This window comes from Anopheles ziemanni, chromosome X (genome assembly GCF_943734765.1).
Source record: "Anopheles ziemanni chromosome X, idAnoZiCoDA_A2_x.2, whole genome shotgun sequence".
NCBI lineage: Eukaryota > Metazoa > Arthropoda > Insecta > Diptera > Culicidae > Anopheles > Anopheles ziemanni.
The window spans coordinates 1,405,340-1,474,739 of record NC_080707.1 but is presented as its reverse complement, the minus strand read 5'-3'; the positions used below and the strand labels follow the sequence as shown (position 1 = coordinate 1,474,739).

Here is a 69,400-nt window from a genome sequence, read left to right as displayed (position 1 = left end):
GATGTGCGGCGAGTGTTTGCGCGGGAAGCTGGGCTTCGGAAGGCCCACGGTAATTTGATTGTGCGCTGTGTGGTTGATTGGAACGAGCGAGAAGAGTTTGATTGATTGCTGGTGTGCCTGGAAATATCAAACGTATGAGATATGCGGTAAAACTTGTCAGATGCTGCTAAATCAGAGGAGTCAGAATAAGGTATGTTAGTGCTAGAGTACGCTAGTACTCCATGAGGCTTCAGAGAGACCGTCGCTACCGTAAGAGCTTTCTGCCAGAACAGGCGTCCGCCTTAGTACCGATTTATTAGCAGAGTGTAGTATACTTTTAGGCGCAAAGACCACTATCACTATTCGAGTCGATATAGTAGGCCTTGAATGTTTCTTCCACTAGATCCTAACTTATTTGTTTCCCATAAATTTCTTCCTTACTATAACCTATTCTGGAAAGATTTTTATCAACCAAATCATTTCATTCAAGCGAATTTTGTATATTGCAGCTTATTGTGTAAACCTTCATGTAGACTCCTGCTCGCAGAGTTGTCCAACGGAAGGGGAACATGCTTTTACATACATTCCATCACCCGTTCGGACCTAAGTCTCACCCATCCCAGGCTTCGCAACTAGGTCGAGAGCAAAACAAAAACGGTCGGTTTCAATTTAACAAATCCTGCCGAGCATGCGAGCAATATGACTTCGTTCGTCGCGGTGTCCACTCGCCCGCACATATGCATACTTATGCATATGGGCTTAATTACGCTGCCCAAGAGCTATGTGAAAAACTCTGGACCTTTCACACCTCATCGCTGCAGAGCACGGGAAGCGACGGGACAGGGATGCATGCGCACATATATGCACTTTCGGATGCTGCTGTAAGATAAGCATACATCATTGGATAGTCAGCGCTCCGGGAAACCACAAAGCCCTAGGTATATATATGTGGATATCGTCTAGAACTCGACGTGCTACCGAATGATTACATATCTGCCATACAAAGGACCGGCAGGACAACGTTCTGTTTGTTTGTTTCGCAAGCTGAGCCAGAGATTTAGGTGACAAAACTGCGTCCCGCGTGTGTGTTGGCGGGTAAAGTCCGCTGAGCGCTGGGCTTATGTGCAAGTTCCCGTTGCGAGTGCAACATCCACATCCCAACAGTGGCATGGATTGAAATTCGGTTGACGCGCGCCCGGTTCCAGAGTCAAACGCTATATACCGATGCGAAGCGGGGACGTTTAATTCCCATCTACCATGTACGTCACGCTGCATATATGTATCTGGTCGGCGCAAAAGATCCTCAACGGATGATAAATACTGTCCGATCCAATCCGGAACAGCCGGACTCTGGCGGACGGTCCAGAATTTGCCCATTCCGCACGAAACATGTACCGGTGTACTTTTGCAAATAATATAAGTGAACATGGAACGTACTTCTGCAGCGCGAAACTATGATCTATGGCAGATGCAACGCACCCTACGGCAGGTTCATGGCAGTCGGGCACCACATCGTTCTGCGTTAAAAATAAACAAGGGCATGTAGTAGGTGCATCATACCGATACGTACTAGCCAAGTCATTTACAAGAACACGTCGGGTAGCAGCGTACATAATTAGTTTCACTGGTTGTAAAATATGTATGGAGAGAATGAATTGAGTAAACCCATTATTACATAAGCATGTATTTACGTGGGAGAATGCAGACTGTCCATCCAGTGTTGCGGATCAAAAAATACGACCGAATTATACATGCCGTAAGCTGGCGGGTTTTTATGTGCGCCTAAATGTATATAACCGTGCTGTGTGAACCCTGCTCGGGCTAAGTAGCTATGTACTAAGGTGGCCTCCTATGTGCCCACGTTGCCGGTCGAAAACAAGGTGACAATTTTGGCAAATCGAAAGCAAATATATACCGTCCCGATCAAATACCACTTTGGTCGTCCTATCCTATGAAGCGAAACAACTAGATGCGACCATCGTTGGAATCGACCAACGGCAGCAAGCTACATAAGGGAAACTTGCCTGTAGATACTAAGGCGCACATTATACATAAGCGCAGGTGAGCGGTACATAGATGTAGTTGATGCATTTTACATGCGAATCGCTGCACAAGGATGTTGCAACGGCGTTCCATACTCTATTTACGGCACGGACAAGGTCCTGCGGCCCTCGGGACTGATGACTTCAGGTACTACATCATTGGGTGGCGATGGTCACTCGTTCCAATCTATCTTCCGGGTATAACATCATTTTCATCTCCGGTATTAATATTATTACACCGGATGCGGGCAGCGATGGGGTGTGGGGGAGGAGGGCAATAGCATATTTAAAGCAAATCCGGAAGTCTGGCCTTCCAAGTCCACGCGGACCATGGTGCACCGCTCTTCGGTGACCGAAGAGTGCAAGCAAGGCCCGGCTGCGGGATTACATTACAGCACATCCCGGAAGGACCGGGCACGCGAGCACGTCCAACTTGGCGTCGGTCCTCCGCTCGGTCGGGAAGAAATGCAGCAATTTCGGCGTACGAACGGCGCCCGGCGATTTATCATCATTTCATGCCCCATCGGAGACACCGGGGTGAGAAAAAAGAAACGAGAGCATGCTGGAGAATAGCAATGCCAAAAGGGAAGAAATTAACTTCGTACCACGGCGAAGTACTCGCCTGCTGGAGTCGCCAAGTCGTGAGTCGCCGGGAATCACAAAAATCCATCGCGAGTGCCCCGGCACTGTATATACAATTCTGGCAAGTCCTTGCGCCGGATGTTACGATGGAGAGAGAGGGAGAGAGTGAACAAGTGCGAAAGAGTAGTAACGATAATGAGAGATGTGCCCTGGGTGTGTTTGGCAGCGTGTGGCGGTTACTTACATTGGCGGTGTTGGTAGCCGTATTGCCACAGCATCAACACCCGACGGCTACCGAGCGCTCCGGAGCGTTCGCTGGTAGTTGTAAACCAACAGTGTGTGGAGCCAAAACAACAAAACAAAACAAAAAATAACGCACACAGTAGGGAAAAGAAATCAGTACGCTTGCACACTCGTACGGTTACAAGGCTTGCACTTGCGAATCAACAGCGGAACAACTGTGAGGGGGACTCACCGTTGGAGCACGCTCGACAGAATGTCCTCGAGTGGATATAAAGGGGAAATATTGCATCCAACACTCCGGCATCCAGACGCTCTCTTGAGTATTGTCGTGGTCACCACCACCACCACCATCACCACTCCACACTCACCGCTCGAGGCCACCCTCCTGCCGACGATGTAGACGCCGCACGTCCTGTCCAGCCGGATATGCCTTCCCGTAGGCATTCCCACTTTTGAAATGTCAACTCTGGCCGGCAACTCTGGGTGGGGGAGGGGGATGTAAAAACCACACGTCGGGCCAGGATATGGTTCCACCAGCCTACCCACCCAACCCAACCCCACCACCAAGCGGGGGGGGGGGGGGGGGGGGGGGGGCCTGGTAGCAACGGAAGCGTTCGCATGCATGCTTTCCTTAATGCTTTAAAAATAGCTAGGCGCACGGTTCGCCGCCTCGACCCAATGAAGCGTGCAGCCCATTCTGTTCGGTCCAATAAGGCAAATGGAGCACTGGCACACATATCGGTACTGTGTGTATTGCCCTCCTCCTCCTCCTCATCCTTCTTCCCCCAACCCCGCTGCTGGGTGCTCCAATCCCCATCGATCTCTAGCGAATATGCAGGCGACAGCCTATATCACCATCTTGCCAAGACGCACCTAAATATAGCGTAACTTAAAACCTTCCCGACTAAATGAACCAACCACTCACACATACATAAAGTGATAATGTAAAGTAATCGGAGCAGCAACAGCAATGGCATCAAGAACCGAAAAATGAGGAAAAACTGCACAGCAACCAACCGTCGTTGGCGATGGCGGCGACGACGACGACGACGACGACGACGACGACAACGTCGACGATGGTGACGGCGACGGGGCCACCAAGTCGATGCACGTGCAAGCGCACGGCTCTTACTAACCTCTGGCGTGTTTCTTTTTCGTGCTCGAATTTCGACAGCCGCCTCGGCGTATGTACTGGATGATGGTGATGTCCTTGGTCCTGTTCCCTCTCGAACTGGTATGTGAACTGCTGGCGATGCTGGCGTATCACGATATACTTATATATCTATATAGTTATATTCACTACGCAACTTGTTTACTGTCGTGCTTCGGCCTGGTTTGTTTTGCACCTACTCGAACTGATATCTTTATCGCCGAACCGATCGTCTCCACATGTCGGTTGCCAAACTCTGTCGATGCTGTCGACACGGAACGAGCATTCGTCGGAACTGTCCGTTGTTGCGCGGGGGGAAGCTGTTTATCACCGCAATCGTTTGTTTGGATTTAAATTTTATCAGTTTGTTTTGCAATGTCTATGCGTTTGCAAATGTTTTTACTGTTTGTTGTTTTATGGGTATTACTGTTTTAAGGTTTTGTTTTTCATTTAATCAGCAACTGTTACATATTACCGAGGGGATGTTTTGTTTTTTTCTCTTCTTCTTTTTGCTATTGATTTCCACTGCTTGCACCACTGGAGAAAAAGGATTGTTTTTGCCGTTTTCGTTTGTCGCCAGGCTTAAAACCACTCCACTTTGCTGTAGTTCCTCCTTGGGATGTGTTTTTTTCCCTTTCCGGACACTGTTTTTACTTCATTTACAAATTCGATTCACTTTTGGCCACGGGACGGTGACGGGCAAAGACGGAAGTGTGGGGGAAGGGAATGGTGGGAGGTCGGGAGCGTAGGGTAAAGGAGCTGAAGGACGGGTAGAACGTTGGACCAGTTCCGGTTTTCCGTTCCGCGCCGCCTGCTTAGCAGCAACTTGCCGGAGCCGTTAGCACTGTTTGCGTTTTGGGTTTTTGTTTGTTTGTTTGTTTGCTTCTTTTATGTTTTTCTTCTAATATTTTTGTTTTCGATGCACTATTACAATAGTGTGTCCGTTTAATTGTTTGTTTAACTACTGCTCAGACGGGTTTTTTCTTTTAAATTATTGTTGTTGACGGGCTGCGTTTTGCTATTACCGTTGCTTGCTGAACGGAATGGAATTGTGGCGATGATGGGGTGATTATAATAAAACGGTTAGTAAAATTATGTAACGGATCGGGAGTTCGGATCGAAAGTAGGCACCGCACGCCGGCCAGCCAGGAGCAGGATACGCTCGTCCACTGTAGCTGCCAGTGCGCTCCTGCTGCCATGCGAGTCCGCTTGCCAGGCACCCGACCGAGACCGTTTCTATTCTTCCTTATTGTCTCCCTTTCTCTCCCTCTCTCTCTCTCTCTCTCTCTCTGGGTGTAGGTTTTTTTTGTTTTTAGTGTGTTTGTACTTCCACCACAACCGACCGACTGACTCGCAGGATAGGACTGGCTGGACTGAAACTCTGTCTGGCCAATAATGTGGTGTCAGTGCGGCTGCTACTACTGCTGCTGCTGCTGCTGCTGCTGTTGCTGCTGCCACTGCACTCGCCACAGACAGACGGAAGCGACCCGACGGTCGCCATGGGCTTGGGCCTTCGTAAGTGTTCCTGCACGCCACACTGTACGCGTCGTACGCCACAAACTGCACTTGCACCAGGAGAGAGCACGAACCGAGCACGAATGCCGGCGGGCCAGCCTGGTGCAGCCAGGCCGGAGATGCATTTTTGTTTACATCGTCCTACTAATGCGTCACTCACATGCGGTCCGAGTGCTCTCGGGTGTCCGTGTGTGTGTGTGTGTGTGTATGTGTGTACATGTGTTAGAGTGTGGATGTCCTTCCTAGCATGCTGGTAGCTCACCGAAAAGCTCGTCCCTGTGGCCTCGCCACAAATTCCATCTTCCAACAGAACATCTCATCCCTCCAGAAAAAGGGCGCTCTCTCATCCGTCCGGGCACCCTTTGTGCTTATTTATCTGGCTCCCCACTCACATACGCAACATTACATTGTCTGTGCGCATACAACGCTAGCAAACACTCACACATACACACGCACACACCGAAAATCGGTCATTTATCGCCCGAATAAAGGCTGATACATAGCGTCGGAGCCTCTGGTCGCTGGCGCACATACCAGCCAGAACGATGCTGCTAGGTGAAGTAACCGTGGAAAACGATGCACAATTCAGCGACTTCCATGTACACAGGCGCACACACACACACACACAGGCACACATGCACACGCAATTACATGGACATTCTTGCTCGCTAAGGGAAGTACACAAACGGGCCCGATTTCGGTTCACCGCTAGTTCCGCAAGCTCAACTTCGTGCGACTAGAGTTTCAACCTGCAGACTTGTAGGCACAAGATACCAGACAGACAGACAGACAGACAAACAATACCAAAAAGGAGCGTGCTGGGGGGTGGCTTAGGACTTGTTTGGGTATTGGTCGGAAATTCAGTTTTCTGTCCTATACGGGTGATGTAGTCTCCGGAGGTGTTTCTTGGGTATCGCTTCACTCAGTAGACCTAGGCCTAACATGATCGCGGAGAGCAAGAAGAACCTTTCAATGGAGCAACTGTACCTCACATAGTAGCTGAGGATCATGGAGTGGCTGAACTGTTTGTTGCGAGGATCTCTTTAGTTATGTTTGGAATCACGTGAAAGATTCCAGAACTTCGCGGACTAGATTGTCTATTAGGCTCTTGACAGCATTCTGGCACATCCTTACATCGTTACACTGGGTTAGCTTGATCTGAACTAGTAGTAGCGGTAGCAACAGCAGCAGCAGTAGTGGTAGCATACCCAATTGAAGATGCGAGCAAGCTTCACTGATCACTGATAGGATTAAGTAGAGCTGAAGGCGAACTATAGGACTGGTTGAGGGCGATCCCTGGCACGGAACTGGTAGGAGCACTGCACAAACTATGGAAACACTTGGGGAGTTGAGGAGTTGGGGCGGGCGGTGATTTCACCTGGCTCGAGGATAGAAGCTCGGTAGGTCGGTAGGTAGGCAGGTAGAGCGAAGCAGCTCCACGGGGGCACTGTGACAGAGGGTGGCAACAACAACCGTTGGTAACACAGATTTGCGACTTTACAGCTTGGGATCTCGCGATGTACTAAATAATGATGAATACGCAACATTACTTTAAATATACCGGAGCAGCACCGACAGGCTGTACACACACCGTTTACGACGGGTGCGGTTTCTGCGTTGGCGAGAGTACCTTCGCTTGCTTTGCCCTGTGCTTCCACGGCTTGCTGGTCGACAACTGCCTCGGCTGATGGCTGGCTTGTTACGACTCTGCCTGCGATGAACCTGCCAGCAGTCGCCTGGTATCCCGACGGCCATGCCCCTCGTCCCCGTGCGCCCGATAGGGACCCAAATCCCGGCCCCGGGATTGTCCTCGACAGTTAGTTATCCCTGCTCGCTACACACTGCGCTTTGCACGCCGCCTTCTCCGCTCGTGGACCGACCACCACGGGAGCCTCCCGGTCCTCCCTCCCTCCCGGTCCGGGATCGCTCTCTCTCTCGTCGGTTTGGCCGGTGCATTGCCCATACGCCTGCTATAGCCAGTATATCCTGGCCCCGTTGTGTACATTGTTGGCCTTGTGTGCAACCGCGCGGCTATGTGCTATTGCTCTCCGCTCCGCTCCGACGACTTCCTTCAGCACCTCGAACCCCATCCCTTTCGCCATCTCGCACGCCTCCCCCCCCCACACTCGGTCCTGCTATCGGCAGGTACCAGGACTACGTGGGCCATCCAATCACCGTTCCAGCCAACCAACGCTCGCAGCAAATCGGTGTTGCAGCCAACCAGTGAACCCACCAAGCCAACCAACGAGACCGACCATTTAACCAGCCAGCCAACCAACAACCAACCAGCAACCAATCAACCAGCCATAAGGCCACCTACTGCCTGCCTACCACCCACGGCTCTGCCTAACAGTCCCAGCTCCAGCAAAACCATGTAGCCGCGACCATCCGACGAACTCCCTTGCGCCGGCTGGAAAGTACCACCCCCCCGCGGAAGAGACCCCACGGCGGGTACCAAGTACATACCCGATGTTGGTAGTACAGGGTTTACTACGGCACGAGCTCGAGCGTCGTGGGAGGGTTTGCAAGGAAGACACACGACGAAGAGTCCCGCGCAAAGCCTGAGACTCTCCATGTACAGTACGCGATTTCTTATAGGGACGGCAACGGCTGGTAGGCAGGGGACGCATTTCCGTGTCGACATAAACGGCTGGCGGCCGCTCTGGTGCACTCAGGCGTTCTCTCACACCGACACAGCCATACGCAGCGCGATGCCCGACCGAAACGGAAGACCTTTCGACGTTCGCAACGCCGAAGCGACGAGCTCCAGCAGCTCGCCCGAACCAAAGGTGCAGCCATATAACGATGGTGCAGCGCGCAGTGCATTACATACGCTGAGTGACAAGTCGGCGTTCGGCTGCGCTGGCTGGCTGGCTGGCTCTCTTTCTGGCCCTGGTATACCGGTACACAGAGGCTCGGCCTCGCTATATAGCCCTTACCCAGTGCCTTGTCCTTGCCGGTGCCGGTTGCGGATGCGTTCCTGTACCTCGGCGGAGACTGCGGCGGAGGTCGACGAGAGTTACGCTGCAATGTACTTGCAGGTCTGTCGGTCGCTCGGTCGGACTGCAACACCAAAACAAAACCTACCGAACCGAATGGGCCTACTCCAGCGTACAGGACCTCACCACTCGTTGAGCGCCTGCCGTCCTTCGATTGCACGAGAATATGCATCGGACACACCGCCTGTCGCTTCCCCGCCGTTAGTAGCCCCCCGTATAGACATTCCCATCACATCCAGCTATCCTGTTTTTTCCTCAGCCTGAGGTTGTCGGCTGAGTTCACAGTAAGGCACAGGAGAGGCGAAGAAATATGGGCGATTCCACACCGCATTCCACGCTCCCCCCCGCTCCCGCCCTGGGTCTTCCTACGTCCTTCGGTTCGCGCAAGTTTTACAAGTATTTCAACAGCCTGACGCACACACGCCTGAAAACCCGTTTCCATCGTTCGTCCTTGCCGACTCGCGTCGATATTGCCCGTCTCGCTTGGCTCGCTGTGTGTTGCCAGAACCCCTTTTTCGCCCCCAGCAAGGTATGAGGTAACTCATCCAACCCACACACACACACACACACACACCAAAACCGATTGCGATGCATTTTCCCACGTCTGCACAATAATTTTCCGCTTCTTGCCCTCTCCATCCTTGTGTGTTTCCAGCCCATCGCTTCCTTCCGTTTCACTGGTGTGCGGGGGGGAAACTTATAAGTTGGGCACCCGACATGTGCTCCACACCAATACACGCGCACGAGCGCACGAACAGGGCACGAACGAGCGGCGCCTTTCCATTTCGGTCGTGCGGAACAAGCGGAAAAACAGTGACAAACACAAGCGCACACACACACACACAGAGCGGCCGAGTTCGCGCGCCGTTCGTACATCCGTGCATTCCGCTATTATGCATTTTCGTTTCTCTAACCCCCACCACCTACTTTTTCCTCGATCTTTCCCCTACAAGAAGCAAGCAACTCCTCGCGGGAGAATGAAGGAAAAAAAAAACGCACACACAAATCAGGCACACATACACCAAATGGAGGATGCACGGATCCGTGACCTCGCTTCCCGTGTCCTGTCCGATGGCCCCGAGGGGGGCGGGGTGTCCGTGTGTCTTGGTCTTCGCAAAAAGCAAAAAGGCAAAACCGTATGTGTTACTGGTGTCAGCTTATTTAACAGTGCCAAATGCAACGAAACAATGGGGGAAACCCCCATTTCAAAGCCCACCACAAAGCCCCAAATGGACGGGCAAACAAACAAACAAACAAACAAACAAACAAACAAACAAACAAACAAACCTACCGGATAACAACCAAACGGACGTGCGAGTAGAGATCAATCAGTTGGTCAGTTAAGTTTTCCGGCTAGCAAATTACAACTGCACACCAAAGATGATGCTTCGAGGGGGTGTGGGGGGGGGGGGGGGGGGGGGGGGATAAACTTTCTCGGAGTGGTTTTGCTAACCGTCGAACGTTTTCAAACAGCAACGGATGCGATAACTTTCGGTGCGGTGTTTGCAAAAGTCCCGTGTGTCACCCTGTATCGCAGCCGGAGTGCGCCTGCAGGTATGCAATGGTAATGGCACAGAGCGATAGGATATTGGACCTGCCGCCTGATCGCAGTGGGGTGGGGTATAGCTTTAGGCGGCGACACAATACGATTGCGGAATTTGCGGAAATGCAATCATCGGTCGCTTTCCAGCTGTAGGTGATTTTTAATTCACCTGTTCGTGCGTACCATCTCTCCAGTTAACTTGTGGAGAGAGGAAAAAAAACTGATCGCCCCCCCCCCCCCTCCCCTACCTCCCTTTCTGCACCTCTCCAAGCAATCCCCACATGGAGTACGGCTTGGCAAATTGCATAACATTATGTGTTAATACAACCACGAGAGCCCCGACTGAGGAGACTTAATTATCCCATACGTTCTGCTCGATTGAATAATGTCTACCCCGGAGCGGGTTTATGCCCACCGATTAGGACCGGGACTCCCAAACCTCCCAACTATTACTCACCCCCCCCCCCCCCCCCCCTCCTCTCGTGTCCAGAGAAAGCCAGTAATTGCAAACCAGACACGTGCGAAATGCCAGTGCTTCAAGTGCGAAACACGAGTGGCTTCAGTGAGAGCTCTCCTCCAAAGCAGCGTTCGGGGTGCTGCTACCTATTTATGCTACTAAGCGTCACTTCTTTTTGTTTTTAAATGCAACGTTAGCTGCCTTAGCCCACCGAGTGTGTGTCCTTTTTGGCGCGGTGCATATTCTAACTGCCTGTATCGGGACATTTCCATTTCAGGCTTGTTTTTTTTTTTATTATTGTCGTCTCCTCCATTAACTTTCCTCTCGATGGTTTCTCGTTTATATTCCGCTCTTCCTGTCTCTCACTATTTATCGCTCCTTCTTTCTCTTTCTCTATCATTTCCACATTTTCTCTCCCCCTCTCCCTCATGCTGTCACTCGTTTAAAAGTTTCTTTTTCAGTATAATCTTCCACCTTGTCTGGCTTCTCACTCTTCTTGGCACATGTCACCAAACTTCCTGCTCTACCATTTTCCTACCACCATGGAAGGGCAGATTGCAGGTGAGGAAGAGGAAAGGCGTTCTCTATGCAATCTTCCATTGCACTGGCATGTCCTTGCTTGTATTACCCCCGTTCCCCCCCCCCCCCCCCCCGTCCCAGTTCCATTTACTTGCGGCCGAAGGTAGAGCATTTCTTCGTAATTATCATCTCTCATTATTGCTCCCTTCCTGTTGGGAAGAAACACTGTGGACGGGACTGTGGGGGGGGGGGGGGGGGGGGGGGGAATAATGTCGTCGAGGTGCAGATTCAAATCCCATCAAACACACACGCACAAAAACACATAAGTCTACACTGGCACGAAACGGTTCATACAAATCACTGTATGCGTTACTGAATGCGCTCGAGAACGGATAAATAATTTTTGCGATAACCTTTCGAGCCCGGCGCTATATAGCACTGGCACCTACAGCTAGCGGATAGCACACTGTACATCTAGTTGTTTATTTATTTATTTGTTCGTTTATTTATTTATTTATTTATCTATTTAGCTCAACCAGACGCTATTGCATCAGACGGGTATGCACATTACGTCGCTGCTCGTACATTGATGCTGATGCTGCTGGTAGGAAATAGAGAGGTCACGCTTTACACACAGCCATGTACATGCACATGCGCCCATGTATATGCACTGAATTCCGGCACTGGCAAGCCGAGTGAGCTTGGAATTAATTTCGGAAAGCTTATTTCGTCTATTTAATAATTCGCTTCATCCTTCATGCCACGGGGTTGAAGGTTCCGCAACGTAGCCACGTTCTATGTATGGGGAACGTATTTAAGGGCTCCCTTTTCCGTGCACATAGCCGGGGTATGTATGTGCGCACACGCTGGCCAGCACACGAGCACGCCGAACGCCGTATACTCGTGCAGAACATAGAACACGGAACCTGCCAGCGTTACGCGTGACGCGCTGTCATGTACGGACGCATCTCGCATATAGCTTTTTCGGTGCAGCTCTGGTGCACGACGACGACCTAACCTTGCCAACATCCAGATCCAATGGAAGTATCTACATCGCCACAACCCGTTACATAAAGGACATCAGCACGAAAGCTTCGGTCTTTTTTAAAATGTTCCATAGTGTCCTTTCGTTTTTTTTAAATTGTCCTAACGTACTGCTGGCTTGGCTCAAGCGGAAGCTGAGATTTTACATCCCCACCACTGGAGCCACTTGCTCTCTTACAACCCCCTCCCCTCTCCCATTCCTCCCACACTCTCCTTGGCGTCTTGGCATCGGCCGATGTCAAGGGGTTTTTTTTTTTTTTGTAGGAAGCAGAAGCGGCCAAGACCCTCTTTCTCCTCAGAGCGATGCAACATCCATCCGTCCCCCATCCCCCTCCCTCCCACCCCCCCTATCGAAGTCCTTTTTGGCGGATTGCCTTCTCGGGCGGGTTAAATAACTGTCCGGAATGGTCCCCCCTCCCCCCACCACGGAAACGCGACGTTGGAAAAGGGTTTTACGCAATCGACATCCTTTTTCCGGACACTCTGCCCTCCTTGCCCTCCCCACGTGTGTGTGTGTGTGCATGGTTGGTTCAGTTTATTATTTTTAGTTTATTATTATATTTTATTGTTCCTGTTACACCCCCCCCCCCCCCCCCCCCCCCTCCGCCCCAGCTTTCCTACCCCTTTTCCTAACCACAACCTAACCACCGTGCCTCCGTCGTGTCACCGTGACACCGACTTCTTTCTACTTACCCGCTCGGTTTAGTGGCGTACTAAATCGCATGCTTCGTGACATGGATGTCCGGCGTCGGCATGGGTTTGTGCGAACGTCCCTCGGTGCTCCGCTCGCCGCACCATGATCCGGTGTCCCGGCAGGATTTCCTCCCCTTCCCTCGCTCTCTGTTTCGCCGTGTCGCAACTTTCGCACTTTATTAAACGCTCACGCACGCTCCGAAACCCCCGCGCCTGCTTGCCCCGGCTGGCTGTTTGTGGAGGAGGCGGTTTGTTGGATGAATTTTACAGCGAACGTGACGAACCGCTCGCCGCTCGAGCACTGCAGCCAGCGTTGCGGACGAGTGCCAGCAGCCGTCGGTGCGGCGAGCACATCGTCCTCGACGCCCGACGTCGTCGTCGTCGGCGTCGTCGGGACAGGCGCAGGCCGTTTCGCCTACCGTTGCATGGTCGTGCTCGTCGTCGTCGTCGTCGTCGTGGTCGTGGTCGTGCGGGGTTTTGCCTGCACGAGGCCGCCTATGCGTGTGCACATCGCTGTTGCTAGGAAGTAAAACCGTCTGACCCTGAAAATGCATTCCCCGCACGCTGCAAGCGCATCTCTCTCGCTCTCTCGCTCTCTCACTCTCTCTCTCTCTCTGTCATCCCCTACCGAACCACCACGTTCCGTGGAAACTCGTGGAAACTCCCCAATATAGGGGGTGTGTGATAGTGTATGTGGACGCCGTTTTCGCACCCCTTTTTCCACCCCGGGGTGGCACTTTCCTTTTGCTTACCAACCCCCCCCATCCCAAGGACTACCAAGCCAAAGGTAGGCCTCCCATCGCACAGTGAGCACATCATGTTAATTCTAATATTTTGAAGTTAAATGCGATTACTCTTTGACATATTCTGCGCTTTGTGGAAAAACGAACACCACAAATTCCTCCAGATCATTGGTTCTGATTTCGATCCACCCGGTATAAAGATCCACCGTCTGAAAGTATGCAACGAGCATGAAATTCGAGCTGTGAGAATTCGGTAAGCACGCTGTATAAAGCTAGTCAAGTGGCACACAAATTCGTGTACTAGGAAACCTCATGCAAGCTCGAAAAACCCCACGTTCAAGCCACACCGCGTGTTGAATAGTTTTAGGCACAAGCCGCTTTCAAACAGGGTGACCCCAAAAACCCGAAGAAATAGCTTAAAACAAACAAATAATCTGTAGCATAGCCTGTTGCATAATTTTAGGCGAAAAAACCAAAACTGTCGGTAGTAAAACGGAATGTGAGAAGCACCAATTCCCACTGTGCATTGCATCCAAGCGAGAACTGGGCTTCCAGGACACTCGGTGGACTCGCCGTGCATCACCACCATCATCGTCATCATCATCTCGTGCAGGCAGTGCACTTGAGCACGATGCAGTGCAGTGCAGCACCACTACTAGGGACCAACTGCTGGCTACTGGCATGCTTTTTACTGTATGTCACCTCCACACACCGCTCCACACACACACACACACACTCACCGACGCCAGCGGACAAAAACTGCAACTGCATCGGCTGAATTGGAGGGGGTAGGAGGGGGGAGAAGTGGGATGGGGGTGTCCCGACGATGCCTACCACGCCGGTGTAACGCGCGGTAGCTCAAGCGGATCCCGCCGGCCGACAGAGATAAGGCCGGAAGAGAGAAAGGGACGGCATATAAGAGACCCGACCAGACCCGCCATCCGGCTCGGGCTCGTGTCTGTATCGGTGGGGGAGGGATGGAGGTGGGTGGAAGGTTTACATCGGCCTTCCGAGCCGACGCTTCAAAAGGGTGAGTTACATGGTTTTACATAATCGGCACACACGGAGGGACATTCCACGCTCTAGCCGGAAATCGGCTTTTCCTCCCTCGAGGGTTGGGGAGATGGGGAGAAAGTAAGCGTGGTAGGCATATATCCGCGCGTCGAGACACACGCACACACACACACACACACTGCGGAGCGGTGGAAGCAAACTGCACACGACAGAATAGCAGGATGTCTGCCGTTTACAAGGACACACCGATGTAACCGATGCGTGCGCGTTGGTGGAAGGGCGGGGAAGGGAAGGCAAGGAAGAAGCAGGAAGCCATGTCCTGTCCCGAACAGTGTACAGTGGCCACCCACCTAACCCCACTCTGCCCACCCTCGCATTACAGTCACATCCTGTCGCTGGAGATTGGATGTTCCTTCCTCATAGTCGAAAGGAAGGGCGAAGCAAAAGTGTGGGGGTGTCTGCACTTCACCATGTCCTGGTCCATCGATACACACACGCACACATATATACACATATATATATATGTATTGCATAGGTCCTGCTCCGACGCCAGATTGACAGAGTACAGCAAAATCTAGTCTGCCCTAACCTAGAATAACAAAAAAGGAAGCGCCAGCCGTAACGACGACTGCACGCTGTCGCATCGACTCCAAACGGGTTGGGGGAGGGAGGGGAGGGGGGGGTTTCGAAACGCAATCCCCGCAACAGACTCCGGGACGCTCGCGGGTTGATGGAGATCGCCTGTCAAGTATCTCTACCGTTCTGGGAACGTAGGAAGGGAGGGGGGAAAGAACAGGTAGGGGGGGGGGGGGATGGCTATCAGTTTTCTTTTTCGGTCGATTACACTCGATCTGGAGCAGGCAGCCAGACGACGCCGCCATCACAGCCACCCACGAAAAAGCATCTCTCCCTTCCATGACCACCAACCCCGTCCCCCGTCCCCTGTCCCCCGGCCCTTCCGAAAACCTGGAGTAACTTGTTGTTGTACACGTCACGTCGGGACGTTGTTTTTTTTTTTCTTTTACTTTTTGCTGGCCAGGATTGCGGGGATTTATGCTTTGCTTTGCTTTCTACGACTTCCAACCTTCTTTTTGTTACAAGCGCGAGCGTCGAAGCTCTCACCCGATTCTATTACAGCACATCCTCCCTCCACTTACACACGCGCACACACACACACAACACCCACCATCCCGCTGAGTGTTTTCCGCTGCCAGATGTTTTTTTTTTCTTGTATGCATCCTGCATCCCCGAGTGCCCGAGTACTCTGTTTTCTACACGTCTTTCGTCTACACTGGGGCTTGTTTGTTTGCTTCCTCTCACACATACACAGTTAAGGGGAACAGTTAACTCAAGGCAGGAAAGGACGTTTCTGCACACACTTCCAGTGGACATGCACACACTTACTTGCGCTAGTGTTTTTTGGGGAAGGGAGGTTATCTCCTGTGTTTTTTGTTTTGTTTTAGCCTTGTTTCCCCCCCCGTTTGCCTGTTTCCTTCTTGTTCGAAAACTGTTGGCGTCAAAAAGGAACCTTCGTTGTGTGGTGCGGTGATCCGTTTCGTTTTTTTCTTTTTCTTTTTCCTTCCTTGCTTTTGTTTCGATGCTTTTCTAACCAAGGGTCGCTTTTGTTTTTACCTTTTTCCCCCCGCTAAAGAAGAAGTTTTGTATAGTTTTTTTTTCCCTGTATTGGTTGCCGTTTTTGCTTATTTGTTTCGCTTTTCAGTTGCCAGTGTCACGCCAGTCACTCACTGGCGCGTCCTCGCACGTCCGAGGATTGATTTGGGTGGGCTTTCCGAGGGGGGGGGGGGGGGGGGGAAAGGTTGGGAAGAGGGAGGTTTGTTTTGATTCCCTGCGTTCGCTCACGGGTTGGAACACGACACGAACTGCACGTTCGGGATATACATATATCCAACGGTGGATGATCGGCCCTCGAGCCCGCCGCCGTCGCTCATCATGCAGCACACACACACACACACACACACACGTACGCCACATGCACAGGCGGAAGCCGATGTCCGAGCCACCGACCTGTGGCTTCGTGGGGCCACACACTCGCGCGGGGTTAAATCCTGGCAAAATGGGTGGGTTGGGCACTCACCGGTGGGTGGGTTGGTGGGGGGGGGGATTTGCGCTACCACTGAATGCGAGCTCTCCAGCTGACAGACAGGTGGGCACAAGTGGACAGGATGTGAATTAAGAGGCCCTTCTGCTGGCGCAATGGGGCTACACACTCTCTAGGTGATACCGACACTCGAAAGTATCCCGTGACAGCACTTTCTCAATAGTTTTCCCGATCCCCACCCCCCCCCCCCCCCCCCCAGGGGGTGAGACATGCCACTCTGGATGGATGGATGGATGGGACAGGCTTTAAGTTTTGACCTGCACGTTCGAAAGGAAGTTCAGCAGCTTTTGAGAAGCCATGACAGATGATGATAAAAAACAAGTGTGGGAACGTACCCTAACGTCTAACGTCATCAAAGTCAGGACATCGGTCGGCTCAAGTTTCCGATAAACTCCATCGGGGCGATTTTTCAATAGCAAAACTTTTCGAAACCGCTTGTTTTAAATGATTTAATTGCATTGTGTTTGTGCCATTTTTACTAGTTTGTTAGATTAAAAAACTGGTTTTAAAAACCCACATAAACTATGGATTTAATTCGTAATACACTTTTGACCTAAACTAAAGCACTTTTGGCCTGAGACAAACGGCGTGGACTTAAACTTGGTTTATGGACTTTTGTTTAACACAGTCATGATTATCATTCTTTCGCATGATTGTCGTTCTAATCAGTTTTCAATCTTCAGCACCCACTTTAGCACATTCTTCATTTACATAATACTTAAGATGCATTCTCTTCATGATGTTTTTGGTCACTTCATGAGTTCACTTGCAGTCACCAAGTTATCAACTTTAATCGAGTATTCTCACTTGCAGTACTTCTACTTCCATGTGAATATTCGCCTAAACATATTGTAACTTTTGTTATTATTACTATGAAGCGATAGTTTCACTGTTATGATGACTTTTCTCCTCATTCTCTATTCCAATTCGAGATCGTTTTTCAATACATTTTGTAGCAACTTGCATTTCTTTAAAAGTGATAACCTACTCAAAAACGAGCTGTAAGTTTAACATTCATGGTTGAGTAACGTACAACAGTTCATACCAGGACATAAACTGATTTCTTCGTATACTGTTTCTATCCTCTTCGCTCGTTCTTGTTCTCAACACATCTTTATAAATTTTACGGACTGCATATACATTTATCTGCATTGAATAGTTTAACTCATGAATATAATAGACATGATAGACGTGAAAAAAATCTCGATCTAATCACTCAAAGTGATTTTTTAATGCTCAAATGTCGGTAACTGGAACAGATGTGTTTTTTTTTCTATTCTATGTTTATGATATAAAACATAGGACTGTTGTGGAACTAGAACGCAAGACTACGATAAACTTTTAATACGTTCAACTATATATGTATGTCCATTCAATATCGGCGTAAAAAAGTAGAGACGTTAGCGGGTTTCTTTTTTGGACAATCAATATTGGAGACCGATCAGCAGCAATGTTTAAATGTCCTCTCATAAAACCATGTTATGAGTTGGTTTTCTACACTTTTAAAACAGGCTTCTTAATCAAATAGAATTGTTGAGAAGGTTATGTGACGTAAAAGGAAATTAGATAAATCTTTAAAGAATCAAAGACATTAAACTCCTGTATGTTAGTTATACTTTGGGGAAGTAAACTTTTCGATATGAAGCTTTATCAGTCATTCTTCAGCTGATAAAAGTCCCGAATAAGCTAATATTAATGTTGAACGGGATGTGTGAGTTAATATAGCTCAAGAAAGAACTAGAACATCGCTAAAATTCGATATTTTGTGCCACAAATGGAGGCGCCTGGTGTTGATGGAGACGCCTGGTGGTGGTGATGGAGGCGCCTGGTGGTTGTGGAGGCGGCTAGTCTTGAGGAAACACCAGGTTTTCGAGGCCAGCCCGATCGTTTGGTGCACAACCCAACCGATCTTTGATGGTGTGTTTAACAAAGGGGAAAACGGCTGCATAAAACATTTTGGATAAAATAAAAAGCAGTTGAACGAAATAAAAACAAACAACAACTTCGACCGTGGTGGAACTTTCTCCAAAAAAAAACAACACATTTTCAAACATTGCACAAGTCGGTGGGAAGCTTTCCGAGTGGATTAGGAGAAAAATAATTCATCCCGGTGAGACGCACATGCATCGAAATACTGCTTCCGGAAGGGGGCATACAAAGAGGGATTTTCCGGGGTGGGGGAGGGGGGAATGCAGCGCTATCTACCCCTCCCTTTGGAAAACCAAACCCGGGGTTGCAACATAATCAAAAGTCAAACTATTTGCGGGCGGTTTTCGGTGTGTGATTTCGGTGCTTCCGGAATCGGTGATTGATCTTACAGCTCTTCGGACTTCGAGCGTGCGGGGAAGCAGGAAGCGAGAAGGCAGGCGGGACAGAAGGAATGCTGCCATCATCGGTCGCAGGAAGTGGACCACTTGTGTGCAGCTCGCCCGATGCTATGTGCCAGAGCCCGACACCCATATAAGACCTGCCTCCTTTACCTTATGTACGCCTCGTGCGAACATAAGCGAACGTGCACTCGAGCGAAGAGGCGCAGATGTAAGCTTGTACATAGCTCGAAACCTGGGCGGACCGGACGTATTTTCCACCGGTATCGCTATGTATAATGCACATAAGGTGAAATCAGGGAGGGAGCTGGTGGAGCTGGAAAACTGTACGTGTAAATAATGCAAATGTCAATAACGCCAATGGACGAGCGCTGGTTGACGAACCTGCCTGGCTACCCCTCCCCCCACGCGGGTTGCAAAGAGTGCAGAAGGCAGCCAAAGTTTCCTTGCCCCTCGCAACGCTCAAGTCCCTCGGCCCGACTGTTGGGAGGAAGGACACCCCCCTTTTCGGTGCATTTCGGTGGAACATAGCTTTTTAAACATGCAACACCAAAGCTATGTAAGGGCACATAGGCACCCGCAATGGAAAGCGGTGTTTTATATAGCAAAAACACACGCTACATGTATGTACCCAGTACCAGCCGGTTTTGGCGAAGCGGTTGGCTGGTAAAAGTCACCGCACTTTGCCCAAAACCCCCGAAAACTGGTCGAAAAGTGAACGAAAAGTCCTACACCGCCACGAAATTGGTCGCTGCACCTCGCACTCTCTCTCCCTCTCGCTATCTTTTCTCTCGCAAATGCACCGATTATCTTTAAAAGGACGATGAGATTTGGGCGCTGATGAGATGTGGAGTGAAAATGCGAAAACCAACCGCCCAAAGCTGAAACGAACCCCGAGAGGGGGGAGGGGGAGGTATGGCAATCCTTCGAAAAGCAGGCCACAACACGAAGAAGCTGCTTAAACTCGCCTTTCACAGCAAGCATAAAGAAAACCCCCCCGATTGTGACGCAGTGTGCTCGAAAAAACAAAACAACAAACCTGCAACAACCGAAGCGAAAACACACACAAAGTTTGAAACCCATCCCGGAAGGCATTTACTTTACCGTCGTACAACAAACGACGCATCGGCTATGTGGGTTGCAATTTATTTACCGAAAAATGCGATAAAAATCGGGATGCTGGCATGTAAACCAATCCGTGCCATCCGTGTGTTTTGGGACGATGGGGGTGTGCGGAAGGGCAGTGGTGAGGCGATGCGGTCGAGGCCCACTCAGTAAACCCCTTTTTTTTAACCCGCAACCCACCCATTCCCATCCGGGAAATATAGTATTTTCCCCGAATGTAAGAATATAAATACATCATTTCCGAGCAGGCGGTTTGGTGCTGTTCCCACTCCCCTCTTCCTTCTTTTCCGAGATCACCCCACCGGGGGAGGGCGGCTTCGTGAGGTTAGTTGAAATAAATTAGAGCCGAAGCAGATCGTCGCGCAGGAAACAAAAATGGAAAAAGAAAAGTCCGTTTTAAAATTTACCTCACGTTCTCACGATTTCGAAAAAAATAAAATAGTATTTCTGTAATTCGACGCTCGGGGATGGAAGTGTCGCGTACTGCTCAAATCTCGCAGCAGAATGAACAGCATATGAAGGTATGAAGCAGATCTACATGTATGAATGTGAAAACATAGCATGCTCCCTTCGACAGACAGATCACCGAACGAACGTAAACAATGTAGGACAATAAGTGACAGTGGAATGCCAAATGTCACGAACTTGAGTACTCATTTTCATTTTGTAGTAGGTTTCACAAACATTTAGGAGAATACAATTGGAGGAGGGTACATACGTTCTTGGAGAATAAATACTTCAACAAATCAACCACGTTCTGTCAGTACGATTAGTTTATAAGTCAACTCCATTCTTGTTATCTCTTGTCATTTAGGATTGTTTACATCAAACTTTTTTCCAGACCATCTGGAGTTGGGTATTTGGAGTTGAAGTATTTAGAACCAGAATACCATCGCAATGCATATAAGAATTGTGGAGTGGTTTGTTAGTTCTTCGTTGCTGGATGTAGTCATGCTGCTCCTTTCTCTGGTATCTAATTTGTTTGTTATCCAAAGCAACTATGAATCGATCCCGAAACCAATCCGTTGCCGTTGGTCACATCAGCTCTTTGAAGTTTGTGGTACGTGCGGGTATGGGATGCCTCTGTCATCTAGGTCGCCTATCGAAGCACACATCCTAGTTTCGGCATAACAAATCGATTTGGTTGGGGAAACAAAGCCGCTGGGCACTGCAAGACCATCCGCGTGACAGGTGACGGGAAGCGGGTGGAACCGAGCGCTGGAATCCAACCACCAACGCTGGAATAAAAGACAAACCCGCTCAGGACAGATCAGCTCGACGGTCGGGTGACAGTAGCCGTTCTGCTGCTGATGTCCAAACGAACACACACACACGCGCATACAGAGTTCCAATTGGAGCTACGTGGGCGACATCGGGTCAACCATGCGGTTATGACGCGCCTGGCAGCACGACGGATTCCGCTGGCAAACTCCTGGTCGAAGACATATGCCCAGCAGGTTCTTCCAGCTGGATTAGCAGACAAAGCGGTTGGTGGGGGGGGGCGAGTATAGTGATCGCTCGCCGGCTGCAGTCCCCCAGGGCCTGGCCAGGAAGTTCAAAGCGTTCGCCCGGCGTTCGACGCCTGACGGTGACAGGTCAATAATTAAATTACCATATGATGCAGCCTACTTGGCTGCGGGCGGCTGTAGAAGTCGCCGGCTCCCACACAGTTACACCACAGCAACCGGCCCGAGTCCCGCGGCGTCCCGGACTCCAGATGTCAAAGGGCTCGCTGTCCTGCCGAACCGTGGAAAGTACCCTTGGTAAAAAAGAAAAGATCTGGTGCATCGGGTGATGTCTGCCAAACGTGCGAGAAGTTTCAATTCCACTCCATAATCCTTCACCCTCGTTGTGCTAGCTAATGGAACCGGAGATGGCCTCCAACTTCTTCTTTCTTTTTCTTGGTCGGAGGGAGGCAACTCTCCAGTCGCTAATCGTAAAATCTCCGAAAGGTGATCTAAATTCGATTCGGTTTCGATTCGTCCCTTCCAGCAGCCTGGGAAATGGGGAAAAACGTATTATCGCGTGTTGGTTTTGCCGGGATGCAGGGAAACTTTAAATTGCTATTTGAATTTTATTTTCCTTATCCACCTCTCCGTGTCGGGGGGCACGGGCCAACTGGGAATTTACGGGGAGGGAAGGGGGAAAAACAACCGGGCCACAACCAGAAACGCCAGGTAGGCGATAGATAATTTTTTAACTAGATGATGGGGTGCATGGGGCGTTCGTTCTTTTTGCCAATTCCATTATACGGCAGGAAAGATGCGATTAACATAATTTATTACCATATTTTCCTCAGCTCGCTCGTTGTAGAGCTAATTTTTATTTTCCCACTTCCGCCTTAATTAGTGTCGAAGATCGAGAAGGTTCATTAAGTCCCATTTATATGAATGGTGTCATGCTTGAATGAATCTCTCGATGTTTCAATGTATATTCATCATATTCTATGGTTTTCTTTTTCAAAACATAGATTTTCTACTTGTTTTAGTTTTGTAAAGATTATCGATTATGTTTTTCTAGGTTCCGTTTACCGTGCGGATGAATTGTATTTGTACACTATTTTCTTAGTTCTTGTTTGTCCAAAGCTTTCTTTTACTCTCGGTTGCAAATGTGTACTTTTTTGTAACGTTCTCTTTTTTTTAATTCGTACTTAAAATGTTTTCCTAATGAGTGAGCTATTTATAGTAGCTACATTTCCCTATGTATTGAAATTAAATATTTTCTAAATCATACACCATACCATTAACGAAAGGCGTGAAATCTGAAACACCATTGAAATGATGTATGGTTCCAATTTTAATTTGATGCAACTATTTCCATCACCCAATCCCCCCCCCCCCCCCCCTCCTCCCCATATTCCGAGTGTTGCAAAAAAGTGCAGTTAAAATACATTGATCAACAAGAGCCGGGTACCCAAGCCCAACGCCACGCAAACGCCAAGCGCAACGGAGCCTTCAACGCCAACGCAGCAGTTGGCGAGCACGCACGCACCAAGGTTTAAAAGGATATCCTGTCGCTGGCCATGCAAAAGGAACGGGGGTGGGGGGGCCGACGGTGGGAAAATTGCTACCAATCAGTAGGGTGATCAATTTATCATTCGATCGATCGGGGCTTCGGATGGGTTTCGCTAGCCGAGCAGCCCCGGGTTTCGGGGGTTTTTGCAATCCGCCGGAATTAAGCACGAACATGCATTACAAACATTGATTGATTGATGGAGACGAAAACGGGACTGGTAGGAAAAGTAGCATAAACATAAACGGTAATGCACACAAACACGCATGCAGATAGATGGAAACCTGACGAAACGAAGGTACGGAAAACTAGAAACACGCTGTGAGGGAGAGAGTCGAACCTGTCCGGGAGGCAGGTGGTAATGTTAAAATAAATCGTGACGTTTGACGAATAGTTTTTCCGAGCCCGAACGAATACACCAGACGCATCCCCCCCTGGGGGGGAGAATACCGGTATTTGGAAATTATGATATGATAGAAGTGGTAGCTGTTTTTAATTTCAATTTAATTTATTTACATCCACGCGCCGGACGCAAGCTCGGCACTCCTAAAAGCACTCAAGCACCGGCCCGTTTTTAACTGTCAACTTTTTTCCGGAGAACCAACCACAGACTTATTCTTGGAAAAAAAGAATGTACGCTTATAACACGCTATCAGAAAATTAACAAAGCGGTGTAGGAGAGAAAATTTTAGGAAAAAATTCACCAGAATTTCGCAGATTTGGAAGGACACTCCAAGCTTGATGTCCTACGGTGTGGGTGGAGGTATAAAAGTTTCCGATAAAGAAGGCCCAAACCGGGACCAGCATTGGGGATGAGCGGGAAGAGACAGAGCGTCACAAGATGTGTCGTTTTGGGGGGCATGGGATTCGGCCCCACACACATCTCCGCGCGGGCTGAGCGCCACCTAAGCAAAAGGGCAAGCAGCAATAGGCAAAGGGCGGGCGGTAAATAATAGAAACATTGTAAATTATCATTCAATAAGAAGCGCCCCGGTGCCTGGGTGGGAACAAAGGATTTCAACGACGGCGTCGACGACAACGGTTGCGTCCGCCTATGGTACGAGAACTCCAGAGAGATCCTTTCTTTGCGTACATGTACATGCCGCTATATACTGCGGAAGGCGAGTGCGTGTCTGTGTTTTTTGGCGAAAGGATCGCTTTCGTGGTGTATATATATGTATATATAGGGAGTTAAAAACTAAATGCCAGTCACGTAAATGTAAGGTTCACAGCGATCCTTGTGGCACTCATGTATGCGAGAAGGTTTACATGTAACTAAGGGTTTCGCTATATGCCTCCGACTATTTACATGGTCATGGCGGCTATGTGGACCAACGCGTACCAACCGTCCTGGCACACACGAACGAACCGTATGTATGGACCGGCGACTCGTTTATTATTTAGATTAAATCATCTACTCGACGGTGCACCAACGCCTTAGTTGCATCAGGCCATCAGGGAAGTATTTACAGCGGTAGGTACATGTGCCCGGAGCTGAACGGCATTATCCAGCGGGAAGCTCGTTCATACATAGTATTATATCTCGCTTCCACTATGTATCCATTCGCCACTGGTCCTGAAGAGGGTATCTCCAGCGTAGTGGCATGTAATACCGGGAGATGGCGCCACCGTTGGCCGGAACTACTTCATGTACTGGCGCGTTCGTTAGCTATGTAACGACGTGCCTTCCTGCTTGTGTATACAGCCAGGAAGGTTGCCTCTTCGTGCGTAACGGAATGTCGTTCGGGTTTTGTGCTACATGGTTCTTACCTGCTAATGCTGTCAACTCCACCAGACAACCATTTCCCGAACCGGGGAGTTGCTCGATGGGAGTTACTCACCTGGACTCGCGGTCTTTTTCGCTCGCACACTGTTTGTCTTTATACTTGCGAATTCCATCCGCTTTGGCTATGTGGCACATAAGGTGTGTGTATAGCGCTGCCCGAGGTGACGGTAACTTGACACGCCAACTACCAGGAGTTGGCGTTCTGTCTCAGGCCGGACCATCTCCCAGGAAGATCTCCCAGGCACAGAGCAGTAAATAAAGAAGTACCGTACATGTACCTGCTGTTACATAGGATAAACCGAAGGCCATACCGTTGGTTGGATATGGAAGGATCAACAACGCTCTGCCAGAGCGCTACGTCCGAGAGAGCCCTATGTCCCGGCGCTATGTGCTGCAAGGGTTTAGGACGTTCGCAGTGTGTTCGCCACTCGGCGTGAGATCCATGTGCCATACAGACGTCGCTGCAGGCACATTATTTCCGAACCGTGTTTCGTGTGACGGCGCGCACACCGCCGAGCCGAGAGCTTTCACAGTACCTTCGCCGTTGGAGCGCTGTGCCAAGTTGTGTCCTTCGCGAAACAGCGAAAGCTCTTGCTTTGAACACTACCACCATTCGCTGAGTGGATGGACTTGGTGGTGGTTGAACGCAAAAGGACGAAGTCAGGCCACTCGCCCAATACATGGACGCGGTGTCGGTTCGTGTTCGGGCCTGGCTGGTTCGTGTTCGGTTTCGCGCTCACACATCCATAGGCGGGGAGCTTATAGGCGACATGCACACATACCAGCTGCCGACCGACTGACCGACCGACCGATGGAGCCCGGAGCTGGAGCAGGACCAACGCCTGGCGTCGCGCTTGTACACACTGTTGATGCATTGCGTCACTGCACCAGTCTCTGTGAGCGACCGAGTGCACGCTGGCTCGTGCTCGTGCTCGTCCTTTCCGTCGGGACGGCTGGCATTCCCACGGTGCTTAGCGCCCACCCACACAGACAGAGTGCGCCGCAGAAGCGGACGCGGTGCTCGGCGGGCCGACGACGCTGACGTGGGCGGATGGCACATGCCGAGGCGGCGTTGCTCTATTCGACAACTAGGTCAGACATGACCTTGACAATGGGTTTTGGCGTGTGGTTCGCTCCGGTTCGGTTCGGCTTGGCGTGTGCTGCATCTGTATGCTCCGTCGTCCGCCGATGTGCCGATATGCCGTCGAACGTGCCGTGGTGTGAGTCGCGCGCATTCCTCCCCTCCCCTTCCCTTTTCCCCCACCACCACCACACAGAGGCTACCGACACACGCACCGGAAACTGCCGCGTTGCCATTTTCGGGCGCATCGCCACGCTAGCGCTCATTGTTTTTCCCCGATCCGGGTGGGGTGATGGGGGGGGAATTGGAGGGGTGCCATCTAAAAACCTAAAGCTAAGCCGTGCACAGCATCGCGCCACGTGTCCGACAGCAGGGTGGTTTATCTACTGCACGCCCCAAACACTGGCGCACTTTATTACATGGTCGTGCGATGCTATTACTTCGCGCGCCGGGAGCGCCCTCTGTCCGCAAAAGGGACGCCAAATATCGCGCCGCTGCCAAATGGGCATAATTTATGGCTTTATTTATTCATACGTATTTGCTCAATCGTTTGTTTATTGCTGGAGCAACAAAAAAAAAGGCGATTTCGTTCGCAAACCGATACCAACGGAACGTGATTGCTCGGTTTGCGAATCAAAACAATGAAATACGCACGTGCAAATAACTAAAATGCTAAACTAACAACCATATTGTAGAACTACCCAAAAACCCCACACACAAGTATTTAACATATCCTAACAGTAGAATACAATAACTTAGAAAACCTGTTTGAGACAACCTTTAGCGTCATCTTGTTCTTTTACTATTGATTTTGAACATGGTAGCCAATTTTATGCGCCTTTATTTACTCTGCTACGATAGATAAGCATTTTTATATGATCTATGATCACGTTCATTTACATCTCCCAGAGTCTAATGTTTCGCTTCGTCAGAAATCATGCAAGAAGTCGCTTTCAAATGCAAGCGTAAGATGTAGATCAAAAGGAAAACCATCTGAAACAATTCTATATTCATTCTTCTTGAACTTCTGAAACATTTTTCCGTTTCATTTTGTCCTCTGCTGGTCTCCGCGATCCAAACACTTTAAATTGGAGCGTACCGCAGGGAAAGATCCTTGCAAACATCAATATGATATCAATCTGTCAATCGACAGCACGAAGTGTCAAACAAACCAACGAAATAAAACCAACAATGCCCTTCCGCTTCCGCTACTCCGAGGGTTTGTCACGGGCGGGAAAATCGCAAACCGTCGGGGGGAGGGTTCGTAAAAGTTTGTTTCCGCTATCGCGCTCTCTGCGTGCAAACAAACAAACAACCCATCAGCTTGGACATTTCGCTAACCAAACTTTACTTGTGTACCGAGCGAGTAGAACGTTTGATCTTATTACGCGGAAAACGTATTTTTCTTGCGAAACAGTTTTCCGTTTGGTGGATTTCCTTTAACTAAAGCTAAAATGGTTGTAACATCTACAAACAGAGACTCGAATTGAATATCTGGAAAAGAGTCGGTTGAAAGATAGAGAAAGTAAAGAAGAAGATTGACACGTTTATAATTGGATCGGGTGCGATTGCAATGCAATTAACAACATAAGCTTTGAAAAGCAAGCTCATTGTTTTTGTTTTTAAATCATCGTTAATTTAGTCTTAAGCTCACACTATTTTGCAAGATTTTCCATACATTTTGCAAGCTTCCAGATACGATCCAATCGGTGAATCGGCTCTGATCAATGTCTAATTATAAACTTCCGATGATCCGATCGACCAAAGTTCATACCTAAAAAGTTCTAGGCTAGAGCGGAGCAAATCTAATGATCATATAGAAGTTTTTTATGCATATGCTTTAAAAAAACATTGTGGCAAGAGTTGCAATGCAATCATTCTATACAATAATTTTCCTATGAATTGGTATTCAAGTTTCTTAGGTTAACGGTCAACGATTTTCGGTTAGAGAAACAGGTTTTGCGCTTATACTTGTATAGGATTATTTTGATCAAAGAACGCCTTCAAAGATACACCAATCACCTACATGTGGACCCAACTTTACTGAATGTGACTAATAAAACCAACACGAGGAGCTTGGCAAACGTGAAATCAATTTAAATCATTCACTTTTTTCATACATAAGTATTTTCATATTGCTTTTTACATCCACTTTGGGATAGGAAATTTAGAATATAACGTAGAGTCATCTAAAAGTGTTTCTACAGTTTTCAAAATAAGCTATCAACGAACATCAATCGTTTAGGAAGTATTCCGTAGTTGTACATGTGGTGGAGTTTTTGGGATTTATTTATTTCAAGTTTGGTTTTAGCTCTTCTGTTGTTGTTGTTGTTTTTGCGTTATACAAACACCTATCAGAAATCAAAAACCATAAACCAAACAAACACACTCATAAGTGAGAAACATATGTTCTTAAAATGTTAGAGACTTTTTTACTTTTACTTTTACTTTACTTTACTTTTACTTTTACAAAACAAGGATGGGTGGTCAAAGGGTTTCGAAAGATAAATGAGGTCAACGATTTATCTTCTCAAAGCTAACTAAAGCCAAATTACAAATGAGTTCAAATTAGACTTCAGTTTATATATATAGGACTGAATAATACTAAAACTAGACGGTCTGTTCATACTGTTGTAAACAAGTCCTATAAATAGGGGTAATATTTAAGGTAGAAAGAGGATTAATTAGCCTGCTTTCATGCACGAACATTGCTTTGATTAACGTCCAAAGAAGTCCCATTGTCCAAAGAAGTATGTCAATCATCAGCATCTGGTGATAGAGCATTTTTTTCATCCAACGAATGACAATTTAATCTCTTCATCAACTCGATCGGTTAGATAACCATCGCTACAGCAGCTCAGCTTTGGCCTTATAACATTCAGCGAGGCAAACCATTCCGGCGTATTTTGTAACGTAACTTTGTAAGGTTTGTTTGTTCAGGTGCACCTTCGCCAAACCTTCCGACCTTCGGCTTCAACTTACGTTTACTTAGGTGGGCTAGACTCTTGTAGTTTTTTAGGTCATTACCGCGTGCACAGAGAACTTTTCCAAATCCACTGCAAAACGCGTTCGCCCAAATCGCGATGCGGGGTGGTGGGAATTCTTTGTGGACTGGATTCCAATTAATTTCCAGGATACAGCCGGGTATCAACAGTCCCGGAGCGTCAGTGCTCATGCAATGGCGAGCGGGCAGGAAAGGCGGGCGCGGGCAAAAGGCTAGCGAACCAAATTGCGTACGACATTGTTCGAGACGAGCGTAATCTAGTTTGCTATTTTATAATTAAGCATATGTCGTGAGAGGTCGATGCCAGTGCCTCGTTGCCGTAATCGACGGCCATGGGCGCGTGATGATGTTGTGCAAACGGGTCACAGGACGTGTGTGTTCTGTACATGAGCGTATAGTATCTGGCCTGCGAGATAAGCTAGAAGAAAGCCTTATCTATACGCATCGCTGTACCATGGGTACAGCAAGAACTGGTTCCGGTGGTGCCAAGCGGGATCTACTCGAACATGGTTTTGTATTTCCATACATCTAAGGTTCATACCTGGATGGTTCAGTTGACCTGGTCGGTACGGGCTTAGAGTGTATACCGAATCAACTCAAGTCACCGGTCCTCCTGCAGGAATTTTGCATAGGATCCAAGTTGCACATGCTGGTTGTTACCGGAAACGGATCCCGCATCACGTTCCTTTTATACCCCTGTGTTTTCTGCACGGTACACGCTGCTCTATGTTTGATCCCAAATCAGCCCAACAATGGTTACCCAGAATTGGGGACACTACTGAGCCACCCTGGGCGGCCTGGTTTTTTGATGAGCGAACAATCGGGCAAATTTGTCCCCGGAAAGTCGAACGAAAACGGCCCGGCTCCTTACATGCCGTTTTCCGATTGCCATTCGGTGGCTGCAGCCGTAAAGTATAGTAATTGGAGTGCACTATGGAGCGAAAAGAGCAAATTGCCGGGATAAAATTCAGAATCAAATGTTTTGCAATTTTTTCATTGTAATATCGTGTAATACTATTATATTACACGAAATTATGATGTTTCGGGACAATCCCGCCAGGTGGCGCTGCAAAAACCTCATATTTTTGGAATTTTCTATGGGTGCATTATTTTTTAATTTTTTTTTTTATACTAACTTAAAGATTTTTTAAAGTTTGATATAAAACAAACTAAATTTACTACAAACTTCCATTCAAAATATTGTCATCTGGAATATAATTGATATTCAAAGCATCTAACGCGGACATAACGTCTCCTAACGAAGAGCTACTATCTGAATATTCTGAACTTGTACCATCATCTTCTTGGGTTTGAATTGGCAAGGGACTGTTACTATTTGAGGAGCTGTAATCTACGAAGAATGTTTTTACTGCGTCTGGGTATGGAATTTGTTTTTTATTTTTCAACGATTTAGCCAGAGATATTGTTGAAATGTATGGATCGGATGATTGTAATGCTCTCATAAAAATGTCTTTAATATTGAATTCTCGTGACATTTTACGGGCGTGTTCTCTTCTATCCCTTCTGTATATTTTATTTCTACCTTCTGCTGCTTCCTCTCCTAAGGATCCCAATGGAGCTGGGGCATTTACAATGATTTCACCTACATGCGCAAGAACTTTATGGACAGTGGAAGGCATTTTGTACCAATTGTAATGATGTATGTAAAACTTGTATGTATCTTTGCAATATAGACTAATAGTTTTTGGATTTAAAGGCTGTGAACAGTTGATGGCTATTAAAATATTTCGAAACCTTTCTATGAGTTCTGTTTCTATTTGCAAAATATCGCTCAATTTTTCTATGTTTGAAAAAGCCCGACGACAAACATTTCCCGTCGTACTATTTCCACCCATTTGCCTTGGTTCATCTACTTTTACACCAAATTCCTTGTACATCTTTTCCAATACAATTTTTTTTCGATCATTGTACATGCTTTTAAAATTTTTAGTAACCTTCCATTTTTTAAATTCAATTCTGTACGAAATGTGAAGCAAGCATTCGAAAAATCTGATCCAACAGTGCAGTGGAGATATTCCATAAGATAAATTCTCAGGAGTTGGAATAAATCCATTTTCTAAGTGCTCTACACTGTTCATTTCGGTTGGTTTTGCACCACATATACAACATGTTTGCATAGATAGAGTGTCGGTTAAATATGCCAAAATTTTTCCATCAATTAAACTCATGTAAAATGAATAGTTTACCGTCACATTACTTGTTTCATTTAGCTGAATTGTATAAGGAACTAACCTGGTTATTTGGCTTTTGATTTCGTCTACTGTTTGTAAAACTTTTTCTTTTGACTCTTTCGCAAACTCGATCACAATTGGCCTGCAAAACCTAACACTTTGAGGCATCAAGTTTATCCAGATGATATCTGAATCGTCACTGATGAACGAAAGACGGATAGGCGTTAATGCCGATACTAATAAATCACTGTCTGATGCAGTATTTTCTCCGGAACCATGAAGCGGTTGATTGTAAATGCTGTGTCCACTAGATCCGTCAATGCCCCACGAGCACAATAATACGACGCTTAGTGAATCACACAAAGAAGATGAAAGGTGTCGCAAGATTTCTGCCTTTTGTATTTCAATTATTCTACACGCAGTGTGATTAACCAACTCTTGTAGATTAACTTCAGCTTTTGTTTCACTAATAGAAATAAAATCTTCACTTGGTGCGCAGGTTTTTTTAAGTTTGTTGATTTGGTAATATGACGGAAAAACTTTTTTTGATACTTTATGCAAATCATTATACTGGGATTTTGAGAAACTATTGTCTATAAAACATGCCAACGCTTCTTCGGCAGATACTAAAACATCACTTTTGGTTGTCATTGGCATAACACTTGAAGGATTTTTCAAAAACATGTCTATCATACTCATCAGCCTTAACTGCTTTTCTTTAAAAGCTAACAACCTCACTGAGTATAATTCCTTTTCGAGATTGCCGTTGATATCTGTCTCTTTGGCCACACTTCGACGTTTATTCCTCACGCAGAGATCATTAAACTCTTTTTTTGGCCGTCCACGACTTTTGTTTTCCGTATAGGCACTAATGTCAAATGGTTTGTTCAACCAGATTTTCGAATCCTTTTGAAAATTCTTCGAGTTTCTAGCACATTTCTTCAATCTAGCCTTGAAACTTTTTTCCAGTATCATCAACTTATTAGTCACTTTCAATTTATCACACGGTTTGATGCTTACTTTACTTTCAATGAACTGTAAAGCATACCCAATGTTTTCCTTGCAAGAAGCATTGTTTTTCAAAACGTTTATGATATCATTGATTATAAAGGAACCCATCGTGAAATTATTAAATCAATCTCAGATAGATTATTTACTTGAAAACTAAAAAAACGTTGTTCGTTCTCCAAGGAGCTTTCTGACAATTGGTGTTTATGCTGTTCAAGGTAAAGCTTGAATGATGTTTTTATAAACGAACGTATGTTATATATGTATCTTTTCAAATGCATACCGCTATGGTATGCCGTTCGAAGGTCAAAATTTTAACATCTACCTTAGCTGTTACTGTATGGTTAGGGTATATTGTTTTCAAAAGCAAATATTATCAAATATTTGTGTTCACTTCTATGAGTTATCCACCCACAATTAGCGGCGTTTTACCATTAGGGTAGAAAAAGAGTGACAGGTATATCTACCCAAAATTCACGGCTTTTACAGGTAAGGGTACAAACAGAACAAAGTGTTAGTGTAGGGTACATTTATTATTATTTATTATTTTAGTGTAGGGTACATTATTCCGAGGAATTTTGGGTATAAAAAAATGGGTTTGTGAGCTGTAGAACAAGTAAAAGCGACCTGATACATTCAAAGCAAACCAAACCAAGTTTCATTCTTTGCCAGTGACTTGGCTTGTCTTTCCCCTTTTATGTGATGTTCAATCACTACCCTGCTTCACATTTTTCATTGAATGAGAATTTCAAATTTGAATGCATTGAATGAGAATTCATATTTCTTACCACACATGATGCTGCATATGGCATGATGGAGGCGCCTAGTAGCTGATAAACTATAAGCTTCACATCTAAAGTACAGAATAACGTAAAGATGCGCGCGTATGCGCAAAAAAAACTATCATTTATTGTTACAAAACATTCTAGGCTATAAGTGGGTATGCATCATATTACAATCTTTCGCAATCCTTAGCGATGGCATAAGGTTAAAAACAGAAAATTGAAAAATTTTCCGGGAGTTTTGCGAAACAATGCTTAATATTTTGTGACATTCAATTTCAATTAGCTTAAACTGTCAATAATTTTAAAGCATGATAATAAACCTTTCCAAAACTGTGCTTGGAATCCGATTCCGACCATTATTATAGGAGTTACAGACCTTCAAAGTTGATGGATTTTTTTCAATTTTTCACGCAATATTTTCACAAATCTTGACTTTGAGAGGCTGTTTCTCAGAACCTGGAAGAGCAGAGGCTCTAGTTTTTGGGTCATTTCTTAGTTTCATCTTGTAGTTTAAGAAAACATGTCTCTTTTTTCTGAAATCCAAAAATGAATTTTTGATTTTTATCCCGGCTTCGCTCCATCGTGGAGTGGTCGGTAAGCCATGCCAAGCTCGAAATATGTCAATACGCCAAAAAACATTCAATCATACACTTTTGGGACGCTTCTCAGTATGCGAAAAGCTGGCAAAACGGCGGAGGGCGAACGCTTGTGGGTAGTTGCGGCGCACTCTTCGGTACTACTCCAAGCATTCCAAGCACCAACTCCAACCGACCAGGACCTCAAGTACTAGGGCAACGCAAGAGTCAAAAGTACGAGAAGAAAAAGAGTGCTGTAGAAGAAGTAGTTCGAAAAAAATATAATAGACAGTATCCTCGAAACGGTGGCGTCCTTGCTTTGCTTACATACCAAGCCCGACTCTATGTTCAACGCTGTACAAGCTCCGCCTCATTTCGTTATCGTGTGGGACCACACCAAGTCGATATACACATAAACAAACACATACATTATCACAATCAGGAGGTAAGGCTATCCTTCGTACATACCGACTTCGGTTCCAGGAGTTCCGGCGTTGTCCTATGTCGATGAGTTTATTTACGACCTCTCTGTAACGACGGCACGCGATGGGCGGATGGACCGGTTGGCTCCCAATGGCCCTGTGACTCGAAGCGTGTGTGAGTGGGAGACTAGGCCAGCCCGGACGCCGATGGGTGGGGTCTACGTCCTGCGTGCCGAGTCAGCGAGTCGGACGATTTCCGGCGCTCTGATTCGCGGAAATGCGGCGCACGCGCACACAATTATGTGGAGTCCCGACGGCGAAACGGACGAATCAGCGTTATCCTTGCCGGCGACTGGTGGTCCGACGATCCTCGGTCGTAACCGGGCTCCGGAAATAGAACCGGGCGTTGCGAAGGCGGCACCGGCCCGGTTAAAATCGCCGGATCGCTGGCCTGGCCGTGATCGGGCAGTTCTCTCAGGGCGCGGTACATATGGCGTTGAGTACATAGCTCCTGGCCAGCTACAAGCTATAACGAGCTATGTTGTCGCCGAGGTGCTCGGCTAGATCGGCGTTTAATAAATCTGAAAAATGAACCTCTCCACCTCGGAAATGCACCGAACCCGGAGCCGGGGGGATGCGCGAGTAGGGTTCGCTGGCAAGCGGATCGTACGAATTTCTTTGTGCCCCAAAAGAATGCCTTTGTTGTTCCGGTTTTTTCCTCCGGCAGCGGCCTACGACAACGAAGGCGGAAAGGCGTAAACCGCCACCGTGCAACTACTACGACGTGCCCGAAATCTACTATTCACTTCCCTTACCCGGGGACGCGATATGACTATTTATGGCAACGGTGGCAAACGCTACAAACTTGCAATCACGACACGTCCTCGCAGCAAACATTCGACACTCCCGACTATAGTCCCACCGATAGTAAATGTTTAAGAAACGCATAGTTAAGGCCACTGTGAACACTTCGATGAGCTCGTAAAACACAAGAATTGTTGAAAACTTATTGAAACAACACGCGGTAGCAAAAATGGACGCTAATAGTAATGTTTACAAGCGCGCTTTTGTTGATGACGTTTGTGTCCGCTAGGACTCAAAGTTACTATATACTTATACGGGTTGCATCCTCATAGCATTTGTAGTATTTGTTGCCGTGGTTTGCATTGCAACCAGAATTAGTCGCATTTTTCAACCATGGTTCCCTTGTTCAGTTTGATAAATACAAAATTAGCTCCTACATTAGCTTATTATCTTGCACAACACAGCATTATTATCATAATGGGTTACTCAGTTGTTTACTCTGCAAATGAGGAAGGACTGATGTGAAAACAAGCCATGTTTCATTTCACATAGGCTATGTCAGAAATCTTCAGAAAATGTGAGTTTACTATGCAATTGATAGAATATAATCTAAACCCTCATGGAAAATCATACATGTGTTGCGAATCAGAAACAGGATAGTTGCTTTGCACAATATTGACAAACGATTGAAGGGAAAAAGCCATGTTTACAATTCAAGTTATAATTGGATGAAGACATGTTGATCAACGCAACATTGTCTTATGTGGGAAGCTAAAACTAAATGGCTAAGAAACTCGTCTTATTGCAATGGTAGCATCATTAAGGAGAGACCTTAAATCAGAATCCATCCCTAGTGTAGATTAGAGTGCATAATGTACTAACAAAGTTGCATCCTCTGTCGAAACAAGGTTGTGATGGTTGTGATGGGTGAGATGGTTGTGAAAGGATTCCGATCAGAAGATATGAAATTTATTTAATTTAATTTATTATTATTTTATTAATTTTCTATTCTACTTCGGAGTCTATATCAGCGTAAGAGTTTTTGTGCAGTATAAATATAAAAAAGGCACTTTAATTTGCCTTAAAGATTTTAGCAAGACTGGGGTAATAAATTAACAACAAAAACATCTCTATGTTAAACTGTATCTTTGCGGTAAATGACGAGAATGTAAAATTCATTTTCCTACACAGAAAAACAGCTCACATTAGATGCTTGGAAACTAATGATGATCTTGGGATCTGCAGTATTGGAATTTCGATGTATCTCATCGAGTAAGCCTAGGATGAGTTTATTGTAACAAGGTATGGTACTGAAGCACTGATGTTGAAATTCGTAACATGAAAAGAAATCTTCGTTTTCACTTGATGGCTGTCTAATTATTCAATTTGACACTGGTGAGGAAGGTTGTTTAGTTGTTGCAAGCAGCTATAACAATGAGATAATATTACCTCATTCTAATCAGGTCATTATGCAATAATTTTATCTTACGAACAGGGAGTTGAACATTTTGAATCGGAAAAAGAAAAACGTCTCCTTTCAATAATGATGTTAATTTAACGAGTCGTCGGCGACGCATCAAATTTATCTTAAGATTGTAAGCATTTGCCGTTTACGAAATGTGGAAAACGTAAAGAAAATGTCTCCGATTCGATAAGTATAACTTGGCATCCAGCGTGGTCGATTCGTTAGCTAAATAAGGCGATAATAAAACAAGCAAAGAATGTTGTAATGGAAACAAATAAATGTAAAAGAAAACGATAACATTTTCGTTCCGCTAGAACGAACGCAACGGTTGGTTCAAGTGCACGTGCGGACAGTTTGTTTGTTGTTGGACGTTTGTTTTCGTTTCCCAGCGCCAGACGGCGCCCACGTAGCACCCACTGACAGCTGCGATGATGCGCTCGTCGACGAACAGTGTGTGTTGTGACGTTCGTGCCCCCCTGTCCCTTCGGTGCAGTCGTCTCCCGTACCATTTCAGCATTGCGTTTCGTTTACCATTCTGCAGGCGTAGCGTAGCGAAAAACGGCGACCTGTTTCTCCGTTCGATCAAACCCGGCCGCGAATATGTAAGCCGAGTCACGAGTGGCGAACCACCAGTGGTGCATGGAACGCAGCAATCGGGCGCAATCATGACGCTCCCAGTGAAATACAGTGCCATAAAACCGCCGCCACCGTCGTCGATGAAGCTGCTGGACGTGAATCGGTATGTGATAGGGTTCGTGCTGGCGCTCTTGCTGCTGGCGCTCTGGTTCGGCGGCGGCACCGGCGGCGAGGCGGGCGGCGAACGGCTGTCGCTCGACCTGGCCGACATCCCGCAGGTGGTGCTCGACAAGGAGGCGGAGCTGGCGCGGGCGCGCAACCGGAACTGCTCGTACTGGGACTGCTTCAACGTGTACCGCTGTGGGCAGCGGTCGGTGGCCAGCGGGTTTGGCGGCGCGGACGGCAGCCAGGAGCGCATCTCGATCTACGTCTACCCGCTGAAGGAGTACGTGGACGCGGACAGCAAGCGGGCCGCGTTTCAGCTATCAAAAGAGTTTCACACGATCCTCAAAACCATCGTCAACAGTCCGTACTACACGTCCAATCCGAACGAGGCATGCCTTTTCATGCCGACGCTGGACACACTCAATCAAAACCGCATCGATACGACGCTGGTGGGCAAAGCCCTCGCATCGCTACCATAGTAAGTAACACACACTCCTTGGTTCATGCCGATGGTTAACGTCCTCTGTTTCACTCGCTGCTCCGTTTTCAGCTGGGAGAACGGGGAGAATCATCTCATCTTCAACTTCATCGCCGGCTCCAAGCCGGACTACAACACGGTGCTCGATGTGAACACGGACCGTGCCATAATCGTGGGGGCCGGCTTCGACAGCTGGACGTTTCGGTCGGACTTCGACCTTGCCATACCGATGTACAGCCCGGTGCAGGAGCAGAGCCGACCACGGAAGCCGCCGGAGCGCACCGTGCTGCTCGTGTCGGCACAGCTCAACATTTTCCCGCGCCAGTTTCGCATCCTGCAGGAGCTCACCTACGACTACCCGAACGATATACTGCTGCTGCAGCGCTGCCCGACGTCTACGGCAAAGTCGGCCGACGAAGCGTTCGACGGGCAGCGGCAGCCGTCGCTGGTCGCTGGCGAAACGCCCGAGCAGAAGGACATCCGGTGCAACTTCCCGCAGGGCAACGAGTACGAGTATCCGTCCGTGCTGGCGAGCGGGACCTTCTGCTTGATAGCGCGAGGCGTCCGACTCGCCCAGCCCACGCTGCTGGAAGCGATGGCGGCTGGCTGCATTCCGGTCATCATGGCGGACAATCTGATATTGCCGTTCAGCGACGTGCTCGACTGGGAGCTGCTTTCGCTGCGCATCTACGAGAGCGCCCTGCACACGGTCGTGCCGGTGCTGCGCTCCGTGTCGGCGCAGCGGGTGCACGAGATGCAGGCGCAGGTGCGGCTCGTCTACGAGCGATACTTTTCGTCGCTCGAGCGCATCGTGCTAACCGCGCTCGATCAGCTGAACGATCGCATCTTTCCCCACCGGAGCCGGACGTACCTGCACTGGAACGTGGCGCCGGAGCGGCAGGCGACGCACAACCCGCTCTTCCTGCCGCTTATCGCGCCGAAGGCGCACGGTTTCACCGCCGTCATCCTCACGTACGATCGCATCGAGAGCCTGTACATACTCATCCAGAAGCTGGCGACCGTGCCGTCGCTGCAGAAGATACTGGTCGTGTGGAACAACCAGCGGAAGGCGCCACCGCACCCGTCGCTCTTTCCCAAGGTGGGCAAGCCGCTCAAAATCATCCAGACGTCGGCGAACCGGCTGTCGAACCGGTTCTACCCGTACGAGGAGATCGAAACCGAGGCCATCCTCACGATCGACGACGACATCGTGATGCTGACCGCCGACGAGCTCGACTTCGGCTACGAGGTGTGGCGCGAGTTCCCGGACCGGATCGTCGGCTTCCCGAGCCGGACGCACGTCTGGGACAACGCGACCGGCCGGTGGCGGTACGAGTCCGAGTGGACCAACCAGATCTCGATGGTGCTGACCGGGGCCGCCTTCCACCACAAGTACTGGAGCTACCTGTACACGAACGCGATGCCGGGCAACATCAAGGAGTGGGTGGACGAGCACATGAACTGCGAGGACATCGCGATGAACTTTCTCGTCAGCAACGTCACGAAGAAGCCGCCGATCAAGGTGGCGCCGCGCAAGAAGTTCAAGTGCCCCGAGTGCACCAACAACGAGATGCTGTCGGCCGACCTCAACCACATGACCGAGCGGTCCGCCTGCATCAACCGGTTCGCCGAGATCTACGGCACGATGCCGCTCCGCACGGTCGAGTTCCGCGCCGATCCGGTGCTCTTCAAGGACAACTTCCCGGAGAAACTGAAGCGCTTCAACGACATCGGCAGCCTGTAACGGATGCTCCAGACCAATCACATGTGCGCGAGGACACAACAGTCATTTACATTCATACACACACCGACACACACACACGTACACTTAGGTGCAATATTAAGAAGAAATTTTTACGAGCGAATGACGCGAGCGGACGGCGAACGTACTGTATAATTCTAGGTTACGGTTGGATTCTAGGTTTAGGTGTGCGAGATTAATGCGTAATGCGAGATTAATGCACCACCCAGTGGCCCCTCGATCGTACGTCCTTCGATACACTCTGGTTTGGTTGTTTTGTTTTCTTCCGTCCTCGTAGGGTTAGCAGAGAGAAAAAAAAACCGCGCGGCCACAAACCGTCCTTCAACCGACGACACTGCTTTTGACCCACCATCAGCTGCATTTGAACGATACCGCTAAGTTCTACCAAACCGCAAAGGGGTGGCCATGTGATGTTAAGTTCTTTTGCTTAGTTTGTGCGCGCCCACAATTGGATTGCGCGTGAAAAATACTCGCCATCATCAGACATCCGCATCCGCAAATTGTTGTAAGGAGAAGAACGTTTGCAAACCACGTTTGAGGAGGCTTGCGGGAGACCGTTTTCTACAACGAACTGTTGTTTTTTTTTTTTATAAAAGCTTCGTTCACGCCAAAGTGCAACGCACAGTGAATGCCATCAGTTTCATACTCCGTCTAATAGCTTAAAGAGGGCGACCGAAGGACGCCGTACATCAACACGCTTAGCTCGTTTGAGATGGAGGATGGGGAAATAGAGAGACATTTTATATAACGCTTATTCGTCAACGAATTCCAGAGTCGATACCATACAACCGCACTCCAACACAACCACCACACCATAAGTCAGTAGTTTAAGTTCAAGATAGAGAGATAGTATAACGTTTAGTAGGCAGCTGGAACGGAAACAGACAGCGCTCGACACGTCCAAGCGGGAACGGGTTCCGATTCCGGGCTGGACTTATTCCATTTTTTCGGTACGTACATCGAGGGGGTGCCACTGTATAAATAGAGTATAAATAAAGAATAATAAAAAAAAACGTAAGTCGATAGACCCATCAGCGAATTTTGGGCGGGAAAACAGTACACGGAGGTGGATGAATTTATTTGTACCGAAAGCTAGATCCTTCAGCGGAAGGTGTGCGGACGCGTAATCTTCCTAATCCTCGTCGTCGCTTTCGTCATCGCTGGACTCGTTGAGCCATTGCACAAACTTAGCGAGCGTGCTCTTGAGCGTCTCGTCCTCGACGCCATCGTACCAGCGGATGATGACCTCCTCGCTCACCAGATCGCCCTCGTAGAGGAAATGGAGCAGCTGTACGATTTTCGCGCGTATGATTTCGTTCGACTGGCACATCTCTTCGAACGCCTTCAGGCAGTCGAGCATGGCGTCCTTGTCGCGGATGTAGTTGTGGAACACGATGCCAAAGTACGCCAGCAGCTTGCGCAGCGTGCCGACCGCGTTCGTCGCCACACCCTCCTGCACGACCAGGATCTGCAGGATCGCTTTCACCATGTAGAAGTTCACCTCGCCGAGCGACATGTTGTACGCGTAGCGGGACGAGTTGATCTCCAGTATCAGGTACTCGGCGTTGGTCTGCTCGGCCAGGCCGCGCTTGAGCGATTCGACCACCTCCGAGAGAAAGATGCTGGAGTCCTCCTGCACCGGGCTCGGTGCCCCGCTCGGCCCTTCATCATCCGACAGCTGGTAGATGGACGGGGAGTACACCGAGCGCAGCGGAGCGATCGGAAGTGGTTGATTGAACATTTCGCGCACCTCGACGTCTTCGTCCTCGTCCTCGTCCTCGTCTGGCTGCTCTTCCGGTACCGTGTACGCCCGCTCTGCCAGCTTCTGCGACGCACCTCCCCACTCGTCGTCTGGTTTGTCCGCCTGGATCAGAACCTTTGCCACGGTCATGCCGCCCGGTAGCTCCACTCGCTCGCCTAGCACCGCGCCATCACTGATGTGACAGCCGGCGCCCACCGAAGCGCCGCTGGCGATGACGCAATGATCGAGCACGCAGTTATCACCGACAGTGGCACCGTCGAAGAGGAAGCTGTTCCTGATGCGACACTTACGCCCAATCTTACAGCCACGACCGACGACCGACTGGCGAATAGAAGTGTCCTCCTCGATCGTACTGTTCTCGGCCACCACCAGATCGCCGTCCAGCTCGCAGGACCGGCTCAGCCCGACGTTGCGATGGCGATAGATGTTGTTGCGATAGTACTTATAGTACGGACACACCTGACTGATGGCCATGTCCGGCACTAGCGGGTACACCCAGCGGTTCATCACGTCCAGCGAAACCATGTGGTACGTCTGCCAGTTGCTTACCCGCATCGCGTACTCCTCCCGGCCCAGCTTGGCCACGTAGATGCGGCTGTTGAGAATCTCCTCGTTAATAAGCACTCCGTTCACGAAGTCGTCGCGCGAAAGAAAATCGAAGTTGTCCGCGAACAAAGGCAACGCGGCGTGGCTACAGATGGCGATCTGCGGATCGAGCAATCCATGGCTCACGGTCACGTTTCGGTTTGCAACGAACAGCTCCAGCGGTAGCTCGAAGTTGCGCTCCCTCTGCTGCTGCTGCTGCGTTAACCGCTGGTGGTAGAGCAACCGGCGAGTCGAGCTGTCCGTCACGATCATTACCTCGTTGCCGGTGCGCAGCCCCTGCACGGTGTCCTTGTACACCACCGTCATCGCCGCACCGCGATCGAGCTTCAACAGGCGCTTGTGCTCCTCGAGCAGCGACGTCAGGTTCGCGTTGGTGACGCTGTCCACGCCCAGCAGGATCACATTGCCCCGAATGATGTGGCGCGCCTCCAGATCGCGGAGCGCCTCGCCCAAACACCGGCACGACTCCGAGCTGATGGTCGTGATGATCATGTTCATCGACCAGGTGCACTTTTCCGCCTGCCGTTGATGGATGAATCGTTTGACTTCGTTGCTCTGGTTGCTGCAAAACACGATCACTTCCTCCACGCCATGCCGATTCAGCACCTCGAGCGTGTACTCGATCAGCGGCACATTGACCAGCGGCAGCAGCGCCTACCGAAGAACCCAGGAAAACCCACACAACAGTCGCAAACAGTGGAAAATCCGCATCGCAAACTTACCAACGGGCACGCGCTCGTAAATGGAAGAAAGTTGTCATTGTAAGAATCGGCTATTAGAATAGCCTGCACGATTTCCTCGTTCTCGATCGATTTACTCATGTTTCCCGTGTGATGGAACGTTCACAACAACGTTGCAGGCTTCGAAGCAGCTGATCCAGGTTTGTTTTGCAAACCTGCGCAGTGAGTGGTGGAAGAAACAACTCGGATTCGGAATTGGGAGGGTACCGGAACAACCCCACTTGTTTGTTTACGAAACATGAAACCAATCGTACTTCTGTTCCGTAAAAATCGATGCACTTTCGAACCGGCTTCTTTTGTTTGATGCAATAACATTTTGTAGCTCACTTTTCTCGAATATCTAATTTATTTTATCTTTTATTACGACTGACCATGGTAATGAATGTCATGACAGTTCGACATCGACATCTGTTTGACAGTACGGTATAGAAGGCGATTTGACAGTTCGATGATATTTCGTAGTTCACAATAAACTGCCATTTCAACAGTACCGCTTGCTCATATAAGCTATATAAAAATACAAAATATTCCGCTGAAATCCACCAGTACTTATTCATCAAATAGTGAAGGCTTTCGATTGTAAAAGGTTCGATTTGAAGAGATTACTATAGTCACCTTGATTCAAGTTCACGCGAGTGAACCCCGTTCGACATCGAAAGCTGTTTGACAGTTCGATGATGTTTAGTAGCATCGTTCGCAATGTACAACATGGTACACGGAACCGCTAGCCCATATACCTGGCTATAAAAGAAACAAAATATTCCGTTGAATTCCTCCAGTGCCTCTTCTTTTAACAGTACCGGCTTTTCTCAAGTGTAAATAAGCTCGAATTCACTCAGAACGAAGTAGAAACGGCGTGAAAGCATTGTAAGTATGGAAGCAGATTGACTGCCTCCGCCTGCGGTCCAAACAACAATGTATCTACAGTTCATATTGTTGTTTCAACATTTCTTTTGGCACAGGATCATGCGCAATCACGGAAGGAAGTTTTTCGTGCAAAACACGAAACCCCCGCTGGAAATGATACTGTATCCAGGCATCCTTGAAACCTAACCTTATTTCGTGCATGCATCTCGCGGAAAATGGAATTCCCGAACTGCAGGAACGCGATCAACGATCCCAACCAGTGCCGCTTGTGTATGCGAGTGTGCGAGGACAATTTCCTGGAATGCATATTCTCCGACAAGGAGTACAGCATTGCCCATCAGATATTCGAATGCACATCGATACGTGTAAGTATCGCCTTGCGAGTTTACGTTAGCCGCTAAACCTAATCGGTGTTCGCCGGTTGTTGTAGGTCACCAAGCAGGACAACCTTACCAAAATTTGCAAAAATTGCGCCTCGCTGCTCTTCATGACGACGGAGTTTCGCAATGCCTGCTTCAAAACAAACCGCCTGCTAATGGAAGATTTCGTCATCCTGGAGCTGGGCGACTGGGCGACAAATGCCAATCAGCTGATGCTGAAGGAGTGCGAAAATTTCATCGTTCGGCACAAGCAGCAAGTGGACTACTTGTACTCCAGCATCGTAACAGACAGCGAGCAGTGTCTGGAAGGATCATTGGAGATCGGTACGGAGCTGTTTCGCAGCGAAAGTCAGCAGGCTGCCGACCAGCAAGCGGTCGAACCTACCGGCCGGCACCAGGTGGTTGCAACGCGGGAACGGATCGTGCCGGAAGAGCCGGATCCGGAAATTCTGATGGAAATAACCAAATTCCTCGAAGAGCAAACACCCACCGCCCATGAAAACCAGCTGGGGCGGGTACAACATGACCAGCAGGTGGCTTCCATCAATAATGCAAAGGCGAATCATTGTAGCTTATGTTACATCGAGTGTAACTCGCTGCTGCAACGAACGCACAGACAAGATGAGTTTCTACGGGCACTTAAAGTGATCGACACGAATTCTGGCGCGGGATTTATCTGTGAATGCTGCTCGCTAATTTTAGATGTGATTGATTATTTTCAAAAGATGCTGTTTCTAGCGCATCAATTGTCGAAAAGCGAGCACAAGGACACCCAATGGGTCACGGCAGATAGCATAACAGAAGATGTACGTTCTTTACTGAACAAAATGAAACTGCAAGTAGAATCCTACAATCAAACGGTATGTGAAGAAACTGTTCCGGTACCAGTTAAAGCGCCTTCGCCGGACAACGCCATCGGAAGGGATAAAAAAAGCTATAAGCGCTACAAGATCACGTGCCACATTTGTGGCAAGCAGTACGATAACTGGAAACTTCAAACGCATCTCAACGAGCATGGCAGTAAGATCGATTTGCTTCAAGCATAGTTATGTTTGCTCAGTCGCACCATTTTCCAACAGTTTCCCTCTTTCGCCATTTAGATATTCGTCCTTATGCCTGTGATCATGAAGGGTGCAGCAGCTCGTTTACGGGCCTCGTGCTGCTTAATCGACACAAGAAACTTTGGCACACGGACTACTATTACGCAGCGTGCAGTGTGTGCGGTAAGAAGTGCAAAACGCAGGGAATTTATCAAACGCACATATCCTACCACGAGGAGCCTAAACTACCCTGTACGGTTTGCGGCAAACTGATGCGAAATAAGTAAGTGCCTTGCTTTGCTTTTTGGTTTGATTGACCAAACTTTTAAACGTAATTTTTCCTTCACCTATAGACGAGCAATTTGGAAACACATGAAAACGCACAGCAACGATCGGAAACACGTGTGCAGCATATGCAACAAAAAATTCACCATCGCCTACACGCTACGGGTGCACATGCGAATCCACACCAACGACAAGCCCTATCCGTGCGGCAAGTGTGAGAAACGGTTTCAGTACAAGTGTCTGCTGAAAAGTCACTATCAGAAGAATCATGGCGAAGAGTTAAGCTCAAATAAGACTGATCCAAAGTAGAAGCCCCAGATCAGATATTGCATGGCGCCTTTTCTTTTTATTGTACTTTGATCACAGCCTTACCGACATTGTCGCCCTTTAGCATACTGATGAACGACTTAGGTGCCGTGTCAAACCCTTCGTAGACGGTTTCGCGTGCCACGAGCTTACCTTGCTTGATCCACTCCGCCATCTGCGTGATGCCCTCCATCCAGCGGTTCAGCCAGCGGAATACAACGAAACCCTCCTGACGCAGCTGCTTCGACACGAAGTCGCGCTGTGGGTCGCTTATCAGGCTCGGCTGCTCGCGATTGTAGCTTGATACCGTGCCGCACACGGAAATGCGCCCGAACAGATTCATGCGTTCCCGAACCATCTCGGTCAGCTCGCCGCCCACGTTATCAAAGTAGCAGTCGATACCGCGCGGCGTCGCCGCCGCCAGCTGCTCACGCACCGACGCATCTCTGTAGTTGATTGCCGCGTCGAAGCCGATCTCCTTCAGCCAACGCACCTTTTCTTCCGTTCCCGCGAGTCCCACCACATGGCAACCCTTAATCTTCGCAATCTGCCCCACCAGGCTGCCCACGGCACCGGCGGCTCCACTCACGACCACCGTTTCCCCCTCCCGAGGTTTGCAAATCTCCAGGAACCCGAAGTACGCCGTATTACCCGAAAGGCCCAGCGCGCCGAGGCCAAGCGCTCGCGAATGTCCCTCCAGACTGGGCACGAGGTAGGGCCGGTTGTCCTTTTGCTTGTCGGGGTTAAGTATGGCATGCGTGCACCAACCGATGCGGGCACACACGTACACACCCGCCGGGAACTCGGCCCGGTTCGACTGGAGCACTTTCGCAACCGCCGTTCCAATGATGGGGCTACCGACCGGCAGAATGCCGAGTTGCATGTACCCTCGCAGGCCCGCATCGAGGCTGAAGTATTCGGTTTCGACCAAGAAATCTGCAAGATAGTGCCGCGAGGAACTGTTTGTATGCAAAGCAACAGCAAAACCAACATACAAAGCAAAACAAACTCCGTTTACCTCCGTCCTGCAGTGCCGGCAACTCTTCGGTTACGGTTTGGAAATTGGTCTCCTGAATTTCTCCTTCCGCTCGCTTCGCATAGATCCATTTGCGGGCGGAAACCATGATGTGTGAAACTGAGGGAATGCGGTACGCACTAGAAAACAACCAACTAGCAACTGATGGTGGCGAGCAACTTCGCTTTATTTACACATCGTCGAGAGAGAGATTAACCATTTTGGCGTTTATGCTTCATCACTACCACACGCGCATTCGTTCGCTATCTTTTACACCTTCACGACCGCTTTGCCCGTGTTGCCTCCGCGCAGCATATCGATGAACGCATCGGGCATCTTATCGAATCCCTCGGTGATCGTTTCCTCGTACCGTAGCTTACCCTCCCGTATCAGCCGCAGGTTGGCCTCGATGCCCTCCATCCAACGGTCATTCCAGCGCCACACGAGAAACCCTTCCATGCGCAGCTGCTTGAACACGAACTGCCGCTGCGGATCGGTCACCTTCGCCACCGACGTGTTGTAGTTCGAGATGGCCCCGCACACCGCAATCCGGCCGGCTACGTTCATCTGCTTGATGACGGCCTCGCTGATTTCCCCGCCCACGTTGTCGAAGTAGCAATCGATGCCACCGGGGGCCGCCTTCTTCAGGTCCGCGTACACGTTGTTGTGCTTGTAGTTGATGGCACTGTCGAATCCTAGCTTCAGCAGCCATTCGCACTTTGCATCGGACCCGGCCACCCCGACCGCGCGGCAACCCGTGATTTTGGCAAGCTGGCCCACGGCACTGCCGACGGCTCCGGCCGCCCCACTCACCACAACCGTTTCGCCCGGCTTGGGCTGACACAGCTCCCGCAGCCCGAAGTAAGCCGTATTGCCCGGCATCCCCAGCAGCCCGAGCCCTAGGCTGGTCGGGAGAGTGCCAAAGTCGGGCAGCACGTACGGCTTGTCCTTCTCCACCTGGTCCGGATTGCACACCGTGTGCGTACGCCACCCGAACTGGCCGAAAATGGTCGCCCCGATCGGAAAGCGCGGGTGCGAACTTGCGATCACCCGTGCCACCTGGCCACCGATCATCAGCGAACCCTCCGGATAGGCGAGCATGTACGGTCGCATGTACGGGTCGACCGAGAGGTACTCGGCCTCGGCCAGAAACTCGCCCTCCCGTAGCGCTGGAATGGGTTCCGTTTCCAGTCGAAAGTTGGCGTGCGTCGGCTCACCCCGGAATGTTTTGGCATAGATCCATTTTCTGGCTACCTCCTGGCTGCTGTAGAAGCGTCTTGTCAGAATGGTTAGCGATGCTTCTAAAACGGAAATCAAAACGAAACAGAACAGTTCAATTGCCGGTAGGGCCACAGAAGGGTTCAAAAGCGTACTCATCGTGTGCGATTGAAGAGCTCGAGCGATACTGTTGGTAAACAAACTCAGCTGTGTGCCGGTCGATCGTTTCGAATGTTACGAATGCGAACTGAATCGTTGAACCGCCACGTTGGGAGACTAGTGCACTCGAGAGCTGATAAAGTAAGATGAGTTGAATTTTATTTGAATAATGGTACCCCCATTATCAGCCTTATCGTAGCGATAATGACTTATCTTCCGGCTGTCTGTTCCCGCCTGTCCACAATCGAGCATTGGTAGGCTTTCCGAGATTTTTCGGATGGAAAAAAAATGCGAAATGGAACGATGGTTATTCAAACACCGCTTGTATATAGTTCAAACTTTAACAACCGCTTTCCCAATGTTGCCCCCCTTAAGCATATCGATAAAGGCGGCGGGCATGTTCTCGAATCCGTCGGTGACCGTTTCACGGTACTGCATTTTGCCGTCCAGAATCCACTGCAGGTTCTGCGTCACCCCCTCGAACCAGCGATCTGTCCACCGGTGCACACTGAACCCCTCCTGCATCAACTGCTTCCAGACAAAGTCCAGCTGCGGATCGACCACCTTCGCCGGCTCGCTGTTGTACATCGAAATGGTGCCGCACACCGAAATGCGGCCGAACTTCTTCATCTGCCCCTTCACGATGGCGGACGTCTGGCCGCCCACGTTGTCGAAGTAGCAATCGACGCCGTCCGGGGCCGCACGCGCCAGCGCCTCCTTTATATCGTCCGTCCGGTAGTTGATGGTTGCGTCGAACCCGATCTCCCGCAGCCACCGGCATTTGTCGTCCGATCCGGCGATGCCGACCACCCGGCACCCTTTGATCTTGGCGATCTGGCCCACCATACTGCCGACCGCTCCGGCCGCACCGCTCACGACCACCGTTTCGCCCGGCTGGGGATTGCAGATTTCCAGCAGCCCAAAGTACGCCGTATTGCCGACGGTTCCGAGTGCGCCGGCCCCAAGCGACAGGGGCAGGCCGTGCAGGTCGGGCAGCACGTACGGTTTGCGCGTTTCAAACTTGGCCGGATCGCATACGGAGATCGTGCTCCAGCCAACTTGCGCGAAGGCGTACGAGCCGACCGGGAACGCGCTGTTCTTGCTCGCAATCACCTGGCCAACCTGGCCCCCGATCATGGTGCTCCCGACCGGGACGGACAGCATATAGATACGCTGGTACGGATCGACGCTCAGGTACATGGCACGAATCATAAACTCTAAAAGAAGTGACAGACATTAATGCACACTCGCTGGCCACCTTGTTTTGCGGTCCTTTTTACCTCCATCGGCTAGCTCCGGTACGGCTTCTTCCACTAGCTGGAAATTGTCCAACGTTGGCTCGTTAACGAACGGTTTCGCGTAGATCCATTTCTTCGTCGTGTACATGATTGCGGCCGGTTCCTTGTACTGCTACCAACGCTCTAATATAATGTCAAGAGAGGAAACCATTGGAATCAGCGTTGATAATGGGATCGGCAAGCATCTACCCTGCACGAAAAACCTGTTCCTACACACACGGTATTGTGCTCGGCCCAGACATACCGTCTGGGACCCAAAACCCAGCAGTATAAACACCCCTCGCCGTCAAACCGTCAAAACAAAACCCACTATCAACAAACGGCACCAAACAGCTGTGGGACGAGTTTGGTTAAAGAACTTATCCAGATCCGCCGCGAGGAGCTGAGAAAGTTATACACGGTGTTATCAGTAAAAGGCAGACTCGGTCGGTATCTGCCGCATTGCTGTGCTGTGATCGTGCCCCAAAAACCAGTGAACCATGGAACCCAGCAGTAGCGATTGCGATGGAAACTGTAAGTGCTAGCGCGTGTGGAAGAGTAGTTTTTAAAACGGTCATATATGCTTTAAATCAAATTCACTGAATTCATACGCCGATTGGTTCGAATTGAAGGAATTAGCCAGCGTGTTGAAAGTCAGTCGCATGTGTCGTTCCCTTATCGTACCTGGGGGTGAGTGTTCCGTTGGCAACGTCTACAACGTCAACGTTCTGTTTCCACAAACCTTTCGTTGGTGGGGTTTAAAATATTTTTAAAAAAGCAGTTGTTTGAGCGTTACAAAAAGAAATTGAGTGTTCTACTCCATTGAGCACATACATTTGTGAAAGATGACGAAATCGTTTTTGTTGAAAAGAAGTGTGATTATTGTAACGCAGAATGTGAATTTTTAATGCAGTCACATTAGGAACGTAATTTGTTCAGCGAAAGGTTGTGCCCCTTTGTTGGTTGGAGGTTGTTTCGAGCGGATTCTTTCCAACGATAGCGATTCGCTGGACCCGCGCGGGAACAGCGGGACTGGGTATGCAGTGGGCATATCCAGAAGACAGAACTGGTTGCGGTTTGCGGTTGGACGCACATTGCACCGATTAACGCTGTAGTCATCGGCCACGTGACCGCTGCAAGGGGTTTTATTTTTCTTCAAATTCAAATCGGTCGTTCAGCCTTCCCGCGACATAAAGCGAAGAGCACTCGCACAGCATCGTGAGAAAGCGTCTCGCCAACTTCCTGCACCGTCGGATGCTTGATAACAAGAATTGCACACAGTGCAATCATTTCCTCATGCGGGGTGGGTGGGCGGGAGTTGTGCAGAAAATCGGTATCGGTTAGCCGATGCAAGGCCATCCAAGCAACGCATCCAAGCGAGCGAGCTTGGAGCGTGAGGGAGGAAAGTGAAAGGAAACAGCTGTGTGCTGCGATAGTAGCTGACACCAAATGCAGAGTTCGATAGCCACAAACAGGGCCGGGGAAAATGAATGAAAAAAACAAGCTTCATGTAGGTCATATCGGCGTTATCGTCCGAGCGCTTGGGACGAGGGTGTGTATCCACTCGTCAGGCAGCATCCGTCCATTAGTCTCGTTCACCATGTCTCTCCGTGCAGATTTGCAAATGTGCCAACCGATGCTGACGGTGCAGGCGCTGCTGGACTTTGGCAAGACGTCCCACCCGTGGAAGAATCTGGTCGAGCCGATGGCGCCCCGGTCACGGTCGCGCCACCTAGGCGAACGCTACCAGGTGCTGGAGTACGAGGATGGGCCGGTCGAGTACGTGGACAACGAGTCGCGGCCGCAGGTGCTGCTGTGCCACGACTTCAAGGGGAACTATCTGAACGACAAGTTCATCAACGGCGTGCAGGGCAAGGATCAGTGGGTGGACTACCGGTTCTACAACTGGGCGGCGATCGACATCTTCTGCTACTTCAGCCACAACTTCGTCACGATCCCGACGCTGCAGTGGTTGAACTGTGCGCACAAGAACGGCGTCAAGGTGATCGGCACGGTCATCGTGGAGCAGGCGAACGTGCAGCTGCTGCGCGACATCCTGCAGTCGGAGGAGTTCATGGTGCGCGTGGTGGAGGCGCTGGTGCGCGTCGCCAAGCTGTGCAAGTTCGAAGGCTGGCTGCTGAACATCGAGTGCGGGCTGGAGTCGGCCAAGCTCGGTCTGCTCGAGGAGTTTGTGCGCCTGCTGACCGAACGCTGCCACCAGGAGATCCCGGGCAGTCTGGTCATCTGGTACGACGCCATCACCAAGCACGGCCGGCTGACGTGGCAGAACGAGCTGAACTCGGCGAACGACTCGTTCTTTCTGGCGTGCGATGGCATCTTCCTCAACTACGCCTGGACCCGGCAGCATCTCGAGCGTACCGAGAGCTACATCCGCACCCACTGCAGCGAGCGCCGGCTGAATGTGTTCGTCGGGATTGACGTGTTCGGGCGGAGCCAGAAGGCGCAGATGAACACCGACATTCCGCTCGAGCGGGTCGTCGAGTTTCAGTTCTCGGTGGCGCTGTTCGCGCCCGGCTGGACGTACGAGTCGCTCGAGTCGGCGCCCCAGCAGGAGCAGCTCCAGCCGGACGACCGGAACGTGCAGTTCCTGCAGACGAACGACCGCTTCTGGAACCTGCTGTGGCGCCATCTGCACGTGCGCGGCCCCAACCAGCTCCCATTCCACACCGCGTTCTGTCTCGGCTCGGGCAAGTTCAGCAACCGGCTCGGCCGGATGCAGTCCGACCAGTGCTGGTTCAATCTGGCGCTCCAGAACTTCCAGCCGACCATTCCGTACGCACCGCCGCTCGAGTACGAGCGCCGCAACGATCCGCTCTCGCACTGGACGCACCACTTCGACGACGCGCTCGACGGCGGCTCGTGTCTGAAGCTGCGCAACGCCGACCACGACAAGCGGCTGTTCGCGTGCGACTTCCCGTGCGCCGGCGATCTGATCGTGTGCTACGCCTTCCGGCGCAGCAACCCCACCGCCAGTGACTTCTCGCTCATCCTCAAGGCGCACTGCCCGCGGCGCCAGGAGTGTCTGCGCGTGGTGTGCGCCGGCCCGGACTGTCACGTCGGCCAGCGGTGGAACGAGATGCGTGCCGTACCCCTCAGCACCGAGCAGTCGCTCCAGCTGCTCAAACTCGGTGCCGACCCGGAGCTTCCATTCGCTGACTCTGTCAATGGATGGAACATCAGGTGAGACTGTCACGACGGCGTCCTTCTGGCGTGCTAACATTTCTACTCCCTCCACCCTCCGGCAGATACTACTACCTCTCAGCCGAGCGCATCCCGGCCGGCACGCGCATCGTCGACATCGGCATCAAGCTGCACAAAGCACCGGAGGCCAGCGACGACGACTACGCGCTGCTCGGTGCCATCCAGCTGCAGGTCGGCTTTCCGGCCCATCGCCACCTGCTCGAGCAGCGCACCGTGCTCAGCCTAGAGCGCCCTCAGTAGGCACAGCATCATCCCCAACAGCTCGGTTCCGAGGTCAGCAACTCTGTTTCTCATCCCCATCTCCATCGCAACAACGAAGGCAATAAACATACAATCGATCGTTCCCAACCAACCGACCCAACCAACCCAACCAACCAACCCAGCCGGCCACCGTCCACCGTCCACGATCAAACGTGACATTTGCCCTCCCAGCAACTCGACCTTCGGCGCACCGACCTGTGCCTGCGGGCGCCCGATCCCGTGTGCCTTCGCGCTTTCGTTTGCGAATAAAACTACCCTGCCTTCTGCCATTCGCATTCCTTCGTGCGTTCCTCCGTCAGCAAACCAAAGTCTTTCTGGCAAGCTGGTAGGGCCATTTCAGCGACACATATATATATATATACTTGCTGCAACCTCCATCTCCCGACGGTCGTGGTTCGAAGGGTAACAAGCAACGGTGCCGCGACCGAACAATTCACGTTGTACGGTTGTCGAAGCTACACAGGTGCAGTAACATTGACAGGCACGACGAACCGCGTTAAAACCCCGTGCTTTTTTTTAATGAATCACACAGCTTACTTATCCAGTTATTAGTGTTATTATTGTATATTTCCTTCCTTTAAAGTAGCGATGTGTCATTCGACGATTATAATATATTGCAATGCGCACTTACCTATATGTTCTTCTCCTTCTGTTCTGTTTCCTTTCTCGGTGTGGAGTTTCTTTTTTCTATTTATTTTTAAAAGCTTTTCCCCTTTCCCCTATTTTAAGACTAACGACAACTATGCTCCCTTTCGGTTTTTGTTTGCAATCATGATCGATGTGACATAAGCGACAAATTTATACTCAATTAACTCAGTCCTTTTAAAACATTTAAGCCGTAAAGAGATAAAGCCAGCAGGTTTGGGTGAAGGTATATTTTCCTCCCGATTTAAAAAAAAAAGGCTGTTAAATGAGTCACCATGTTATCAGCGCCACGGTTTCGATCAGTTGAACAAGTGTTATCTCGGCAAAGGATCTATAAAATTAAGAGAGCGAGGAAGACAGTCCGATGCCTTCGTTCAAGACACGTTTTCCACATTGGCGTTGTTGGTTTCGGATCCGAAACCCTCCGGCGTTATATCATCCCGACTGGTTCCGGGTTGGCGGATGCATATAAAATCAGCATTAAAATGTGCGTGTGTGGAAAAAAAAGAAAAACAACCAAAACAAAAAGCCCAAAATGCCGACGGCCAACAGGCGGGCGACAAACGCGAAGAATTCAAAGGTGGAGCGAAACATCAACACCCTTCGGTTCGCACGAAAACATAGTTTTTTTTTTAACATTCGCCGAGGTTCACTCGATGATGAGAAGAGTGAGAGGGAGAGGAGTAAATGGGACGCGAAGCGAGAAGCGTGATGGCGACGGAGCAGAATGACGACATTGATGTGGAATGCGCATCACTTCTTCGCGGTAGAAGCGCTACGATGTAATACAAGCCACCTGAATGGCCAAGTGGTCGGTTGACCATGGAATTCTCGATGGACGCAAACGAGAAGAAGCCTGCCAGCGCGGTGTTCACATACGCTGGGCCAGCATCAGCCGGCTAGGTTTCGTACACACACACACTCTGGACTTGGAGCCCTGGAGGTTTGGGGTTGGTGTTACTTTCACTTTCCACAGTTGCGAAGCCAGTTTCCCGACGCGCTGGTGCTCCTTTAAGGGACGCTGCAACGGTGCGAATACCACACTGTCACAGATATTTCGAACCCGCCGTCACTTGGTCTAATGGCGAGGATGAGATTTACCCAAGTATGTACCGAGTTCTATGCCTCAAGTTATCTACACAATATGGCTGACGTTGGGACGAATAACTAAGAACTTCGAAGGTACCATCAGATCGTAAGAGATGCAGCAGGAGTCTTAAACGTGGGAATACATTGTAGGATAATTTTAGGAAGTGGTCCTGTGTATTTTGGAAGATACAAAAGTTCTTAATACAGAGGTATAGAATAGAATCAAGATATTGCGTAGTCCCAGAAGATCTCATGCTCAGTACTAAAGGATAAGATTCGAACGAACATGAGGTTCTGGAAGATTTTAATATCAGTACTAAATGATTAGAGTCATCCAGGTATATCCACTCTCAACATCTTGTTAGCTGTTGGATTTCAGATGTACACTTTTGAACTAATTCGCCTACATAGTAGGTAAGTTTAGTATTTCTTTCAGCTACTACTCCAAGAAATCCCTGGTCTTTAGTTCGAGTCTCTTCCGAGTCTTGAGTCGATGTTAGGCCCAAGTTTATGGAATGGAATTCATATTTATAACTTTATATAGACTGCACTTGGTGTAGGCCTCGTTAATCGATTGCTTTTCAATCTTTCCCCCCTCCCCCAGCACGCCGCTCACTCATCATCACTCATAAAAGCGACTTCACGTAATCTCGTCAAGTTTTTCGCCGCGCTATCACATCGCGGTCGGTAACATCTGCGCATCTCGTCCGGCAAGCGATTACAGCATTATGTGGATCCTTCTTTATCCGCCCCGCGCGTCTCGGTCGAAGTTCGGTCCGACAGCCACATAACAGTAACACCGCTCATCCACCGTTTCGCCCCCCCCCCCCCCCCCCCCCCTCCCTTTCCTTCAAGTGAATGGCTGCGCAGATTGGTTGGTCGAACAGGTTCGGGGGTACGTATCTTTGGCCGTAAGATACTGCCAACTTTCCAAATCCCCCTTCCTTCCGAGCGCGTCTCTGAGGGTCTGTTCCGGCTTTCCGCTTTTCTCCTGCACACCACTCTTACCCTTGGAAGCCGTCGCCGATTGGGCCGACGTAGTGATCATCTTCTCCGTGGGTCTTTTTTCTTCCCTTCCCAGCGTCCAGCAACATTGACTCCGAGCTGAAACTCACACACGTTTCTCAGGGGAAGGGAACCACAAGCTCCATATTGAAAACACATAGTTGCTTGATGGAAAACCACTTGAGTTTAGCGATAGATCGGGTTCCCGAGTAATGTGACTTGTTCATAAATTGCAATCAAATCAACAAGCCATTTCCATAACATACTTTGTTTTCCTTCCGAATGAACCCGGGGTTTGGCGTACCCTGCAATGGCCTTTGGGAACGCTTTCGGGATGGCCCGGTCGAACAGCTGGCCTCGTGCCGTTTCGGACGCCAGCAAATCTCGGTGTGCGGCCCCAAAAGCGCGAAAAAGGAAACCCGAAACCGGCCGCGCTGGCCGGGGACTCCAGGGGTTCCAGGGTTTTTTGGCGCGCGCGCAATCGATGACCAAAGATGGCCACCGAGCTGCCCACGAGCCAACCGGACCCTCGGTCCAGAGCCGGTCACTTTCTCTTTCGCTTTCCACAGGAAAGAGTGTTTCATTTGGTTGTTCGCCTTTTTCGCTTCCCATTTCGTTTTGATTTGTTGTGTTTTTGTTTTGGGAGCGAAGGTATTCTTCTTCGTTATCGCATACCGATAAAAAAAAAACACAAACTTTGTGCCATTTCCATCGCTTTCGCCCGTCCGGAGCTTCTGCCGGGGTTTTCCGTCTTTCTTCTTTTCCTTCGAAGGAAAGGTTGCATTATTGCAGCTTCCGAAAGGTACTTGAAGACCTGTGGATGAAACTTCCACACTTCGAGCCTGTCAAGACCGAATTCATCCTGTGCTTGACCTTTCCCAACCAGAACCCTTTGTTTGCGAGTGGGTGATGGTGAGGGGGAGGAAAGGAAAAAAAGATCTAAGATATTACACAACCATGTTGTTTTTAAAAACAAATAGAACATTCCACCAAACGCTCCGGAACGGATGCTGGGGGTTACAACCCATTTTCTATATCCCCCACACAACCCCCTCCCCCCTCTCCCTCCCCGTCTCTCATTGGTGGATCACGTGCGCACGTCTTGCCAAAGGGTTCATTATCATCGGGCCGACTTGGGATTGTCTTGCTTGCCCGATCGGATAACACGTTCTCGCTAATGATCGCGCTCTAATTACGGGGCCACCCGCCAATCTCAACACCCCTCCTCCCCTTCCCTCCCCCTCCGTTCACCCAACTTGGATGGCAGTGTCGTGACGAAACGCAGAAGATGAACGCAGCAGATGAACTGATTCTGTCACTTGTGCTGCCTTCGACTTTTCTACGCTCGGTTGCGCTCGTCAGCACGCCGTATGCAACCTTTTGCTTTGGGACTCTTTACCTTACTACTTCACACACCAAACACCCGCCCCGGGGCTCCCTCTTTCCCGTTCCCGTTCCCGGCCCAAGACCCAAGAGGCCCCGAAAAGGGAACTGACTCTCACTGAAACCCGGCGTCGACAGCTTTCTGTGCCATTTTTTTTTTAAATGTGAGCACTTCCCAAAACCGCGCATCGCAGCACGCACGTCGACACAGATCTCCCCCTTCTTTCTTTACCCCCTCCCCCGCTCCGAGGGTGGTTTAGGAGGATGTATTTTCTCTTCCTGCCCGTCTTGGGGTTTGTAGATTCTTGCCGGCACACGTACGTACATGGACCTGTGTACGTGCTTTGTGTTGCGGGGCCACCAAAGTGCGCCAAACCGTGCCACAAACCGTGATTTGTCAGCCCCCCTCCCCTCCCCTCCCCCCGTGCCGCATGCGAAGATCCCATTCTCACAAGTGCGCGCGACAAAAACCGGGCGACGCGAGCGCGGGGTTCGTCGCTGTCACCGATCCGTTCGAGTCTATGCGAGCGTTGAAGTCTTTCGTTTGTCTTGTGCGGGAAGCTTGCAGGCTTGCGTGTACCGTTTGTGGCGCGGTGTACGATTGCAATCTCTCTATTTCTCTGTACGTCTCCATCCAGGGTGCTTGTGGCACAATTTTCCTCACACATGTGGAAACGCACACACACACACACACACACTTTTAAGATATGTGTGCGTAGTCCTCGCACTTCCCAGAAGCAACAAACGCACAAATAGTAATCTCGCATACCGTTTGCCTACCTTCTTCCTACCCTGTCCAAATCCTCACCTTCCCCCTTCAGCAACACTTTCCCTTCGCCTCATGCTCCCCAACGGGACACAAATGGGTGTGACATGCAGCGAAACGGTACTCCGTTTTTGGTCAGTTTTCTTTCCCAAAGCATACGTAATGAATACCCACTATTTTCTTTTCCCGAAACGTGTCCAATAATTAATATGCTAGAACAAATGAGTGCGTCGTGCGACGTGGTTTGATTGAGCACGTGCGAGCGGTAAGTGGAGCCCATCGAAAGCTCCTATTCCTGAGCTGAAATGACTTCATATTCCCCTCCTCCTCACCCCCATTGTGATGGAGCAATTAGTAAAGGGGTGTATCTCACGCCGCACCTCATGGGAATCTGTGGTACGCACAAGAATTCGCCTCGTGTCGTAGGCACTATGGAACGATCAATTCACTCAGAATCACTCCAGAAGATGGGAAATGTACCGCATTTTCGCGTGTAATAGCTCCATCTTTTTCATCGATGAGCAACTAAACTCGTTTGAGATATTAAATTAAGAACTTTTCCCTACCTTACTTATTGCAATCATTTTTAACTACTTCTGGATTAGTGGGCCTTCAAATAGAAAACGTTTTTTACCCTTTCTAAAGGCGACTTAAAATGTCTGAAAACTTAGTATAACTATGAGAAAGCTTCAAAAAAGAAAAATTTTACTGTGAGACATCTATCCGTGGGGTTACAAAAAACAAAGCAAACTTGTAGTACTAAAAGAAATTAAAGTAATACAGGATACCGAGTAAGATTTATTTATTGAAACGGCAAACAATGAGCCGCACAGCTTGAACAACTTACAACTTAAAGACTTTGGTTTGAAAAGATGTTTTTCTGTTTAGTCAAACACTTAAACAATAGTATAGCAGTCCATACTAATAGTATAAAAATTTCAAAGTACGTTCTTGACTGTATTTTGTGCTGAATTTTAGTGGTGTTGTAGAAATTAAGGGACTCCAAAATTAACGCAAAACCAAAGATCCAATTAACGAATTTGTAGTTTGCTGACCGCAAAAGGGTGGCTTCTTGCAGCGACTGGACGCCCGAGTGGATGTGGAAATGATGTGAACGAAACCAATAAGCCGCCCGAACACGCGGAGTCAATATAGAGAGACATGGTTTGGATGAAGCAATTGAAGGGTAAGGGAGAGTAAGGGCGCGCGCGCGAAATACCTGCCGAAAGCCCGCGTGCCCGCAGCCTTCATCGCGCGCGTGTGTGTGTGTGTGTGCGTTTAAGTGTGCGCCCCTCATCCCCCCCCCCCCCCACCCGGGTGCGATGGGAGGGGAGTGAAACGCGAGGTTTATTTTCTCTATCTCCGCCACAGATCGCGAACCGAAGCCGCTTGCACCAGGGCAGGCCGCGAAGCTGGGAGTGCGCGCCAGTTAGTATTCAGTAGACCGCACTACGAAGTGGTCGTCGTCGAGTTCGTCACCCCGGAGAGCGTTTGTCGATTTGTTTGTTCCTTTAGCTCGAAAACCGTGAAGAAACCGTGCCCAAGCACGCACGTGCCACGTTTGGCGACGCAAGCAGCGCAAACCGTCGTCTTAAGGTGTGTGTGTGTATAAGTGTTTAGTTTTTTTTTTCTTATCTCCCGGGTTGCAATATTCGGTGCAGGGAACGGGGAGGTGTGTACGTACCGCACCGGTAAAAAAGCATCAATTGCAACTCAGGTTTTTCTCGGGGGCAGGTTTTTATTTCGGCGTCACGTTAAAACCACCTGAGCAAACAGAAATAAAAATACAAACAAACAGCAAACAGCCTCCGCCACGGTTGATGCAAAAAAAAAAAAGAAAGGAACGAAAAGGAAAACTGGAAAACGCGGGAAAAGAAGAAACCATCGGTGATCTACTAGCAAGCAAGCAAGCAAACAAACAAACAAACAAACAAACAAAAACCCGGGAGAAGGAAAGTACAGAAGTGGACAAAGTGGACTCGCCTCGCCGATTGGTGCTGAAGCTAAAACCGGCCAACATCGTTGGGATCGCACCCCGGATCCAGAGGGAAAACTCACGCGGGGTGGGTTGGGAGGGAAGTAAAAGCCACCCCCTCCCCCCAACCCCACTGGAAAGCGTTCGCGGAAGCTCGCAATTTCGCGGGACCGGCTTGCGTTTTCCCAGCCGGGAGTTTTCTGATTGCGAACGGTGGAGGAAATCTCCGAATCATCATCATCATCACCATCTTTGGGTGGTGCGTGCGTGTGAAAGCGAAAGGGGTCGCCGATGCGGTTTCCGTGTTTTCTGTCTTGTCTGCTCGTGGTGAAAAACGGAACGAAGAGTGACGTGAATGTGCGCGTGTACACGAGTGTTGCAGAGTTCCAAATAATATTCACTACTTCTTCCTTTATCTCTTTTACCTTTTTCGCGAATAAGTTGTGCGAAGTAATCTTCTAGATCTAAGAAAAAAAAACAAAACAAAACAAAACTGCACAAGAGAACAACTGAGCACCATCCGCTGCATGACACGATTAAACATTCGAACAAGCATTTCTGAGCGCGAGAGTGAAAGAAGACGAGTGTGTTGTTTTCCCGCTTGGTGCACGAGCACCGCTTCCGCTTCCGGGTCGAGCAAGGCCGATCGTCGGAAAATTGGTGGCTCGAAGACAGAAAACCACCAGCAACGGATGCTGCGCCCTCGATCTCTCTCTCTTTCTCTCTTCCTCGCCCCTTCCCCTTCGTCGACGATCTTCCAAAATCCATTGTTTTCGAAGGTGGTTTCCACCAAAAAGAGTGCCAAACTCCAATTGCGAACGTGCGCGCGTTTCTCTTTCCCCTTACCTTACGCTCGGCGAAGGTTTTCCACCCGGACCTTCCAGGGTTGTTCCGGGGGGCCATCGTTAGTTTTCTTACTTTCGCTTCTTTCGCACCGCACTTTAGAAGTTTAAGTAGTTCTTGGCCTTAGTCGTCCGGTTGTGAATGTGTGAATTGAGCAAACTGTTACCGTCAAGGCGACCGACCACCGTCCATCAACCATTTTTCCCCCCGACCGACCGATCAAACACACACTCAACCGGCCTTTCCCCCACGCCCCCCTCAGAAAGCGAGAACCCAACTGAAAATGGCCGTGATTGACTAACATGAAATACGTATCTCATTCCGTTTGTTTTTTTTGTTTACTTTCGTTCGTTCGTGTGCCAACACAGTGCCGAAGAAAAACCCACCTTCAATCAAGCAAACGAGCGAGCGGGGTAGCAAGCGGCGAGGGTAAGCAAATCTAAGACCAAATTGTGGTGCTGGAATGTGGGATTTAATGTAGGTACAATATGTATATTTTAAGTGAGATCAAGTTTAAAACGATTTTGTTTTTGAGGATCTATACTTCCAATTAATTTTCCCCAACACAACAAACAAACATTTGATTACTAAGAATGTTTCACACATAAAATAAAAAACAAACGACTGCTAGGTAATTTACGAATGGTGGAGGTCCATAATGCACACCCTTCAATTGAATGATGAGTTTTTTTTTAACTCAAGTGATTAACCTATATTGACAAGTGGATCTTTTAGGTATTGACGTATTAGATTTAATACATTCCTGTCCAGAGAAGTCCCTGCTAAAGTGTTTAACATTTGTCTATTTACTTTCTATGCAGAGCTGCAGAATAGACTTCTCTTGTAATGCAATTGTTGTATCTTGAATTCTCGACTCAAGAATGCTTTCCAAACGGAACTGGAAGTGTTTTTTCCGAGCGCAACTGAAAGCAATGGTGTGCTTCGGGTCACTTTTGGTTTCTCTACGTTTCGCTTGCATTGCGATCGAGTTGCATTGATCAATTCAGTGTTGTGCCAGCTTCGCACAGTGGGCAAACGCGGGGCGGCCGCTTGGCGATCGATTGATTTTCGCTTTCGTTTCGATTACTGGACTTCAAGGCAAGAAGGAGCAGAAAGGCGAAAAGGAAAAACGGAACCAGAAGAAAGGTGGAATGGATGAGATAAAAAAAAATACTAATAATAATAATAATAATAATGCGGCAATCCGAGCGACCGAGAAAAAGAAATGGAAACAAACACCGGGGACGCAGACCGCAAAAAATGAAAAAAAAAAAAAAATACAACTTTCCCCACTTGCCACTCTATTCATCTGTGTCTCATGGACTTCCTCATCGCGCCGCTTCCGTCCCTTTTCGCGCTCTCCCCCAACGGCGTCCATCCATCCGTCCGATCGAAGCGAAAGCGCGCGCCGAAGAAAGTTGCCACTGACCGAACCCCGAACTCGTAAAACTTCTCGAACGGCAACACCAACAAACACCATGCCACCCACCCTTCCCTGGCGGAATGGACTCATCTCCGAGCGTCGCTTCCCCCGGGGAACGGAGAAACGGGTTTGGGATTTTCGTTCCGTTCGTTCGCTTCCGAACTTTAAGAAGAAGATAGCCTGAAAAGCTCCCTATCGTTTGGGGGAAATCATAAACCACACACACACACAAACACACCAGAGAACCAAGGAACAGGACGCGAAGTAAGGAGTCGAGGAAAGTGGATGATTTAATACTGCCAGTGGTCACCGTTTTCGGTTTTTGTCTCAATGTTTTGGGGGAAGGCAAAGACTGAAGTCCCAAAGCATAAAACCATGACGTTTTAGGAGGGGGGGGTGGGGTAGTTTCGTAACCCACCCCTTTTCGTGGTCGTCGGGTCGTCCGCCTTCTCGTGCCACTCCCGCTCGCCCGAAAGCGAAAGTAAACTTTGTTATTATATATTGCCCTCCGTTACAGAAATATATATATATAACTATTTTGGTGGCTGTTTGGGGTTGGGGCTCGGTGTTTTTTTTTTTTTTTGCAACCTCGGTGCCCTCGCCCGGTTCATCACCGCCGGACAGGTGTGCGACGTTGTATGAAAAAAACACCCAAAGACCCAACATAAAAATAAACACAAACAAATGCAAACGCACCGCACCGTAAACCGGTTATCGTAATCCGTTCAGTGACTGGCCGGTGGTTTGCATTTTACGTAAACATCGGTTTGCAACGCGAAAGGAACCCCGGCCCTGCCCCCTCAAATTGGCTCTTTGGCGATTAGAAACCCTGGCTGGCTGGCTGGCTTTTGGGGGGCATTCCGGAGGGCGGCTTTGCGACACACGACTTTCGACTAGCCGACTTGCCCAAACGATAGAACAACACCCGGACCCGTGTCGAATGGTAAACAGATGCAGGTTGGCCAAGTGGAATTGGTAGCCACCTGCCACGCCAACTACGCCCAGTACGCCAACACCAGAAAAGAGAAGCTACCAAGGACACCACGGTTCCGTTCTGAACACATTCCACCTCCTCCGTAAGCTCCGGGGGGCGGAGAAAACGAGGGGTTGGAACGAGAGAGAGAGGGAGAGCGGTGCGTGTAGGTGACGGTCTCGGGCTCGGTTGCATCATGGCGAACGCCTGTACGCACGCACCGTTGCACCGAGAGTTTGATTTCCCTGGCAAAGATTGGCCGTTTCCCAATCCCCCCCTCCCCCGCAACCTGCAACCCTCAACCCGCTCGAAACGCCGAAAACAGTTGCGACACGCGAGTTCGGTTCGCCTCGAAGATCGTGGATAAATCGGCGTGGAATTAATTTCGATCGAAAAAAAGCGAGCGCCAGAGATTAAGGCCTAGCATGTCCCGGCGGGGGGTTAAGGTGATAAAATTATGGCAGCCGGTAGGGGAGGAAACGAGGGAAGGAGATCGAGATCGAGAGTGGGCCGACAAAAAAACCGATTGAGATATGTTTAAGTGGTATGTAGGCGATATATGAAAGCCGCAACCGCAAGCTGCCAGAGACCTCCTGAGGGCTAAACCGGTGAACCTGGTGGTCTTTCCTAAGAACCTGGGTCAAACACCCAGTGCATTAGCAAGCTGTGGAATGCAGGCTTGCATTCCTCCGTCCAGGTCTCGGACTGGCAACAAGAATCATTGATAGCTCTTTGGAGCCAGCCGTCAGTGTGCACAAAACCTATCATTACCTTCCGATAGACTGTTGATACTGAGGCAATGTTGGCCCCCAACCAAATGCACGACAAGATCCTTCTGGAAAGGAAGTCTCTGTAAGACTCTCGTATTTACATTTTGCATAGAAATTTGACAGATCGTATAGACAACTTCTATCGACCAAGAAGACTAACCTCAAATCTGACTAAATAGAATCGCAAAAATGAACTTTTTCCTCGTGACGTGAACTAATATATACGTGCGTGTGCGTGTGTGTATGTTTATGGTAAAACACTTTGTCGCAGTTGGCTTAGGCCAGGCCTAGGCGTAGGGCTTTCGCCAATGCCAACGGGGGAGCCGGCGCAGCACGAGCCGTAATTAATTGATTCGGGGTTTTCGTAAAGTGCTTGTTGCTGCGCCTGATTAGCTCCGCCAGTTTGGCGAAGTTTTCCCCCCTTTTTTTTGCTTTCCCGCCGCCTCCGCCGCCACAAGTCAGTTTCTCTTTTTGCGCCATATTTCGGCGCCGCCAAAGTTTCGTGATTACGCCGCCACCTGCCGCTGTACAGGGTCCCTGGGTTGGTGCGCTGTTAGGTTCCCATTCTACTGCCGCTTGTTGAAAAGTAAAACCTAAACACCGCTCTGTCTTTCTTGTGGCACTTGGCATACCTTTTTTATGAGAATTGCGCCAATGGAGCCGGTTGCGACCCGATTGAGTGTTGACTTTCGCGCGATGGAGTGGAGGAAAGCGACAATCGACGCACGGTAAATATCAATCAGGCGTTCGATTGGCCCGACCACTTTCCCACCCGAAGTCCAGACGGGCGACCTCTTAGCCCGAATAGGAGCGGTACTGTTTTCGCCATTATTTTGCGACCGAACTGCGGGTTTGGGGGAAACGGAAACGTGTGCACTTGTCACCGCACAAGAGACACTCGTGCGTGCGTGCGTGCGTGCGTGCGTGCGTGCGTGCGTGCGTCAATTTCCGGCCTTTGACGAAAGCGAACACCTGGAGTCTTGTGGGTGAGCTTTTTAGGGAAAATGCATCGCCCTACACGGACCCGGGAATGAGTTGGTATTCGTCTTTTCACTCTTCACTTTTGTTTGACAAAGCTCTCCCCCCCCCCCCCGCCCCTACCTTCCAAAACCCACAGCTCCACCGTTTCGGAAACCACCGAAACCACACAGTATATGGCACGCGCTTTCCAACTTTCCTTCCAGCAACGTTTGGCTCGTTATTCCATCCCCATTGTTTCCAATGCTTTCGCCCGACCATGGGGTGCCTAAACGAAACCCGCAAGAGTCCGCCCTGCTGGAAGCTGCTTCCCAGCCCAGGGGTTTTGGAGGGGGGGGGGTCAAGAAAGAGGCGACTCAAACTCATCAATTCGACTTTGGAAAATCGATTGCCGAGGAGGAGGGATGTAAGGGAAATACGAAAATACGGCAACGGAAATCGAACTGATAAAAGAGGAACCATTACGCAATCGCAGTCGTTGGGGCGAGAGTTGATTGCTATAGTTATGGCGAGGAAAACTACATATATTGTTGGCGTGTTACGTCTTCTGAGGTAGCGCCGCTAATACCGGAGGTGTCTGTTTAGGGTTTTAATTTGACACCCTTATATACGGATATATCGGGTGGTATTTGCTACTCTAGATATCAAATTCTTGATCGGGAGGATCAGGAACATCAAACGGTGTGCTTTCTGCTGCTTCTTCTCAATCAGAATCATATGAGACAACCCTTCAGATGCCTTAGCTATCCGGAGCTGGAGTTCTGGAATCGTTCAAACAAGTTCTGGAATGTCTGGAAATCGGGAGACCATCACATCATTGAAACCTTCCAAAGTCCCACTGGAAGATATCGTAACGATGCAGAAGAAGTACTGGGAGGTCAGTCGGCTTTATATCGCTATCAAATATGGTGTTGTTCACCTTTTTTCGCAGTTGTTATGAATTTTAAACCATATTACTACGTGGTTTCGTAACCCAAGATAGCCGTCAGGAATCGTTGGAGTTCCCATGTTGAATCTAGCCGAACCGAATCAAGCAAATCGATCGAATAAGCATTCGAATCAAAGTTTCGATACTCGGAGTCTCGTGGGGGGGAAGGCGGAAGAAATAGCCCGTTACGTTTTAGGCAAAACGAATTTTGAGCGGATAAATGGAAGATTCCTCCTGTGATATTGGGTTTTGGACGAACTCTCCTAATAGGTTTTCATTTGTTCGTTTGATGAGGGCTTTTCGGAAACGAATCAAAGTTATCGGGGGAAAAACGGAGAAACTAAAAGAAAAGAAGATGCAAAACCCGAAACCCGGAAGCCGGAGAAAGGAGCCGACGTAAACGTATCGATTTCCCAAACCAATATCCACCGAGAGTTGCACCTTGCCTCAATCACCCTTCAATTCACCAAAAAACTGCGAGATCGCGGTAATTGAGGCAGAGAAAAGTAGATTCGTTTTTCCCGCGTTAACCACCGGACGAATTTCCTCGTTAGAGAAAATTTCGATTTCCCCCGCTTTCGAGCGTGCAATAGAAATGTTCCTCTTTGGTATGGTTTTCATCAACGTTTTGTAATTTTCCTTCTCTCTCTCTCTCTCTCTCTCTTCCTCCACCTCCATCTTGCAGCGGTGTGTTTGATTAGCTTTTCTTCTGGTTTTCCCTGGGTGTGTGTGGGAAATTGTGATGCCCTTCGGACGCCGGCAGTGAGTGTCGATCGCACCGAAATCATCATCGCCGGAGGAAGGGAAGCGGCGAGCGGCCGGAGCAGCATGGAGCAGCTGGAGCGAGAGATCCGGAAGGAGATCGACGAGATGAACACGAGCGTCTCGCTGGTGGACCGGCTCGAGGCGAGCGACACGATGGACGAGGAGCGGCGCGACGAGCTGCTGTCCTCGACGCGCGCCGTCTTCGAGAGCGTCAATCCGAACAACGTCAAGAACAGCCTGACCGATTCGCAGATTTCCATCATCTCCAAGCACGACGGCTACCCGGACTCGTCCGGACACTTCTACAGCATGCCGACCGGGAAGGAGGATGGTGCGGGTGGTGGTGGGGGTGGTGGCCATCTGGACCACGGTGGTACCGGACGGCCGTCCGGTCCGGATGCACCGGCCACCGGGCCGACCAGCAAGGAGCGAAAGCAGACGAAATCCAAAGCAAAACACCAAAAGGTCGTCGGAGGAGGAGGCGAGAAGGAACAGCCGGCTGCGCCAGCCCCTGGACCGGAGGCGATGGGCAAGGGTCAGCCGCTGGGCAGTGCCTCGTTGGCCAACCTACTGTTCGCACCCGGTGCCGGCCCCGGCTGCACCAAGCGTAAGAAGCTCCCATCGACGGTGGTGCTCGGGCTGATCCAGCTGCTGCTGAGCGTAACGCTGGCCGCCCTCGGCGGACTGGTCATCGCGAGGAACGCTTCGCTGGCCATGGCCGGCACCGGGCTGTGGTGCGGCGCCATCGCCGGGATCGCCGGTTCGCTCGGACTGATGAACGTCAAGATGGCCAAGACCGGCTTCCTGGCGGTCAACCTGATCTGCGTCGCCTCTAGCACGCTCGGGCTAGCGTTGACCGGCATCGGTGCCGTCCGCGACGCGAACTTGGCCCAGCAAGACGAGGTAAGCCTTGAGTAACCGAAGCATTCCACCACGCAAACGTCGATAAAAGATGAAAAATCACACTCTTGAGTTTCTGAGATGACAGACAGCCATCAACGTTGAATGGCTTTAAATAACTTTCTCTATGACAAACCTACCTACACTTATTATCATCAATAGAGTTGCCGTACTGAGCTTGTTCAGGTTCGAAAGGTTAAAAAACAAAAACAAACAAACCCAAGTATTTCACGAGGGAAAAGTACGTTGAAATATGATATTTTTGAGTTCTCTATATTTCATCACGCGCCACAAATTTCAGCCGATCCGTCCTAAACACGATTCATCCTCACATCGCCAACATGCCTACTACACCTCACCTACTCATGCCCCCATTCTCTATCTTCTTTTTCTTTCTTTTCAACGGAATGCTTGTGCTTCCTATATTAAAAAAAATAATAAAAAAATAAACAAACCAACAAAAATCCACAGTTAATCTGGGGTGCCGTCACTGCCGGCACTGGACTGCTGGTCGCGCTGGCCGTACACTTCCTCATCAGCGTCTTCTCCGTCTACTACTCGGCCCTCAAACTATGTTCCAGGTGAGTGTGACCCCTTTGCAAGCCGCAGAGTTGACCGATTGCATCGCTTCCTGTTTCCCGTTTGGTTTTCTTCGCTCTCTTCCCTTCCCTTTTCGTTTTGTTTCGTTGCTGGAAGCTGGCACGTCCAGCATCCCTTCCCTAACGCCGTGCGTGCATCTTACATCCTACTGGTACTGATATCATCTCGAGACGGCAAAGAACTATCTTAAGCAAAGGCGTCCTCTTTCGCCGGGTGAAGGATCATACTAAAACCTAAAACCCGCTCCTTCCGCTCGCTACTCAACGCCCTTCTTTGGGTGTTTTTTTTTCTTGCGCTTTGTTCTATAAATTACCATCTTGCTCGTCGATGCCGTCCCCATCGAGGGGTTATGACGGCAGGCTAGAACCTAATTACTTTACGCTCGTCCTACCTCTAAAGCCTACCGAAAACACTGGATGCAAGCGCTGGCTACATGGTGTGGCTACATCCTTGAGCGGAAAGAGCGAACGAACAGACGACGTCGTGGTGTCGCGGCATAAATACTTTAACGTTTCCGTTAGCCTTTTTTGTTTTTCTTCCTACGTATAAGTTACCGAATTTGTTTGCTTACGAGTATATAGTATTGTTTATAGTCGGCGTCGATAGAGATTGAAATTGGAAAGGAAAGTCACTTGATTTACAATAACAGCCGCGCTGGAGTGGAGTGCACCACTCGGAGAGTCTACGTAGGAGGAGTTCTACAAACGAGTAGGAGTGTTCGACTACAAACCGGTAGTTAAATAGGTGGCAAAATATGATTTGTCCTCCCAAGGGTAGAGGGTAGAGAAGAGACCTCTAGCATAATCGTCACCATCGAAGCCCTGCGTTTTGTAATCTATTGGAACTTATGATTGAAATCACTTGTCTGCCTGTGTCAGCGTTGCTCTAGCGCGGCAGGGCGTCGGCTAAACCCAGCGGCTGCGCTGTCGTCGTTAGCTTAGCCACCGGCGGCGGAATATTCATTGCGTTGAGATTGTTTTCGGCCTCCTGGGCCTCTTCCGGCGGTTCCGACTCGGACGAGGAGCTGAAATCATTGCCTGATGCCACCGTGCCGGTCGTCTCCTTGGCCAGCCCCGCCTCGGGCACCAGCGGGACGGGAGCGGCAACTGTGGTGGCGGTCGCAGTCGCCTTGCGGACCTGGTTGCGGGCCGCCACCGTTTTGGTCCACTCGAGATACTCCAGGTAGTATTGGTGCACCGGGATGACGATGACGGAGATGTCGTCGACGGTGGCAGCGGCCCGCGAATCCGACAGCCGCCAGTGGCCGGACTCGTTGGCGCGACCGCGCGATCTCGCCACCAGCTCCTGGGCCGCCATCGTGTACCGGTGGCGCTCGGTGGGGAACTTCCGGAGCGTGCCGAACACGGTCGCGGCCACCTGGGCCGACTCGCTCACGTCCCACAAGCCGTCGGTGGCCATCACCAGTATGCCGTAGTCGCCGTCGCAGTTCGGTCCGGTCGGGTCGCCCTCGACCTGGCACAGGTCGAAGCACCGCACGTCCGGGTGGGCGCTGAGGAATGGCTTGATCGGCAGGTTACTCCCGAGCGCCTTTAGATCGTGGTCGCCGAAGCCGCGCGTTACACCGATCGTGCCGAGCAGTCGGCTGCGCTTGCCGGACCCGGTCACCAGCGGGATCTTCAGATCATTCACCGTGAGCGTCTTGTAGGTCCAGCCGCGCATCGCGCCCTGTCGGTAGAGGATGCGCGTGCCGAGATCCTTCGAGGTCGGCTTCTTGGCGTACTCCATGGCGATGTACTCACCGCCGAGCAGGGCCGGATTATGCTTGCCGACTGTCAGCAACCGGGGCCGCTCCGTGTCGGGTGTATGGTCGAACGAGCACGGTTCGGCCACTACCTCAAAGTCGTCCGGGGCTAGCTCACCATTTTCCGCCGGCTCCCGTTCGCCGTTCATTTGGTTGTCGTGAGACGGCTGCACCTTTCTACGCCGCACCCGCTTGCACAGCACGCCCCGCGAGTCGCCGGCGTTTGCCACGAACAGTTTGCCCAGGAT

At 49.7% G+C, this 69,400-nt stretch overlaps 9 protein-coding genes across 10 annotated transcripts in view; 4 read left to right on the top strand and 5 right to left on the bottom strand.

Moving 5' to 3' along the window:
• The first annotated feature begins 36,789 nt into the window (after positions 1-36,789).
• Positions 36,790-39,191, top strand: LOC131290738 (exostosin-2). Of its 2 annotated transcripts, XM_058319908.1 has the most exons (4): positions 36,790-37,168; positions 37,211-37,447; positions 37,520-37,847; positions 37,920-39,191. In XM_058319908.1, exons 1-4 carry the CDS (start codon positions 36,894-36,896, stop codon positions 39,189-39,191), a joined length of 2,112 nt encoding a protein of 703 aa, XP_058175891.1. In that variant the 5' UTR covers positions 36,790-36,893. The 2 variants fall into 2 exon arrangements, with proteins under 2 accessions (XP_058175891.1, XP_058175890.1); XM_058319907.1 differs by having other exon boundaries at positions 36,790-37,447; positions 37,520-39,191.
• A 1,067-nt stretch (positions 39,192-40,258) lies between these two features.
• Positions 40,259-42,438, bottom strand: LOC131290756 (translation initiation factor eIF-2B subunit epsilon-like). The gene is made up of 2 exons (XM_058319930.1): positions 42,300-42,438; positions 40,259-42,231 (listed from the first exon to the last, which is right to left on the bottom strand). The coding sequence occupies exons 1-2, from the start codon at positions 42,396-42,398 to the stop codon at positions 40,342-40,344; spliced, it is 1,989 nt and encodes a 662-aa protein (XP_058175913.1). The 5' UTR covers positions 42,399-42,438; the 3' UTR covers positions 40,259-40,341.
• Positions 42,439-43,285: 847 nt separating this feature from the next.
• On the top strand, positions 43,286-45,198 carry LOC131290460 (fez family zinc finger protein 2-like). Its single transcript, XM_058319609.1, has 5 exons — positions 43,286-43,549; positions 43,615-44,131; positions 44,459-44,584; positions 44,665-44,887; positions 44,958-45,198. The coding sequence occupies exons 1-5, from the start codon at positions 43,400-43,402 to the stop codon at positions 45,196-45,198; spliced, it is 1,257 nt and encodes a 418-aa protein (XP_058175592.1). The 5' UTR covers positions 43,286-43,399.
• A 37-nt stretch (positions 45,199-45,235) lies between these two features.
• Positions 45,236-46,400, bottom strand: LOC131290458 (prostaglandin reductase 1-like). The gene is made up of 2 exons (XM_058319607.1): positions 46,214-46,400; positions 45,236-46,131 (listed from the first exon to the last, which is right to left on the bottom strand). The coding sequence occupies exons 1-2, from the start codon at positions 46,317-46,319 to the stop codon at positions 45,236-45,238; spliced, it is 1,002 nt and encodes a 333-aa protein (XP_058175590.1). The 5' UTR covers positions 46,320-46,400.
• On the bottom strand, positions 46,380-47,587 carry LOC131290457 (prostaglandin reductase 1-like). Its single transcript, XM_058319606.1, has 2 exons — positions 47,584-47,587; positions 46,380-47,511 (listed from the first exon to the last, which is right to left on the bottom strand). Exons 1-2 carry the CDS (start codon positions 47,585-47,587, stop codon positions 46,481-46,483), a joined length of 1,035 nt encoding a protein of 344 aa, XP_058175589.1. The 3' UTR covers positions 46,380-46,480.
• Positions 47,588-47,912: 325 nt separating this feature from the next.
• LOC131290712 (prostaglandin reductase 1-like) lies at positions 47,913-49,027 on the bottom strand. Its single transcript, XM_058319877.1, has 2 exons — positions 48,868-49,027; positions 47,913-48,804 (listed from the first exon to the last, which is right to left on the bottom strand). The coding sequence occupies exons 1-2, from the start codon at positions 48,971-48,973 to the stop codon at positions 47,921-47,923; spliced, it is 990 nt and encodes a 329-aa protein (XP_058175860.1). The 5' UTR covers positions 48,974-49,027; the 3' UTR covers positions 47,913-47,920.
• A 337-nt stretch (positions 49,028-49,364) lies between these two features.
• LOC131290456 (cytosolic endo-beta-N-acetylglucosaminidase) lies at positions 49,365-52,326 on the top strand. The gene is made up of 3 exons (XM_058319605.1): positions 49,365-49,398; positions 50,481-52,065; positions 52,131-52,326. Exons 1-3 carry the CDS (start codon positions 49,365-49,367, stop codon positions 52,324-52,326), a joined length of 1,815 nt encoding a protein of 604 aa, XP_058175588.1.
• Positions 52,327-65,953: 13,627 nt separating this feature from the next.
• LOC131291471 (uncharacterized) overlaps positions 65,954-69,400 on the top strand; it is a 6,142-nt gene continuing 2,695 nt past the window's right edge. Inside the window, exons 1-2 of the mRNA XM_058320690.1 lie at positions 65,954-66,793; positions 67,262-67,371. Of these exons, the coding sequence (XP_058176673.1) occupies positions 65,954-66,793; positions 67,262-67,371 (950 nt within the window). The remainder of the gene's footprint in view (positions 66,794-67,261; positions 67,372-69,400) is intronic.
• Positions 68,188-69,400, bottom strand: part of LOC131291470 (protein phosphatase 1H) — a 2,292-nt gene continuing 1,079 nt past the window's right edge. Inside the window, exon 1 of the mRNA XM_058320688.1 lies at positions 68,188-69,400. This exon is cut by the window's right edge and continues 1,079 nt beyond it. Within this exon, the coding sequence (XP_058176671.1) occupies positions 68,276-69,400 (1,125 nt within the window). The 3' untranslated portion in view covers positions 68,188-68,275.

Excerpts from the sequence above, each read along its gene's own strand:
- LOC131290738 (XM_058319907.1), top strand. The coding sequence starts at position 36,894 with ATGACGCTCCCAGTGAAATACAGTGCCATAAAACCGCCGCCACCGTCG. Across the intron at positions 37,448-37,519 it reads GCCCTCGCATCGCTACCATA|CTGGGAGAACGGGGAGAATC; the intron begins GTAAGTAACACA and ends CTCCGTTTTCAG.
- LOC131290756 (XM_058319930.1), bottom strand. The coding sequence starts at position 42,398 with ATGAGTAAATCGATCGAGAACGAGGAAATCGTGCAGGCTATTCTAATA. Across the intron at positions 42,232-42,299 it reads TTACGAGCGCGTGCCCGTTG|GCGCTGCTGCCGCTGGTCAA; the intron begins GTAAGTTTGCGA and ends GTTCTTCGGTAG.
- LOC131290460 (XM_058319609.1), top strand. The coding sequence starts at position 43,400 with ATGGAATTCCCGAACTGCAGGAACGCGATCAACGATCCCAACCAGTGC. Across the intron at positions 43,550-43,614 it reads TCGAATGCACATCGATACGT|GTCACCAAGCAGGACAACCT; the intron begins GTAAGTATCGCC and ends CGGTTGTTGTAG. Across the intron at positions 44,585-44,664 it reads GCATCTCAACGAGCATGGCA|ATATTCGTCCTTATGCCTGT; the intron begins GTAAGATCGATT and ends TTCGCCATTTAG.
- LOC131290458 (XM_058319607.1), bottom strand. The coding sequence starts at position 46,319 with ATGGTTTCCGCCCGCAAATGGATCTATGCGAAGCGAGCGGAAGGAGAA. Across the intron at positions 46,132-46,213 it reads GCCGGCACTGCAGGACGGAG|ATTTCTTGGTCGAAACCGAA; the intron begins GTAAACGGAGTT and ends ACTATCTTGCAG.
- LOC131290712 (XM_058319877.1), bottom strand. The coding sequence starts at position 48,973 with ATGTACACGACGAAGAAATGGATCTACGCGAAACCGTTCGTTAACGAG. Across the intron at positions 48,805-48,867 it reads ACCGGAGCTAGCCGATGGAG|AGTTTATGATTCGTGCCATG; the intron begins GTAAAAAGGACC and ends CACTTCTTTTAG.
- LOC131290456 (XM_058319605.1), top strand. The coding sequence starts at position 49,365 with ATGGAACCCAGCAGTAGCGATTGCGATGGAAACT. Across the intron at positions 49,399-50,480 it reads TAGCGATTGCGATGGAAACT|ATTTGCAAATGTGCCAACCG; the intron begins GTAAGTGCTAGC and ends CTCTCCGTGCAG. Across the intron at positions 52,066-52,130 it reads GTCAATGGATGGAACATCAG|ATACTACTACCTCTCAGCCG; the intron begins GTGAGACTGTCA and ends ACCCTCCGGCAG.